The sequence below is a fragment of the Macrobrachium rosenbergii genome, chromosome 34 (genome assembly GCF_040412425.1).
Source record: "Macrobrachium rosenbergii isolate ZJJX-2024 chromosome 34, ASM4041242v1, whole genome shotgun sequence".
Lineage (NCBI taxonomy): Eukaryota > Metazoa > Arthropoda > Malacostraca > Decapoda > Palaemonidae > Macrobrachium > Macrobrachium rosenbergii.
Window position 1 is genome coordinate 1,118,514 of NC_089774.1, and position 72,089 is coordinate 1,190,602.

General features: G+C 38.8%; 2 protein-coding genes and 1 long non-coding RNA gene across 4 annotated transcripts in view; 2 read left to right on the forward strand and 1 right to left on the reverse strand.

Moving 5' to 3' along the window:
* Window positions 1–7,586: 7,586 nt before the first annotated feature.
* On the reverse strand, window positions 7,587–10,363 carry LOC136855963 (uncharacterized). The gene is made up of 3 exons (XR_010858188.1): window positions 10,064–10,363; window positions 8,065–8,232; window positions 7,587–7,894 (listed from the first exon to the last, which is right to left on the reverse strand). It is a non-coding gene; the product is annotated as an uncharacterized lncRNA (long non-coding RNA).
* Window positions 10,364–21,473: 11,110 nt separating this feature from the next.
* Window positions 21,474–33,311, forward strand: LOC136855964 (protein kinase C-binding protein NELL2a-like). 2 transcript variants are annotated; one of them, XM_067133517.1, is made up of 9 exons: window positions 21,474–21,604; window positions 24,941–24,982; window positions 25,331–25,360; window positions 29,643–29,714; window positions 30,190–30,267; window positions 30,785–30,904; window positions 31,969–32,088; window positions 32,317–32,493; window positions 32,847–33,311. In XM_067133517.1, exons 1-9 carry the CDS (start codon window positions 21,556–21,558, stop codon window positions 33,044–33,046), a joined length of 888 nt encoding a protein of 295 aa, XP_066989618.1. In that variant the 5' UTR covers window positions 21,474–21,555; the 3' UTR covers window positions 33,047–33,311. The 2 variants fall into 2 exon arrangements, with proteins under 2 accessions (XP_066989618.1, XP_066989619.1); XM_067133518.1 differs by lacking the exons at window positions 24,941–24,982; window positions 25,331–25,360 and having other exon boundaries at window positions 21,475–21,604.
* A 30,281-nt stretch (window positions 33,312–63,592) lies between these two features.
* The window catches only part of LOC136855988 (uncharacterized), a 17,214-nt gene continuing 8,717 nt past the window's right edge, over window positions 63,593–72,089 (forward strand). Inside the window, exons 1-4 of the mRNA XM_067133537.1 lie at window positions 63,593–63,621; window positions 63,820–63,942; window positions 64,097–64,283; window positions 71,110–71,346. Coding sequence (XP_066989638.1) covers window positions 63,593–63,621; window positions 63,820–63,942; window positions 64,097–64,283; window positions 71,110–71,346 — 576 coding nt within the window. The remainder of the gene's footprint in view (window positions 63,622–63,819; window positions 63,943–64,096; window positions 64,284–71,109; window positions 71,347–72,089) is intronic.

Here is a 72,089-nt window from a genome sequence, read left to right on the forward strand (position 1 = left end):
AATGACAGGCAGAAGTTCAGTACCAAGAGCTTTCACGTGCTTATTCAAGGATCTTCAGGGAACAAACGACACACAGAAGGTTACAAGGTAAACAAAGAGAACAAGAATACCAGATGGTCGATTGTCAAAGGGTAATAAAACAAGGAGATAATCCATGATATACCGGGATCACGAGGTCACACACTAAAACCATACATTCACCATAAGAGACAGGGAAGCGTAGTCATACAAAATCCAAAACGTAGCCATACAAAATCCAAAAACAGTATAAAACTGAATACTAATTTTGTTGCTTATAATTATCAACAACTTTTTTTTAATCCTGAAGGTATCAAGTTTAAACAAACCAAGACTTGAATTTAGAACACTTCCACTACTTGACTTGATAAAACAAGATTCAATGAAATTCTTTTTAATAGTTTTGTTACATGGGACTAAGGATCTTCAGGGCAGTTAGATAGCAGAACTGCTTGAGTCTCATTACCAGCTTTTATTAGAAGGTTCTTTCCATACCGTTTTAAATTTCCAATGGGAATGGAACCAACCTTGCTCTCAATGCATTCAGCGGCTTTTATTAAATTTTCCCTCCCTCCTTGTAGATGGCAACATGCCATAAAGGGGAGGAAGAGCTCTGGTACATGGGACTGGTCCATGTTCTTCAGTCTTTGAATAAAGTCAAATGGCTCATTTCAGTTTTTCACTGAAAACACTTTTGTGCTGAGAAATGAGTCATTTAGAATGTGGCCATGAAGTCTTTGTTGTGCCTCACTAGCTTCCAAGGGAGAGGAAAACTTAACAAAACCAGAAAATGACTGCTTATCTTTTTCTAGAATTAATTTAATTCTTTCCACTTTGCCAAATTGTTTTCCGACACTATATAAACATTCATAATCTAATGACAAGCCTACATTAGTGCAATAAAAAACCCTATTATTTGAATCAAATCCACCAGATTTACTAACAACCTGGTGTCTCAGTGTTTGGTTCTGTCCAACAGCCAAGCTCCTATCCATGTTCATGCCATAAGTCGTTGCCAGTGCCGTTAAGTCGTCGGATCCAGGGGAGGGAGAACTAATAGCCAAATCCATAAATTTAAACCAGTCCACATGCAAAAGTCCAAAAAGTGCACACCTGACACCCAAGAGCCCCCGCACAGACCCCGACAACATATCAAGAAGGGCAAACTGGGCAGTTCTACTGCCCAGCTTCCCCACCCCCAACACACTGCCAAAGCCCGCAAAGAGACCCCAAGATGCCAAGCATGCACACATCAGACCACCACACACAAATTGGTTCACCCACCCAACCAAAACTGCTTGGTTATATCAAGAAAGGTATCATAGATCAGTCAGGTATTTGCATTCTCCACCAATGGCACAAGTGAGAGTTGGCTCCCAACAGTCCACCCCATACCCTACCCTTTCAGGATAGCACCAGTATGCTTGCAGTGGCCCAGGTATAAGCCAATCTGCCCCCACTAATAGGGACTGACCCCCCACTCCACCCATACTGGTGGGCTTCTGGACAAGAGCCAGGAGTCCCACCTCCAAAAACCAGCCCCCCTGGATTTCGATGGGCTAATCCCCGGAAATGGTTCTGCCCTCAAGATAGCAATGGGAAAAATCCCATCACCATCTCTTAGGCCCAAACTATCTCGGGTGGCGACTCAACCACTACAACTCCCACAATTAGCTTCGAATGCGAACCCCTTCCAAAAAACGATCCCTTCTCAGACTCACATAAGCAGTAAAATTTTGCGAGTGTGGAAATGTCCACGCCATTTAAACCAAAAAACTACGTAGGATGATTCGGGCAGGACCCGGGCCCAAAGGCCAGGGTCCCTTAGCCCCTCACCTCAAGGTGTCCTACTCGAGGGGACTGGTAGGAGGTGAAAAGTACCTGAATGCTTTGACACCTTCTCTCATACTGAGCCTGAACCAGACTGGGGAACGGACTCTCCAGTACAAATTTGGGAACTTGAGGTTTGGTGAAACTCGAGTACCCGAAGACGAAGCTCCCGAATCACATTGAAGACAATCCACAGGAGCCTCCTCTACCTGAGGGTCCACAGAAGACTCTGGGAAGAGGCAGGCACAGCACCAGTCTTGGAAGAAAACTTCCCAAAGCTGGTTCAGAGTACACAAATCTTGTTCCAAATCACAATACCTCGGCGAGGTTTGTGATATGGCTCCTGAGTCCAGAGATTGGGGTGAGCCAACACAAGATCCCTTCCTTCCCTGGCAAGCACCCGAAAAAAAGGTGAGGCAGCGGCAGCAGACAAAGACGATGATACAACTTCTCTTCCTCGACTTCCTCCTACATATCCTCAAGATGGTAGGGAACAGCTGATCTCCCCTACAGGTTGTCGTCTGGTGTCCATGTAGGAAATAGTCCTACCTCCAGACTGGCACAGTCTCCCACCAACAGAGTTCTCTCTAGGGGTGATCAAACCCAAGGAGGCGGCAACCTTGGATACTGTGAAGGACCACAGATCCAGCCGACAGTCTGGAGAGTTGTCATAGCAGTGGCCTCCAGATTCGCTGCTTCTTGCTGTGAGAGGGAGATCCATTCCACAGTATGCTGCTGCAGTGAAAGACCCAGATCTAGACGAACCAGGTCTGGGTCAACGCACACTCGTGTAGAAGCGCTTCTGCCGATGCACGAGGGGGAAGAAGCTTCCCTGAATGGTTTGACTGGAGCAAATTTTCCTGCCCAAAGACCAAGATATTTACTCAATCAAATACCCTTTCAGAAAAGACAGCACATGGCAACTCCATCGAAGCCTTTGGTTCCTAATTCAGATCCCAAAAGATTCGTAGCGCGACAGAAGAGGTCAGCATTGTGCTGACGAATCAGTGCGATGACCTATGTAAAGGTCCTTTGCATCTCGGGGGTGTCCTTGTCCTGGAGAAGAGGAACCCTCGAGCTCTTCCAGGTACGGTCCTCCCGATCTACTCTCCCGGCAGAAGAGAGAACCTCAGCAGACCCCTGAGATCCCTCCTCTACTACTTGAGTGTATGACAGAGTTGGTCCAGGAACCAAACCTGGGGCACAGGCCTTCGTAGTAGGACTTTGAAAAGAAGCAGTCTTGTCAGAGTCCCTCCTGCCTGGCTTATGTCTTCCGGTAAAAAACCCCAAGAGGTTGAGGGGACAGGCGAGGGGGTTCAGGAACTCCTACCTGTCCTGCTAGGCGAACCAGCAGGAGAGGCAGGCCTGGCAGTCACCAACCTGTGGTGGTGACGGCAGCACAGGTCTAGGAGAATGCTTATGCCTTGGCAAAGCACTGTCCCAAGGAGTGTGGAGTGGTTCACTCGAGTGGGGACAATCACGCAAACGCAATCGGGGCTGTCCAGAGTACAGTACTCAGGCATCGGCTACTGTGAACTTGCGCCGTCCTAATGACGTGCCCGTCTTCTTCGAGGCTGAAATCTACCGAGAAGACTGGGGACCTCCTCTCTGGGTGCTTGGACCCTTGGGTCTGAGACACCAGGCTGGGAACCTGGGCAAAACTAGAAGCAGTGCTGGCAGGAAGCGCCGAGACACCTGCACGTCTTGGCACTCTTTCTCGACCTGTGCCTGAACCGGACTGGGGAGCGGACTCACCAGTACCGGCTGTGTGTGCCAGAGATTCTGCAGAATACTGAGCACTCAGCTTGACCCACTTGGCTGAGCACCCAATGCTCCCCAATCTTGTGCAGATCTACCAATGGGAGTGGTCTCATTCCGAGAGTCCGAAGAAACTCGGGAAGAGAAAGGCTAAGTACCAATTAATCAGAAGCAGACTTCGAGCTGGTAATGGGAGTGCAGACTGAAGACGGCATGCCCGAGGCTCCCAAGATGCAAGACCCCGGTGGAATATGCGAATCTGTTCCAAAGCCTGAAGGCTGGGAAGAGCTGACAAGAGATACCACTGCTTCCTCTGTGGAGGGAGGCAGCCCCTTAGAAGTCCCAAAGCGGGACTTCTTAGGGGAAGAGGGGCAGCCCCCTCCTTCTGCAGCCGGCGAGCCTCAGGAGAGGAGGCAGCAGACGAAGCCGAAGACGAAGATAACAATGTACACCCGATTCCTCTTCCTAGATTTCTTCTTCATCTTCAGGATGGTGGTCAGGATTCCCATCCAGGAAGAAGCAGCTGGGACAGCAGGAGTAGCAGCAACAGGAGCAACCAAGGCAGCTGGGGCAGGAGGCACAGCAGAAGCAGCCCATGCGACAGGAACAGCAGGAGCGGCCAGGGTGGTAGGAACATCAGGGCAGCAATAGGAGCAACCAAGACAACTGGGGCAGGAAGCACAGCAGGAGCGGCTCGGAGCAGAGAACCCAGCCTGAGCTGATCAGTTTCCAAGTCTTGAAGTTCCGAAGAACCCCAAGCACCTGGTCCAAGTTTTGGAGTTCTGAAGAACCTGAGCTGAGCAGCTTCCAAGTCTCGGATTTCTGAAGAAACTCGTGTACTCGGATTGAGCTACTGAGTTGCGTACAGGACGATCGTTGGTTGCTCCCTCTACCAGTGCGTCCGAAGAAACACGGGCAGAGGTAGATACTAGTCTGGGAAATATTTCCTGGAATTAGTATAGGCAATACAGGTAACCTCTTCAACTTCTCGTATCTGAGGAGACCGAGCACCTGGTGCTCCGGTGAAGCAGGTTCTCGGAAAGACCATGACACAATTCCCTAGTCCGAAGATGAGGGAGAGCACCAAGAGCAAGAAGGGGAAGACGATGACGAAACAATTCTCTTCAACTTCTAATGTAAAACTATCACTGTCCCGGGACCCTTACATCATCTCTGTGTGGGAACGTGACGGAGGGATGAGTGCACAGACACATTCTGTAACCGCTCTCTCTCTCTCTCTCTCTCTCTCTCTCTCTCTCTCTCTCTCTCTCTCTGAGTCGAGCCACAGGTTCAGTGAGAACCCATGCAACAGCCACTTCCTGCCTGCAGCATCAGATAAAGAGCAATCGGCAACATACAGGGCAACAGTGCGAGTATTGCCAGCGAGAGAACCCTTACTCCCAGGACCGAGCTCAACAACATCTGAAATAATAAACATTAGGCCTACATATGTCAAAAAAATGTTCAGCAAAAACTTTCCTTCATAATGTGAAGAAATAAAATTCTCCCCGAGAGAACACATGTCAAGAGCTGAACATGTAAATAAGGTGAAAAACTAGTTAGCCTGTTGCCTTAGCAATGTTAAAACCAGTTTGGCACATCAACTAATATGAGTTGTAGGGTTGACAAATATCAGTACGAATCACTTTATGTATTAGAATGCTAAAAGAGTAAACTCAAGAGAAAAAAAGCTGTATTTGCATATATATTATAACATGTTACAATCATATATCATCAATATCTACAAAATGAAGAAAATTAAACAGTCAAATGGAAGGCAGAGAGGAGGAGAAGCGCACTCCATTCCTTGCTGGTGGCCAGTGTTGACCAATTGGGTGGGCAGGACTCCCACCCGTAGTTGGCAGTTAACTATGTACTCGATCACCTTCTTTAAAGTTAAGCAGCTGTGTTCCAGCTCCTGCTGAAAGTAATTCCTATTGTAAAGGACTGATGGGTTTGTATACCATGTAGGTACAAACAAGAATGAGGTATACCTAACATCTACTTTCTCTCCTTACTGTCCTTCAGACAGTGAGTGACACAGCTACAGTATATAGTTATGTAAAGAGCAACTGTTGACTCTACACACAAAAGATGCAACTTTGACAGTAGCTACTATTCATCTTCCTCAGTTATATTGGACAAGGTTTCATTTATGGAGTAAAATGATTCTTTCTCAGCTGCAAAATAAAAGTTACTGTAATGATTGGAGTGTACCTCAAAAGCAAGCCATCAGTTCATAACTTTAGTAAATTGGAAGGGTTTAGTGAATTGGGATGATAATTTCATGAACAACAGTGTACTCTGTAATTAGTCAACAAGAGCAATACTACTCTCCTAACCTGTGTTCGATACAAAATACAATAAGTACTGGTTTATTTTCCATTTACAGCCAAGCAGCCCAGAGGTCTAGAGAACCTATTCCTCTTTTATTTTACTCAAACATATGTACAACAAATGTTAAATGCTAAACCCTTTCTGATTTATACTGGTCAGTGTTTAAAACCCCTAACAGGCACTGAAAAACTAATGCACCATACATATTCCCACTACCAGACTTGCCATTTGGAATAATAGTCTATAGGCTGGCTAGTGTTTACCACAGACGAACAATTTAAGTTGGAAAGACGATTGGAATAATTTCCCACGTTCTGATTAGCACATGATAATGGCCTATTAATTTAACTTTTCAAAATATTCACAACAGGTTTCCTAAGCTGATGACAACAGCCTCGGATGTAAAATCTCCCTCAGCTTACGCTATGAATGTTTCACACATTCAATTGTTTCTTGTAAATGAAATGGATAAATTTCTATCAATTTTCTATTACTTTCCAGCCTAACTGTGCACCTGCATAGGGCAGGCTATATACACTGAAAGCAAAGGCTACATTTTGGGGGGCAGAAAAGCACAGGGTTGGCATACTGTTCCCTTTTATCAAATTATGCCCCTTTCAATAACCCCTTTCGATTTTTGTGGTTAGGAAAGATTTCTGTACACAAAGGAACAGAAGTAATATGCCTAACATTAAAAGTCAAGTTATTATCACATTAAAAGTCAAGTTATTATCAGTATAATAATCATATAGCTACTCAATTTACAAGGAACTACAGGTATAGGCTACCTTGACTATGTACAAGTCAATTTGGAGCATTCTTGTGAAGCTTCAAAGCCTGGAAATACTATATAAAAATATTACCATAAATGAGAAAATGGGTGGGTGCTAAACATATTATAATAATAAAACTGAACGCATTTCAAGTCAATTATGATGCCTAAAGAAAAGCGTAGGTCTTATAAAACAAAGCTGACTCCTATCCTGTACAACACCTTTATTGGCAGGGGTTTATAATAACCCTGCAATAAAGAACCCCTCAAGTTTCTCATCAAAATTCTTCTGAAATCGGTACTGAACAGTACGAAAACATGGCACCCCATATGGTTGTACAGAATACTTTTTAGAGTACTGATAAAGAAGGCCCCACAGTTTGGCTTTCTGATAGGGAGGTCAAAAGAAGACTCAACTAACGGAGAAGTACCACAAGAAAAGGAAAACCTTGTATCATGTACTTATGAAGGAAGCTACATACAACAGCTATAAAGAAGAACCCAATGTTGTTATAGAATCAGAGGATGATAATGTTCACACGACCAAAAAACTGAAAGGAGATGAAATGACAAAATCAAATACCAAGACAAAGATTGTGACCAGAAAGTAAGCAAACAAGGAAGTACAATCAGGAAAACTTTGGGGAGGTTGCAGGACAAGTGTAGGAAGAACTACATACCTCGTCTTCTCCTCAGGTCAATCCCTAGTTGGAGTCGCTCTTGCTGAAGAGCCTTTTCCAGCAGCTTTCTTCATAATTATGTTGACAGGTGTCCTTCTTGTCTGAGATCCTATCCTTGTTTCCTCAGTTTTGGGACGGATGAACTATGTTCTACATTGTCAGAGAGTCATGAGTCTAGTCAAGGGAAGTACAACACAGGACGACACTTATATCAGGAATGGTGCTGCATGCTACAGTTACATTAAAGGATCCACAATCCTCTAATATGTACCACCGCCAGGTTTCCACATGCAGAAGCCACCAACCAGGAGACACAAAATGATGTTTAAGACTTGAGAAAATTTAAATGGCAAAATGGTATAGAGTAGTTCTAATGATTGATTAGTGAAGTATTTCGTGCCTCCCTGGGACCACCATTAGTGACCGGGATACTTACGTTTGTAGTCTTAAAAAAAGCAGTAAGTTTAAAAGTTGTCTGTCAGTCTTATTTAGAGCAGTCCTGTAAAAAAAGAGAACTGTTAATACTGACTCTTAACATCATATAATGCTGGCCTTTCTAATATCTAGATATGTTCTTGTCCAGACTTCTCAGCATTTTATTCAAGAACTGTCTCCTACTCAAGTCTATATACAAACATTGTTACAACAGCCATTCAAATTTAAACTTACGCTAATCAAAGAGTAGCAATGTTGCTAAGTGCCTGAATCGCCATTCCAAGGGTGGGGACTCCTGAATCCACTGATGATACTTGGCTTTGGTACAGGTTCATGGAATGGATGGCGAGCCCCGCAGACCAAGAAAGGAGCTAGGGTGTGCATGGTATCCAACAGAAGGGGCTGCAATGAAAATTACTTTATATAGATACAACTGAATGAAGAATATTACATAATACTTTATATTCTAAATTACAAAAGCAAAATACATATGTATTAAGATTCGTACAAGCAAACAGCGAGAGAGAATTTGATTACTTAGCAATTATCAAGTAATCAACGGAAAGAATTATACTAACAGGAAACTGACCTTGCCTAAGCCAGTTACACTACATGGACTGGAAAAGCTACATTAGCACTATGCACAACAGTAAAACATCATAAAAAATTACATAAAAACAGTCCTATCGAAGCAAATACAAAGGAAGGTCCCTAAAATGTGCTTAAAACGAAATACTCAAGTAAAACTTTTCCATATATTAATTTAGTGTTAGGCTACACCATTCCCAAGTGCACAACACAAATACAAGAGAAATAAGTGACTGGAGGGGATGTATGAACTACTGTATAGCCTAATGGAATAATGGGAAACAATTTTAAGGGCCTGGGCAAGCACGCAGTTGGTCCAAATGATTTCCTACAAAGAAAAAACTTGTGGAAATTTGAAATTATCCTTAAGTATGGCTCACAAAACTGACATGCATTGGACAGGCTATGCCTGTGACAACTTTAGGCCTAGGCCTACAGGCTACTTAAAATCACAATTGTCTAGGCTAACTCCTATGCTTATTATCTACCCTATATCCTATTCAGCCAATGAACAAGCTTTACAATCAAGGTTGGGGGAAAAAAAATCTCAAGCCTAAACCAAATGAACAAATTTAGAATAGCAGCCTAGTACAGCAATGAGTAATGAACACAAACCGCTGGCCTAATATTACTTTTCATCATCGCAGTTCCCTTGTGCTTTTAAAAGACGACACAAATCACTAATATCAATGCTTAAAAGGCTTTGAACTAATAGGCCCAGCCTACTGGTAGCCTACAGGCATAGCAAAGTGCAATCAAAACACTTTGTCCGCTGAACGACATGGATTACTCGAACTTGACCTAATCCATCCTAAGGCATTGTGACCTGACCTGAATTTAACAGGGTTGCCAGAGGGATACAGGCTAGGCTACCTTATCCAAGGTAAAATGGATGGTAATAAAATGATCAAACATGTCCTTGAAAAATGGCTTATTAATTAACCACTAGATTAAATTTCTTAGTCATTATGTAGGCTATTTGCTGACATATTGTTACGTCTCCCAACTCAACACCTAATTTCGGTTTTGCAATGTCAAATTTGTCCCTAAGAACTTGGATTAAATTGCAGTATTATAGAAAATTTGTTTAAAAACCCAAGATGACGAAACCAAAATGATATTTCAAGTTTAAAAACCACAAAGCCGGCTGGAAATCCTTCCCTATTCCGCCAGGCTTTTGGGCTACAGCTCCCTTTGAGGCAGCCGAGTCACTTCATCATTAATCATCCTAATTATAACAATTATCTCATGCAAAATTCAACATGAAACGAAAAATATATTAAATGAACTTTATATTTAACATTAACGTGACGTCATACTGTTGCTAATAACAATGATACGGATCAAGATGCTGCACAAATTGCCTATGTAAACATACGGTTATATGCCTATATTGCTATACTGAGTAATAATAGGATATCAGTAAAGAAGTATTCTCAATTAAAATCTGTAAAAATACTTAACCGGCGTTTCTTTGGTAAATGGCTAAAACAGGAAGCCTTAATTTCCTATTTAAAAAAGTGCCTGCGAACAAAAAATTCTCGGCATTTTCACGTTTGCTCAAATCGTGGGCAAAATTAATTCCAGTCCTGTAAAATGGGACTTACACCTATGAATCTCGAAAAATCAAGAGGTTCTATATTACCTTTACACCCTTGCATCTACGTAAGGAACACTTCGTTGAATACAGCCTAGTTTGAAGAGGCAGCTAGATCCTACAAATCGGCACACACAAGAGTTATTATGGCCGTAAGTTACACATAACCGGTATCATTAGGGGCCGGATTAACCTAACATCCGGACGTAATAATTAAAACGCCAACATTCCTTCATTATGCTGAAATAAAATCCGGTTAAATGCACAAGAAAAGTAATACGTAGGTGAGGAGCGAAATAGGCAGGCTGTACAGAGCGGCTGTGAGCGCCCTCTTCCCCTACCGGCCATGGCTTCATTCGTCCAAGGAGTCTGGAAAGAGGGCTTAAATTACCTCTCAGCCAATCAGAGGCCTCCAATGCCAACCTCTGAGTACCTCCCAGTGTATTAGCCAATCACAATATGCCATTACTTCTGAATAAAGTTGAATATGAAACATAGAGAGATATCTTCGAATAGAGAAAGTGACTGAACGATTTGATATATCACATACAATATGTTAATACTGAGACCTTATAGATGAAAGATGTGTTCATATATTGATCAAAAACCATAGATATGTGTTATAGCAAAATATCACATCACAAAAAATAGAAGCCGACGGGGAAGGCTTTTTAACTTGTATTAGAAATTTTGTGGTATATCATTAGTGCAGTCATGAATGTGCAAAATTATGCATTCATTTTTCAGGAGAACTTTACAAATACAGCCATTTGTAGCTTTATCAATGGTAGCAGTTTTCATGAAAGCAATGGCAAATATTTCTGTTATATTATAATGTAATGCGTTTTAATTCAGTTAGAAACCATTTGTTTTTGCTTTAATCATACTTAAGCCTTTGTTGGTCTGTGTCGAATTTGCTCCCAAATTCATAGTGCACAGCATAATCACACATTATCTAAATGCATTTGTAGTCTAATTGAAATTGACTTTTCATAAATAAATATATAGACAAAGATTTCAGCCGAACTCAGACACGTAGTAGTACCGTAAAATAGTTTAAAATCGTATCAGCCAGTTTATAAGGGCATAAACTCGAGATATCTAAATTATTAGACATAATATAACCGGCTTTTCATCTTATAATTCTCCCTGAACGCCTTCGTTTTAGCGTATTTGTTTATCTCACTCTTAACTCTCCAGCCATTTCCATCACTGACTGCAATAAGATTCATATAATGAGCGTACAGAGGTATTTCTAAACGAAACAAAACGACTGCAGAATGGAAGAGGGATTAATGAAAAATCGAAACCAGATATCAAAATCCTATCTTGGAGAACATATGGCGTCATGGGTATGGAAATTTCTTTCAGAAATATAGATCACTGAAAAAGGTATACAAGCGTATTATCAATAATTGCACCCAGTTGTTTAAATTAATCTTAAATCTCATTCTACCAATGGAATACTTCGTAAAGACCCTAATATATCCCATAAAAAGCCGGGCAAACACCGCGATATTCCATCAAGTATTAGACCGTTAACTTATTTCGAAGTTCCGAGCAAAATACTTGAAAAACAACAGTACACTGGATATTCAGAAGACACCCAGTTCAAGAAAAGCTTCAATGTAGAAACAATTGCCATCGGTCAAAGAAAAAAGTTTACAACAATGAAATATTACGTTGTTCATAGTTCTTCAAAGCGCACTCCACAAGCAGCTGCGGGCACGCTACACTATTCGTGCGAGATGCAAAGCTTTATTTCTTTTTTTCTTTTAATTCTTTTTACAATTTTAATCGTCTCTAGCTTTTCTTTATTTTATAGTATTTCAAAGTTATTACTTTATTTCTTGTCCATTATCCTTTTCTGCAACAATAACCCCGAAAAATTTAAAGTAGTTCCAAGTAGTTAAATTGATTCTTCTCTTTTCTTGGATGTAGGAAAGGGACGCCAAACGGCTACTTACTAGACGGTTGAGGTAATAAATAATAAAAGGGCTTTTCTAAGAAAAATGGGGAAATAAGGCAGGTATGTGAAGAAAGGCAATAAATAAAACTCTCAGCAACAATCCCTTGCAAAATTAGATAAGCATTTACATTATTAAAGGCTTTTAAATGACACTGGAGGATATAGGCCTATGCCTGGTGTAATTGCATGGGGAATTACGATCTGGCATATTTAAGATACTAAAGCACTGCGCACACATATAACAACGGCATATCAATAATGATACATATTTGCATACATACATACACGAATGTCTAAGTAACAAAACTCCGTTTTCTAAACATTACGTTTAAATGTAAATAGAATACATTATTCAGGAGTCTGAATTGGTCCAATTTTCTGTAGTGATTAAAGTTTTGGAGAAAAGAAAACGGGAGTATGGGGTGCAATAGATAACTATTCTATTACTATAACAACCCCTGTAACTACTACTTCTACTACTATGATGTGCCAGTTTAGGTTATAGATAGTTTAACAATACATTTTGTAAATGAAATCGATAGAAAATACTTCAGTTAGTCTATCATTTTCTGCTAAACAGAGATTCAATTTTGTGCAGTTAGCCTAGGAGAGAGAGAGAGAGAGAGAGAGAGAGAGAGAGAGAGAGAGAGAGAGAGAGAGAGAGAGAGAGAGAGAGAGAGAGAGAGAGAGAGAACTCTTCTATAGGTCACTGCACTGACAATAGCCAGTAGGCCTAGTAACTTGTGGTGCTGAGATTCACTCATGAAATATTGTTCCGTCGAAAGTAAGCTCTGTATTTATATTCTGAAAAATGTACAACAAAGATTGTATTATTATTAATAATATATCTGTGGCAGTTGTCGAAAGACACCGAAACAACAAATTAAAAGACATCAAAACAACACCTCGTTGATTTGCATACAGGCAATTAAGAGCAACAGGAAAAATCCTTCAGGATTTATCTAGAATGTTTCCCTGTCCTAATATCGTCTTCTTTATAATCATTACGAGAACGGTGGACATTATTTATTCCAATTCATCCAGAAATATGCGAGTTTCATTTGCATCAGTAAATGCTTTCTGGGCTAAGCCACGTCCCTTCAGATATAAATAATCCTACGATCTTAATTTAGAACTCTGTGCATGAATGGTTTTAGCTCTTCAATAAATACTTTGTATGGGAATGCTGAGGAATTAGTGTTTAGAAGCAACGTTGCAATGGGACTCAGTCACTGATGAAGAAGCTCAAATGAATTGCACATTTGCTCTTCGAAATATTCAGTAATTACTATTACATATTGGCCCACTTCACGTCAAAGGAATATATCCACTAAAAATATTCTTTCAAAACGTGGAAAAAATGCAGGTTCACCTTGGAGACTAGTGTAAAGTACACTTGGGCTTTGTATAAAAGCAGGCTCGTAAAAACGAGGATCTAAATCAGAGAGCGTCCATATTTTTAGTTTTCTGTAAAGAAAACTATTGTGCCGGCTTTGTCTGTCCGTCGGCACTTTGTCTGTCTGTCCTCAGATCTTAAAAAATGCTGAGGCTAGAGGGCTGCAAATTGATATATAGGCCATGCACCCTCCAATCACCAAACATAACAAATTTCAGCCCTCTAGCCTCAGTAGTTTTTATTTTATTTAAGGTTAAAATTAGCCATAATCGTGCGTCTGGCAACAATATAGGACAGGCCACCACCGGACAGTGGTTAAAGTTTCATGGGCCGCGGCTCATACAGCATTATAGCCTACCGAGACCACCGAAAGATAGATCTATTTTCGGTGGCCTTGATTATACGTTGTAGCGGCTGTACAGAAAACTGGATTGCGCTGAAGAACGTCAGCCCATTTTTACTTGTTTCAAGATTTATTATTCTACTACTCTGCTTGCAAAACATACACAAGGTACACGGTAGATTAGATCACCATAAGAGCATTGCTTCTCAGTAACAGAAATAGTAGTGTTTCAGTACATCACACCCCTCCACGCCTTAAGAAAGAACTTACAACAAACATAAACAAGTACCTAATGTAAAACTTAATAAGGGTTTATGGTCAGCCCATATTTCAAATTTCCTGCCATACAAGTATTTATGATATTTATTAACTGCCCAAATTACACTTAAAACTTTTTTTTCAGTCTGACTATAATTCTTTTCTGACCTGGTTAATGTTCTGGAAGCATATGACTCTGGTTTTAATGAGCCGTCCTCACTCTCTTGCTCCAATACTGCTCCAAGACCAAAAGAACTAGCATCACAAGTCAAGAATAATGGTCTATCAGGATTGAAATGTACAAGTAAGGTATTAGATTTAATTATTTCCTTGACCTTTAAAAATGAATAATTTTCTCTTTCTCACCAAGACCATTCTGACCTATCTCATTCTGAAGTATACAATGGAGCCATTACATTACAAATGCAGAGTAAAAATCTATGGTAGTACTTGACCATCCCATTAAAAGTGCCCAATTCTTGCTTATTCATGGTACAGGAAAGTGATCAATAGCCTCAACTTTTTCATCAGAAGCATTTAGCATTCCTTCAGCATCTAACTTATGACCTAAATATTGAACTTCTTTATTCATGATTGAACAATTATCCTTCTTTAACTTCAAACCACTAGAACAAAGTTTACGCAAAACTATTTCAAGTGTTTTCAAAAGATCTTCTTCAGTAGGACCTGTAGTAACAATATCATCTGAATATACAGCAACATCGGGTACTGTATCTTCAAGAACATTTTCCATTAGGCCTAATCTTTGAAAAATACCCACAGCAATATTCAATTCATACTGTAACCTTGTAAAAGCAAATAATCCCTTATGGGCATTAATAACCATATATATACTTCTGGGACTCAACACTTTATTTCAGTTGATGATAAGCACGACTTACGTTTAGTAAAGGAATTACCTCCAGCTAAAGAAGCAAAAATATCTTCAGGAGTAGGTAATGGGTAAGAATCAATACTACAAACAGGAATACTAACATTCTTACCATCTGACTTGATATCAAGTGTAGCACTTGCCCGTTCTGAGAAATCACCAGGTTGATCACACCGGTGTCTTGCAATCTTTGCAAATCTTTCTCCACCATCTCTCTTAAATTATACAGAACACCTTTAGCATGTTTATACACTGGCAACGCATCAGATTTTACCTTTAAGGACACTTCAAAAGCTTTTAAACATCCTGACCCAGTTTCAAATACGCTCTCGCATTTCTTCACAAGTTTTGCAATCTCATCAGACCCGTTTATCAATGGTGCTTCATTGCTAGGTAGAAATTGGCTGAATGAAATCAAGATGGATTGGCCAAATATTTTTAACCTTAAGTCGCTGTACATTCCACTGATAAAGGGTCTATAATAATAATAACAATAATAATAATAATAATAATAATAATAATAATAATTATGCAATGAATATTTTCTAAACTTCCCACTAAAAAACTTCCACAGTCAAAGCACTGTTCCCCACAGACACTTCAAGGTTTATTCATCTGAGACTTAGAGTTTCTCGACAGCTCTCTCTCTCTCTCTCTCTCTCTCTCTCTCTCTCTCTCTCTCTCTCTCTCTCTCTCTCTCCATTTCAGTTTCTCTTTACCCTCTTCTTTATATCCTGTCCCGTATATTTTATGAAATTTGGCTTCCCAACCCGAACGAAAGTAAAAGAACTTTGTGGATAACGTTTTCTGTTGTGTTTGTGACTTTATGTGGGCATTTTATTTGTGGCATTTCCTAATTCCGCCCCCCCACTCCCTCTCCCAACAAAAAAATAGATCATAAGGAGAGACTGTGTAGAATCATGTTTTGTTTTGTGGAAAGAAATGAAAGCATTTAGGGGTTCATATTGAATTCCTTGATTATGACTGTGTTCCAGAACTACAACTGCAGATGGTTTCAAGGCAAAATCTTTGCTTTCATAACCATCACGTGGAATCTTTTAAGGCAAACCAAACGGGAATATTGATATGAAAAAGTGTTTCTTAAATACAGTACTTAAAAAAAAGAAACTTCTTCCTCTCATAAAGGAACAAGAGCAAATTTCTTTAAAAGGAAAACATAATAAAAAAAAAATCTACTCAGACCAGGGATGTCATGTTAACAAGAGGTCAGTTTAGGTCAAATGTGACCTTACGATGTTTAGGATATCACAGAGATCGCGCTGCTTCATGCGGATGTGGGACCGGAGTGAACATAAAGTCCCTCAGGACACAGTCATTACCAGACATACATCCACACATACGTACATCCATTTTCCATCTGTTGGCAAAACGTTGATGCTAAACTCTGGATGGAATGACGCTCAGATGCAAGTGCATTCCATCAAGTGTTGACTGCAATGTTTGTGCTCTTATGATCTAAGATTATTGGTGGGTCTATTGATTGACTGATTATGAAATTTAGGTCTTGAAGAAGACCAAGCGCCGGCGCCCATCAGGGTCTATCCCTGTCTCCCAAGAGATGCAGTGGAGAGAGCCAGTATTGATTAGAGACTTGGTTTAGGAGTGGAAAATCCTGAATGCCTTGAGAAGTTCATCTAATTTTCCAGGGCATGACTAAGATGACTATAGGACCGAAATATTCAAAGAGTGTAGCTAAAGTAAATCTGCCCATTCTGTGTCCTTGTTTTCTGCCAAGTGGCCTGAAGAAAGAAGATGGAAATACTCATGTGGAACTTCCTACTTACACTGCTAAGTTGTGAATGCTAATTTACCAATAAGATCTTGGACTCTACTCTGGCATTAAACTATTAAAAATCGTGTTTTCGAAGGGAGGGAAGTTTAGATAAGTTTTCGTGAAGCTATTCAAGAAGGGTGAAATGATCTTTTGTCAAACTTCTCTTCTTATACTGTAATAATACATGCTTCTTGCTTGACTCTCTCTCTCTGACTCTCTCTCTCTCTCTCTCTCTCTCTCTCTCTCTCTCCTCAAAATAACAAGCTTTCAATTCTAATATTCGTGGCCATGCCAACAGTAGTCAATCAAAAGGAATTTCTGGCCATAATCTTCGGCGTCTGACACTGTGCTTGTACTGACAGCGATCATCTGAACTGACAGCAGACAGAACCAGTGACAGACAGCCAGAGACCGACTTTCACACAAACAGCCATTTTTCCACGTTGTTGCCTTCTCAGGCCTCGGTGTGACCCTCTGAAGCTCCGAAGGTCAGTTGAAAGTTGTTGAGCGCTGGTTTTCGCAAGGAAAAGGTTCCGAGTTTCCTTCAGTGATGTCCTTCATCCTCTCATCTCTCAGCCTCTCCGGTCTCGTTGTGGCCCATTGCCGCTCACACCAGGCTTCTCAGGTTAATGCTGCCTGTTGCACATACCAGACAAAATCTCACTAGAGCTGAAGATCCAGCGTCAACTGGCTTTCCCTGGCAATCAGTCATTCAGTCGAGTCCGGATGAGACCTTGGCGTTGCTGTACAGCGCTGAATGAATTACCAGCAGCACAGGAAACTTGTTACTTCTCGGAGCTCATTTGTTGTCACCCATCCATGTCCTGACCAAAGTCATCGTTGCCTGAGGGGACCACTTGCAGTAAGAAAAGCTTTCATGTCGTCATCCTTTTTGAATCATGGAAAACCCTACATCGGTTGACACTCAGATTATCTCTTTTTTTTATTCTCTCATAAAAACAGCAGAAATGTCACTTATTTTCCAGAGGACGGAAGTTTAAATAAGAAAGAGGTTCATTTCTTATTCCTCATTTTTCATTTTTCAAACCTTCATTGTGGAATTATCGAGGGATGACTGGGGCGCTTTCAGTTTCTTCAGCCACAGAGGAAATGAGTCTGCAACCTGACTCTGAACAGAGGTTTCCAACAGAAGTCACAAGCATTAACACTTGGGATATTGGTATTTATTTTCGTTCTCTCTCTCTCTCTCTCTCTCTCTCTTTGATTCACGAAGGAAAAGCAAAGCAACTGATATCCTGGGACAGCTTTCATTCAGGGGAAGGCAGCACTGCTTTATTTTCGCTGCCGTGACAGAGACCAAAAATTAGCCCTTAGACCATTACAGTTGCTTAGCAGGAATACTACTACTATCTGAGAACACAGTAATATGATTACTAAATATCATGGAGATTATCATCTTCACTATCATCATCATCATCATCAGTATGAGTATCAGTAGACATAGCAGAAGGCCAATGTAGACCGACGTGCTGTTGGTGAGCTGAACACCCTCAGAGTCTGTGAGCAGTTGACTCCTGCATCATTCTGCTTCACATCTCCATCAATTCAATTCCAAAAGTCTCGTGTGACTGAGGAAGCAGGAAGGAAGGTTCTCTCGAGGCGCCAAATAAGAACACCAGAAACATCAAGTAAAGAAGTTTCTGGAGAAAATCATGTGAATCGGAATCTGGGATGATTGGCAAATCGGAAGGAGAACAAAGCTCAGTTGCTAAGGGGATGCGAGGATTGGAGGACACAGGAAAAGGATGTGAAGGGAAAGAGGAAGGAGGATTACAGTTGTCGAAAGGAACAAGGAACAGAGAGAGAGAGAGAGAGAGAGAGAGAGAGAGAGAGAGAGAGAGAGAGAGAGAGAGAGAGAGAGAGAGAGAGAGAGAGAGAAAGCATCGTTATGGCTTTTGACCTCTGGTTATCTCTCCCGGGTTTTATCTTTGGAATCTTTGATATCACGAGTTTAGTGTGATATTGTTCTTCAAGGGAGTTTGGACTCTTCTCTCTCTCTCTCTCTCTCTCTCTCTCTCTCTCTCTCTCTATATATATATATATATATATATATATATATATATATATATATATATATATATATATATATATATACATATATATATATATATATATATATATATATATATATATATATATATATATATATATATATATATATTTATTTTCTCATTTGCAAATTTCCTATTAAATGTTGCTCTTTATTTTCTGCTTGACCCCCAATCCATCCATCCATCCATCCATTCATCCAACCATCCATCTATCCATTCATCCAACCATCCATCCATCCATTCATCCAACCATCCATCCATCCACCCATCTATGACTTCTCCTATCTCAAAATCACTTTTCAGTGCTTGTGGAAATAGCTGCTAATAATGTAGGGATTAATGAAGAAGAAGAAGAAGAAGAAGAAGAAGAAGAAGAAGAAGAAGAAGAAAAGAAGAAGAAGAAGAAGAAGAGTGAAACAGTAAGCCAAAGGGGACTCACGGAAGTGCAAATAAGAGGAGGCTGCAGCATGGCCAAGATGCTGTAATTCAGCCGTTGCCTGTTCCTGTGCAGGAGGTGTTTGAAGAAGAGATGGCCTTCAGTCTCTTGCAAAAGGGTCAGTTGACATGACTGATGCATTGTATGTTGGAGGGGTCTCAAGCTGTTGGTGACACTTCTAAAATAAGTTATTGTCCTGGAAATTTTCTGCACAAGGATTTTTCTTTTTTAATTCATTAAGAAAAGACCAATAATTACAAAAATAGTAGAGAAACTTTAAACGACTCCTTTGACAGAATAGTTCACAGAAGCTTATTTATATATATAAAAATGGGTGTATGTACATAGCTGTCTGGCTACCACAATTGGTAACGTGTTGGCCTTGTATTCTTGGGGACCAGCGTTCCTGTCAAGGAACAGATAGTGAAACTATCTGCTGGATGGTTACTGAAACCAACAACTTTAACTTTATGTATGTATGTATGTGTATGTGTGTGTGTGTGTTTCAGCATAACCCTGAAACACATTGAGCAATTTCAACTAAAGTTGGTATACATATGACTTACTATCTACAAAAGAATACTGTTGGGGTAAGACATCACTAGCACTAAAGGGCACCAAAGGGGGTAGGGGTGGGGAAGGGCTTCCCTGGAACGGGGCTGGTTCTGCCTGTAGACTTAGTAACTGAATAAACTCTACGAATTTATCATACCACATTTTGGTAAACATATGACTTACTATCTAGAAAAGAATAATGGGGGTAAGACATCACTGGCACCAAAATGGTTGGGGGTGGGAAGGGGGTGACATGGAAAACTGACTAAGATAATAGTGTCTAATAACAGTGTCTAATCCATAGCTTTTGAGGTCACTGAGATGAATGGTGATACTCTCAATGCCCTATAAGTCCAGGTGATACTCCCGATGGCCTTTAAGTCCAAGTTCAGTCCCGATAGGAATGGGGGGGTGAGAAGGGGTGAAATGAGAGAGAGAGAGAGTTTATCGGCTGTCATTCAAAGTTTGCCTGGGCAGTGCCAGGTTGGTTGGCTAGTCTTTTATAAAACAACTATGACTTAGTCTCTCTCTCTAAATCTAAATAAATAAATAAATAAATAAATAAATGAATGAATAAGTAAATGGATGAGAGATTTATGAGAAAGTATCAATACTTGGAGTATGAAAGAGTGAATCTTGAGCATAGATCATTAGACACCAATGACTAACTATTTCCACTATTAGCTTAGCTTTCCCTCGTATCATAGATATTGCCATATGAATTTAATACAGAATTCATCTTCTTAAATCTTCCCAGGTTCTAGTTATCATAACATACAAGAAATTAGGAGGAAAAAATAACAAATGAAAATAAAGTTTCTGTAATTCAAAAGAGAGAACCAAGTGAGACACTGTTCCACTTAGCCTACAGAATTTTTAGTATCCTGAAGCTTCAATAAAAATTCAACAAGTCATCTAAAAATTCAAAATTACGACAACAAGTCATCTAATCTCAACAACCCAGAAAAATTACGACAACAGCCAGTTTCACAACCAATAACTACATCTCAATATCTGAACAACCCAGAAGAGAATTACGACAACAGCCAGTTTCACAACCAATAACTACATCTCAATATCTGAACAACCCAGAAAAGAATCACTGGATATTCATTAATAATTAGAAAATGTAAGAGTATTTCGGAAGAAGACCCCTCTGAGGAAAACTTCGTTGAAAAGAATGGCCCTCTGTATGGCAATGGCATTCCATTGCATCTTCTCAAATTGGCATACAAGTTTCTACGTTTCAACAGGTAAATCATCAAGCAGGTATCCGAAGTTCACTGACTATCCTGATGTTTTGGTAACCCATGCTACATTTTACAGAGGATGAATACACTAGGGGTACTCACCCCTAGTGCCAATTCCCCTTTGTAAATGGTAGTGTGGACTTTGGACAGCTCCTTGATAATTTACCTGCTGAAAAGGAGAAATGTATATGCCAGTTTGAGAAGGCACAATATAAGCTCAACAGCAAAGAGTGCCATTCTTTTCAACGAAAATGTAAGTATAATTTTTTCCTTTACAGTAAGTTTTATCATGGTCCTGTCGAGTGCTTACGAACCTATTAATCCTCAGGCTGTGATAACGGAGCCAGTGACACACATTCCCTGGCCTATCAGTCATCCACTTGAACTCTGCTCTGATAAAAGAGACAAGGACCTTGAACAGTGGACGAAGTCACGTGTATCGTGAGTTTTGGGTATATAAAGGCCCAGGGCTGCAAGAGAGAGAGCAATGAATTCTGCAACTCTGACCCTCGCTTTTGTCCTGACAGGGGTAAATTTTGCCCACTGTCAGGACAGAGGGAATCTCTTTCGTAAAATGGAGGAAGTACTGCAGAAACAAGAAGCCGCCTTGAACCAGCTGAAGGGTAAAGCAGTGATTCATGTTCATATTGGTATTTCTTTTTGATGATACACAATCTTGACATTCTGTATCTTTCGGTTATTACATTATTATATTCAAGCATACTTCCTCATGCATGCCTTTGCCTGTCTTTTCAAATGGTGTTTCGGGAAAAGCTAATGAGAGAAGTTCATTGTCTTCCTCTTACTTTGGTCTTTTTCATATCCACTGTTCACTTAGTTTCTTGTTCAGAAACCTTCGTTGCTGCTCTTCCCTGGCTGGCGCTGGGGGAACCTTGGAAGTTTGGCTTTGTTTGTGTTGTGTGGGGTGGGGCTGGCTCAGCCATATCGACTCGCTTACTTCAGGAATGTTTGTTCAGCTGATTTTTAGTTTCATTACAGTTTCTTGCATAAAATTTTATGTTAAGTTTTTATGTTCAGTTTAGTGGTCTTGATTTGTTTTTAATTTTCTGTAAAAGAAAACTATTGAGATGGCTATCTGTCTGTCCGTTCGCACTTTTTTTTGTCTGTCCTCAGATCTTAAAAACCACTGAGGCTTGAGGGCTGCAAATTGGTATATTGATCATTCATCCTCCAATCATCAAACAAACCAAATTGCAGCCCTCTAGCCTCAGTAGTTTTTGGCGGCGCTTTCCGGAGGCGGGCAAAGCATCTTCACTCGACCGCATCTGGTGAGTAGCTGAGCGTTGTGAGGTCGTAGCTGATAGTTTTATACAGCATATAATGCTGTACAGAAAACTCGATTGCGCTAACGAAACTCCGGCGCATTTTTAATTATTTTATTCTGAAAAGTTCTATTGACTTTTTATGTAAGTTGTTTAATTTTTATTGCCTTTGCCAATATGAAACTAATCCTTGACCATTCAGCTTATTTCGATGAAGAGAAATACTTGATACTTTTCACTCGTACTTGATATCTTAAGACAGATTTCTGACCTTCAGTTCCATACCTGTCGATGGAAACTCATTTGTCTCTCTGAAACTCTGGCTTCTGAACACAAGTCTGGGGCAGATTTCCCACTTCTGGGATTTCATTAGTTTACCTTGACTCACTTTCACAGCGCTGCAGAAGTTATTTAGACAGATGTTCACGGTTTATTTTAAAGGAATTATGGTTGTCATTGCTGCAAACTCTTTCGTTTCAGGCTGATAAGAATTATTATGATGCAGAAGTGATTGCCTCTTGAAGAAAAATGTCATTAACATAAATTTGCTGACTGCATCCCAGCAAGCAATCACCAATGTCACTTATGTTATTTCTGGGGACTTTTATACTAAGTACAAAACTTGGTCTTTTTCTGGTGCTACTGGACTGTATGGCACCTCAGCGTTGGATCTCTAACACTTTCCTCATTGAGTCTACAATACTTTTCATAGATAGTTACAGAAGGGGTTTCAATCACCTGGAAATAGTCAAGTGGATCTTTCCTAGATAGTGACCCCCAAGGGTTTTCGAGGGTCGTTATCTAGGACTAATATTTCTTGGGGGTCATTATCTTTGCGATATTTACAGTCTTTTGTTTATGTTTTTACAGCAATTCCCTAATGGGCTTGTATTAAACACGCCGCAAAGATGGATACATACCGGGTTAAAACACTTGTGGGTCACTATGTAGGAAAGTACAGATCTAGTCTGTGGTGTAGGCCGTGAGAGCATGAAGCTGAACCTCAGTGAACTAAGGCTCTCCTGCTATTTCAGTCTTGCACCTGTTCCTGCCTCATGCTGCAAGGTTTGCTCTCTGGGCTACTTCAGATTTTCCTTTTTTTATATTGCCAGATATTTTTTCTCCTTACATGGGCCTGCAGCCTACCCCTTCTTCTTTTTCTCTGCAGAAATACTTATTATTAGGGTGTTCTATACCTAAAACAGAGGTCATTATCAGTACTAGAAGTCTTTTATCCCTTTCACTGTGGCAGTGTTCGTGATGCTGATTTCCGTGAGCTGCGAAGAAACTGTAATATGATTTTTAAGAATCATTACCTTCCTTTATCTGACCTTTATTGCTCTTGATGTTCAGCTGTTTTTCGATTAGGTTTTACTTTTCTATGCAAACTTACTTACAGGAATGATTATTGATTCATCATAAAGTGATGAAAGCACTAAAGGAAAGTAACCAAGTGATTTCTAATTTCCTTCGAGGATATGGAAAGCTTCAGACGAAACAACACTAGACACTGGGCAATTTGGAAGGTCATTGGAAACACGCTCTTGTTGACACAGGAGCGACACCAATGTCACAGTAACGCTGAAATTAATGTTGGAATTGGCCATAACAAACCTTCCTTATCCTGTGAATCGTCTTTAATATATTAAACCTCTTGGTTCTGTAACGGATTCTGGCAATCAAATTCTTTTTATTTATCTTAATCCTTTTCAGAAGCTTCAATAATTAGTTAGTCTGTATTTCCTTTTCGGTATGAGAAACTTTGCGAGAAATTCCATGCATGCCTCAAGCATCCCATTCTGAGCTCAGGGATTCCACATTCCAAGGAATTCAGTGTCTCAGTTTCCTTCCATCCACGCCAAAATGCTAATGACTTGTGAAGTCAATCAGTTTTGACGTCATATGGAAACCGTACGGAAGAATGTTATGAAATATCACTTGATTTTAAAAAAATGGTCCTGAATGAAGATGAGAGCAAGAGTGAATCGACACTAGCTGTGACTGATTTCTCACTGCAAAGCTGTGAATGCAGAAATTTAGCTAGTATGCTTTTGAACTGAATTCCATTCCACTTTCTTTCCTTTTCGAAGTTTCCAGATGATGCAAGTTGACCCCAGCCTAACTAGTCTTCTGGAATTTCTGGCCCAGAGTCATTCTGAGGTTGAATTCAATCTCTGCTAAGAAAGGGCAAAACTGTTTTTGAGCATCGCTCGATACTGAATTCACTTGGCTCTAATAACGTAGTTGACTTAGAATTAGTCTGATTTTCTTTCATTTATTTATTTTTTAGATAATTCTGGGCCAAAACTCATTCTATTTATTAAAATTTTTTATTACGAAATTTTTTTAGTAATGTTTTCTAGTCAAATTCAGACATTTTCTTTGAGCACATTCTTTGGTCAGCAATTAATTTCAATAATTTAATTTAAAAACTCAACAGCAGATTATATTTTCGAGAGTTTCATATGTATATATACATATATACATATACATATATGTGTGTGTGGAATGCTCTGAAAACAAACTTGCTTCCTAACATTCGTGCTCAATGAAACGACATATTTCAGCAATTCATGAACCTTGATGCTTCATGGAATGGGCTAAGTTGCCGTCAGTGTGAGTCATGTGACCAGAAAGAGAGTCCAGTGTTCATAAAACAATCATTTATACTTTCAGAAATGCGAGAGAAACTCGAACACGTAGAAAATAATCTTCAAGGTAAAGTCCACATGTCATTTCCCCAAGTTTTATGTTCTACTCAATAGGAACTGTCTCCAGTTCAGAAATCTTTATGCTTTATAGATGGAGTCAAGATTCTGCCAATTTAAGTCAGCATTGTGTCAACTTCATCCTCTTCAGGCCAGAATTTTTCTGTACTCGTTAAATTCCTAGTAACTGGTCACACAGAAAGTCAACCTTCATCTGCACTTATTTTACCCTCATTTCTTTATAAGTAGTTAAGTACCATGAATTTCGGAGAGGCAAGGCTCAGTAATCCTATTGATCTGAATCCAATAGACTTTGATTATGCTGTTATGTACAGAAACATTCATTTCCTCTTTCCAGAACTTCACCACGAGATGGAGCACATGAAAGGTATCTGAGACAATGGGTGTAGTATGTCTCTTTTTCTGAACAGACAGAGTTCGAATCTTAAATGACTCATAATTGTAAAAGAATTTAATTTCATCCTTAAGGCATCTCTGTGGTCACATTCAACATTTCGAAGGGATTGTAGAAGTCTAATTTTATGAGCAATTGTTAGTTGTCTTATTTTCTTTCACGCAGTATAAACAAATATTTGAGGAATGGCTGAACTCCGTAAATGATTTCAGCAAAACGTTTCAAATATAAGCAGTAGTAGCATATTCATTCCTCAAACGTTTGTGTATGTGCGTGTGTGTGTGTGTGTGTATGGGGACGGATGTCTTCTTTTTGTATTTCCTATTACCTTCTGTTATTTCTTTCATATTAACTTCATATCCTTTGGAAGCTTGAATTTCAAGTCAGTGGCCCCTGAGGGCTTGTTTCATATGAATAGGATTCATCCTCTGAATAATAATAATAATAATAATAATAATAATAATAATAATAATAATAATAATAATAATAATAATAATAATGAGGCAACAGAATTAACCATCTGGTGTTCATGGACGACATCAAGCTGCATGGTAAGAGCATCAAAGAAACAGATACCCTAATCCAGACTGTGAGGATTGTATCTGGGGACATCAGGATGGAGTTTGGAATAGAAAAATGCGCCTCAGTCAACTTACAAAAAGGCAAAGTGACAAGGACTGAAGGGATAAAGCTACCAGACGGGAATAGCATCAAACGCATAGATGAGACAGGATACAAATACCTGAGAATAATAGAAGGAGAGGATATAAAACACCAAGAGATGAAGGACACGATCAGGAAAGAATATATGCAGAGACTTGACGCGATGCTCAAGTCAAAACTCAACGCCGGAAACATGGCGAAAGCCATAAACACATGGGCAGTACCAGTAATCAGATACAGCACAGGAGTAGTGGAGTGGACGAAGGCAGAACTCCGCAGCGTAGACCAGAAAACTAGAAAACATGACAATACACAAAGCACTACACCCAAGAGCAAATACAGACAGACTATACATAACACGAAAGGAAGAGGGGAGAGGGCTACTAAGCATAGATAAGAGGACTGCGTCAGCATTGAGAGCAGAGCACTGGGGCAATATCTGAAAACCAGTAAAGACGAGTGGCTGAGGAGTGCATGGGAAGAAGGACTGATAAAAGAAGACGAAGGCCCAGAAATATACAGAGACAGGAGAACGAAAAACAGAACAGAGGAATGGCACAACAAACCAATGCACGGACAGTACATGAGATAGACTAAAGAACTGGCCAGCAACGAAACATGGCAGAACATGGTAGTGGCTACAGAGGGGGGAACTCAAGAAGGAAACACAAGGAATGCTAACAGCGGCACAAGATCAGGCCCTAAGAACCAGATATGTCCAAAGAACAATAAATGGAAATAACATCTCACCCATATGCAAGAAGTGCAATATGAAAGACAAGATCATAACCCACACCGCAAGCGAATGTCCGGCACCTTCACAGAACCTGTACAAAAAGAGGTATGATTCAGTAGCAAAAGCCCAACACTTGAGCCTGTGCAAGAAACACCAGATAGCCTGCAGTAATAAGTGGTACGAACACCAACCTGAGGGAGTGATAGAAAACGATCAGGCAAAGACCCTCTGGGACTATGGTATCAGAACAGATAGGGTGATACGTGCCAATAAACCAGACGTGACGTTGATTGACAGAATAAAGAAAAAAGCATCACTCATTGATGTCGCAATACCATGAGACACCAGAGTAGATGAGAAAGAAAGAGAAAAAATTGATAAGTATCAAGACCTGAAAATCGAAATAAGAAGGATATGGAATATGAAATTGCACCTATAATCATTGGAACACTAGGCAGGATCCCAAGATCCCTGAAAAGGAATCTGGAAAAACTAGATGCCGAAGTAGCTCCAGGACTCATGCAGAAGAGTGTGCTACTAGAAACAGCGCACATAGTGAGAAAAGTGTTGGACTCCTAAGGAGGCAGGATGCAACCCGGAACCCCACACTATAAAAACCACCCCGTCAAATAGGATGACTGTGACAGACACCCCCCCCCAGACATTAGAAGATAGCTGAAACAATTCCCTGAACTTCACTAGATTCTGAAGTTATAATTTTGTCACTTGCAGAAAAGCAAATCTTGGTAGCTACTTTTGAAAATGTGAATTCGGAGCCTTTGTCATTTTCATTATGTACAGTTCAGTGACATTATATAGTCAACCTTTTATTTAACGACTATGAATAATCGCAAGGCTCACTGCAAAGTATGTTTATCAAAATATCATGGCAGGAAAATAGAGATCTCACAGGTAATCTTTCATTTACTATTAGGCTCATGTTTGTGTTCAAAATGATTTATATGTGCTCAAGATTTTTGTCATCATATTAATACATAATCACATGAAACACAAGATGTGTGTATGTGTATATATATATATATATATATATATATATATATATATATATATATATATATATATATATATACACACACACACATATATATATATATATATATATATATATATATATATATATATATATATATATATATATATATATATATATATATATCATCCTGACCATGATGAAACATTTACTGATAAGAGAATACTTTCACTGGTACTTAATAAGGATGTCAGTAACTACGTGAAGATTTGTAACAGTAGCAGTAGTTACAAGGGAGAGAGCAGATAAAGAAGTACCTCTGGGCAAATACCCTATCCCCAAACTCCATTTGAAAGAGTAGCCACAGATCTCATCACTAACCTCCACACAACAAGTAAAGGGAATAAGACTATATTAGTGTGCATTGATGCACTTCCCAGAAATACAGAATTGATACCTTAACAGGTAAAAGCTTAGTGGAAAGAAATGACATGAAAGTTTTAGACGTTCTGGGACAGGGGGACACGATCCACACCGGGATATTAGCTTACCTTTAGACCAGATGTCATTAAATGCAAGATATGACGCTCATATTCAAGCAACAACACCCATGCAGGCTTTAATGGGATATGAACTGGATTGCCATATGAATGGTTAAATAAAAAAAAATCAGCCTAATTACTCAGAGGATATTATGTAAATGAGAATGAGCAGTTTTAAGGTGATATGTAAACCGTTGCATAAGAACCTTGAAGAAGCTCCGAGAGTTACGATAGACAGGCACCGAGAAGGACTGGAAGCCAATAGATTATAAGCTTGGCGACGATGTAGATAATAAAACTTGGGAGATGTAGATTATAATTTATGGGGCGAAGTGAACATGAAAAGAAAAAAAAAAAAGCAGAATATGATAGACTGTTTCTTTCAGCCTTACAATGGTATTAATACCTATCATCACTGCAACCATTGCAATGATCCTCCTGCAGAAGAGAAAAAAGGCAAACAAAAGGGAGAAGGATTTGTCCATGATTCATATTGCAGGTTAGGCTGCAGTTGATTCCACCTTCAGAGAGGCGAAGATGGCGTGGATTGGAAAGTGTCCTCCTGTTGTCAGTTTTAGTAACAAATCTGCTTAGATGATTTGATGCTTAATCCTTTTGTCTGTAATTGTTTGATCATTTTCAGTTTAAGATTTGTGAGTTCTCATCAGTACATGTGTGTAGGAGGAGTCCTTGTAGTTAGTTTGCTCAAGTTTAGTCTCATTAGGCGCTGCTGGAGTCAGCTAGGTAGCCGGCCGAGATTCTCACAGCGAAAGAAAAGAAGATGATAATGAAGAGGGAACCAAGTAATGATGGTGAACCGTGACGTAGTCAGGTGACGTCATGCAAATTATGACGAGGTTATGAGGTCAGAGACTTCCGCCAGGAAATCTATAAATAGCGATGGAGAGAGAGAGAGAGAGAGAGAGAGAGAGAGAGAGAGAGAGAGAGAGAGAGAGAGAGAGAGAGAACTTGTCACTCAGTGATCATTTACAGACTGAGCGAATTCTGTCTCAAAGGCCAGTTTGACTTCATGGAAGCAGAGCAAATACATTGGGCGGAACTGCAATAAGAAGAGGGATAATTATTGAAGGAAACCCCTGCAGTAAGTGATTCTCCTTTTGAAGAGCAGTTGATGATTAGAAGAAACAAATGCAGTTCCGGCATTAAATGAAAAACTAAACGGCCTCAGCCTTCACGCTTTCTTAGTTATTACCCTTCCTACTACAATTTTGTATACATACATTTACATTTATGTATATATACATATGTGTGTGTGTGTGTGTGTGTGTATATTCTTCATCTGGTACCTGCTGTATATTCCAGGGATTCATCAAAACACAAGAGACTGCCTTCGAAGGGAGGACCTGAAGAACTTGAACGCCATATCAGCAGCAGGTAAATTTTTGAACCGAAATAGATTTTACACAGTATTGGATCTATGACTCACTATTTTCGCTATAGTGCATTATGTCAGCGCTGGAGAGAAACTTACTAAATTCTCTACTTACAATTTTGATATTTTAGTGGAGTATTAGGACATGGTAAAGATGAATGACCTTGAAACCCATGAACAGGATTTTAAGTACATAGGAGTTGCAGGTGGCTGTTCATTTAGAGACTGGAATTTGTCAGTCATACTGTTACTGATCTTGATGCTGTGAAAGTGGAAACTGAACGCATTACTTATATAAAAAGAAAGGCACATAAATTTCTATTCTAATCCACTCCATAGGTAGAAGTTCTTTCGGGACAGTTTACCAGTAGTAAAAAACGCATAAGTTATGGTTGATATGAATCGTCATGTAACCGTGAGAAATTGTTCATTGCGTGAAATCACTACTTAGACAACTACAGAATTCTTGTTCCACAGATGAATGTTCCGACAAAGTTGTCAATTTTACCTGTATCTGTCCCCCCGGCTTCGTGCTGAATGGTCTGCGTTGTGAAGGTAAGAGAGAGAACTCATCTCATTTTGGTTCTTCTCTAGTTTTTTTGTTTTTGCTCAAATATAGAATCAATATAATCACGTTTTCCATTTTTTACTTTGATTTAGAAACTTTAATCTTTTATCATGATTTTAATATTTGCTTTTAATTGGTTTACCTACGGAATTTCTTTTTATTTTATCAAGCAACCTGTCCAGTCCAAAAATGTTACCAGACCCTTCCAACTCGATATCTCCCTTAGATTCTACAGACATTAATTTAATCTCAACAAAGTGTATCATCCCCGGAACTGCAAATTGAAAGATTATTGAAAACTGTCTTTCATAAGTATTTTCTATAACTTTTCTCTCCTGATGAACAAAATAAATGTTTGTCACTTTCACTATACCTGTCTTCAGAAGAATCTCAGCCCACTTTGTTGCTTGAAATGGCTTGACCAGAGAGACATTGCTCAGAGCAAACTGGATCATTCCAAAATGTCTCTTTCTCAAACCTATTTATGCATTTGGTCCTGAGCAGACGTGGACGAGTGCGCCCGAGGTAAAGCTGACTGCAGCCCCCACGCAACGTGCAAGAACTCCCTGGGGAGTTACAGCTGCTCTTGCAACCCGCCCTTCCAGGGAGATGGACGAACCTGTGGTAAGCGATAGAAACGAAAGCCTTTATCAGTTTTTCCTAAATAGCTGAGTTGGAATTGGGATATGAAATTTGGGCCAAAGGCCAAAAGCTGGGACATCGAGGCCGTTCAGCGATTAAAATAATGTTAAAACAATTGTAAAAAGAGGGTGGAAAGTAAGATAGAAGAGAACATGAACGGAGGTGTAGTAAAAGGAATAAAAGGAGTTGACGCTAGAAGCCGAAGGGACGCTGCAAAGAAACTTAAGTCTTGTAGTGCCTACACTGCACCGTTTGAGGTGCACTGACGGCCCTACCCTCCTACGGGCCCTAAATAGTTGAATATTGTTTCCAAATCAATGCAGACTGTTATATCACTGAAGATTCTGAAATGATTTTATAAGGAAAAGAACGACAGCAGAGACAGAGTTATGTTCTTTCAGGCTCTACATTTCCTTACTCCCGATTTTTGCCTCATTTTTTTTCTTTATTCTTCCCTTTGACAGGAGGTAAAATTATGTCCTCTCTTTCTATCTTCATTTACTTTAATTCTACATCAACTTGAGGCAAAATTTGCATTAGTCATTTTGTAATAAAACCTGGCCTCTGTTCTTTATCAGTATTGGATTGGGAAGGAATAGCAGCCGTTTTTCCCAGCAAGAATTTCTCCACAACTTTCATCACTTGTCTTTGATGTTCCTTATCTTGTCTTTATCAAATTCTACTGGCTTCTCTTGCAATAAGTTGACCTTCCTTTGAAATGTGAGTCCCCTGATTTTCAGGGTCAATAATCTTGTAGAATTGTTACTTCTATGTCTTGTAGATTAGCTTTCCTGTATATTTTTCTAAGCTTTTCCTGAATTTGAGTATTTCATTGGTTCTATCATTAATTATAATAAATATTTTCACAGTTATATCCCATTTTTTAAGTCACATGTCATATATCCTTGTTCTCGCTTGTGTTCCTCTTTGTAGTTTTTGACATAAAATGTAGTCCACTGCATAAGAAACCTTTGCTTTTATCCAAATGGTTTTTTTTTTTTTTGCCTTTCCTGAAGACAACCTTCTCTTTTCTCCTTCATCATCAGACGTGGACGAGTGCGCCCAAGGCATAGACGACTGCAGCCCTCTCGCTTCATGCAAGAACTCCGTCGGGAGTTACAGCTGCTCTTGCAACCCACCTTTCGAGGGAGATGGACGAACCTGTGGTAAGGGCAAAAGAAGCTTTAGTGTTTATAAGCCTTCTCCTACTCAGTCAAAAGCTGTATTTACCTGTAATCAGCAGAGAGGAACTGAATTCCTTCAGCTTGCATCGTTGCAGCCTCTTGCATTTCTTTGGCTCATAGCAATCCTTTGTCGATATTTTGCTCTCATCACATTTAGGGTGACATTGACCCTGACCTAACCGTCGTCCTCATGATTCCACCCACTTGCAGAGTTCTTCTGCAGAAGGCCGGCCAAGGCCATTGAGGGCCTGGGGTGCGTTAAGCTTGTAGGGGGAAGGACGACCTGGGAGGAGACGAGGGACCTCTGCCACCGGGAGGGGTGGCGCCTCCTGCAAGACTTCGACTTGAATCGTCTGCAGGATGTTCGTCAGGCTTTTCAGTATTATGGTAAGTCGCTTCCTTAAATGAATCCTTTAATATTTGACAATAGAGAGAGAGAGAGAGAGAGAGAGAGAGAGAGAGAGAGAGAATATAGAGAGAGAGATATATATATATATATATATATATATATATATATATATATATATATATATATATATATATATATATATATATATATATATATATATATATACTTACTGTATATGTATGTGAGTGTTGTTATTATTAAGCAATTATAAGATTAATAATACAATCACATTATTCCTTAATGGAAGCAACTTCCTTTTTGCAACATGTCATTATTTTCATGCTTCCTCGCACTGACTTTCCGTCTTGTGTCCCTGTCGTCCCTTGCAAAGGCCCCTGGATAGGCGTCCACAACGGGAAGTGGACGGAGACTTCCGGAGCAGCTCTGGGTGAAGAGCTTTGGGTGCAGGGCTACCGATCGGACCCCTCAAAGCGCTGTGGCCTCATCATTTGGGACTTGACGTCTTCCTCGTTCAAAGTGACCCAAGGTGACTGTTCCGTTGGGCGCTATGGCTTCTGCCAAGTGATCTGATGCCCAGAGGTCATCCCACGGGAGTCTTCTGCTCGGGATGATGAAAAAGGACCTCTGTCGTTTTCATTTTTGTTTATTTCTGTGGGACTCTTGTCCTCCATCCTTCAAGTGATTGTTGCTCTGCTGAGGATGAGTAGTATGCTTATTAGGTACACAGATCCTGTAATATTCACTACGTTAGAATTCTCTTCAAATTGTAATAGTTTACTTTATCGCTTTTAACTTACTATATTCTGCTACGTAAAGATGTAAGTCAGAGTATATATATATATATATATATATATATATATATATATATATATATATATATATATATATATATATATATATGTACTTTAGTGATTAATGTAACCTTTTAATATGCATATTATGATAATGAGAAACGTTTGATATAGAACAGAATTCTAATTCTCGATGGAAGCTTTGGAGAATATATGCAAGCTGAACAAACACTGTGTTTACTGGAACCTCTTTTAAATCTTTTGAAAATTGTCCAAACTGAAGGAAAGGAAGCAAACAGAGAGAATAGAAATGAGTAAACAGAGGAACTGAAGAAATTACGAAGAGAAAAGAAAAGAAACGATGGATGATGGTGTAAGGACCACGTGTGTGGTCCGCCAGGGACCAAACAAAGTGCTCCGTTCTCTTCCGCGAGTCAGCTGACGAGTGGAACAATGGCTCGCAGGAAAACAACCTCTCCCATACGACTTTTATACATATTCCTCTATAACCATTATTGTCACAGTTCATTTATGATCACCACTACTTGCACTGCTATGCAAGCGCTCCGGTTATGTACTCGGAAGGTTCAACTGAATCGTCTGTATAAAAGCCATATGGGAGAAGTTGTTTTCCTGCAAGCCGTTGTTCCACTCGTCAGGTGACTTGCGGAAGAGAACGGAGCACTTTGTTTGGTCTCTGGCGGACCACACACGTGGTCCTTACAGATACTTCTCTCACAAGCAAGGCCCAACAGCTGAAAACTGCCTTGCTGACAACGTCATAGCTGGGTCGTCCGTACTTTCTCCCACCTTAGTATTGGCAGTGAGTAATGGGTTGGTGCATCGGCCGGGAAGCAGGCTGAAGGATGACGTCGGCTGATCCTTCTGTAGCCAGCTGGAGGATGCTGTCCAGCAGGAGCTCGAGGATAGCAGCAGGCTGAAGGATGACATCAGCTGATCCTTCGGTAGCCAGCTCAAGGGTGCAGTCCAGTAGGAACTCTGGGGTGGCGGCAGGCTGTGTGGGGGAGGCGGCCAGGGTTTCCTTGATGGGGTGGGTCATCTCCTTGGGTCGGACATCTCTCTTCAGCCCGAGGACGGTGGCAGGCTGTGTGGAGGAGGCGACAAGAGCTTTGTTGGCTGGGTAGGTCGTCCCCGAGAGTCGGACATCTCGTCGTCAGCCTCTTCGGGTCACTCTGGGGTAACCTATGTAAGGAATCTACTGAGTGACATGCTGGCTGGGTGTTGTCTAGTTTGTTACTGGTTCCTTACTGATCCATGTACAGAATCTTTACAGAAGTTATCGGCTGGTGCGAGCCACAACGTAGTTACTACTCTGACAGATCAAAACCAGGATTAGGTTTCGGGCATCTGTGTTTGTTGACAGACAAACAAACGGCAATTTAGAGAGACATAATAAATGTACAATGATGAAATACATATCGGTGGAAAGGCCAGAACAATTCTACATGTGAACGTTTACATGAGAAACTCGATACATTAAAGAATGTAATGAATGATGTGATTGATGCGACATCGAAGAGACGCCTGACGTCTTCACAGACAGAAACATACGTACAATTTGATTCAGAAGATTCAGTTGAACCTTACGAGTACATAATCGCAGTGCTTGCATAGCAATGCAAGTAGTGGTAATCTTAAATGAACTGTGACAATAATGGTTACAGAGAAATATGTATAAAAGTCGTATGGGAGAAGTTGTTTTCCTGCGAGCCATTGTTCCACTCATCAGCTGACTTGCGGAAGAGAACGGAGCGCTTTGTTTGGTCTCTGGCGGACCACACACGTGGTCCTTACAGATATTTCTCTCACAAGCAAGGCCCAACAGCTGAAAACTGCCTTGCTGACAACGTCATAGTTGGGTCGTCTGTACTTTCTCCCGCCTTAGTATTGGCAGTGAGTAATGGGTGTGACAGGTTGGTGCATCGGCCGGGAAGCAGGCTGAAGGATGACGTCAGCTGATCCTTCGGTAGCCAGCTGGAGGATGCCGTCTAGCAGGAGCTCGAGGATGGCAGCAGGCTGAAGGATGACATCAGCTGATCCTTCGGTAGCCAGCTCAAGGGTGAAGTCCAGTAGGAACTCAGGGGCGGCGGCAGGCTGTGTGGAGGAGGAGGCCACGGCTTCGTTGATGGGGTGGGTCATCTCCTTGGGTCGGACATCTCTCTTCAGCCCGAGGATGGCGGCAGGCTGTGTGGAGGAGGCGACAAGAGCTTTGTTGGCTGGGTAGGTCATCCCCATGGGTCGGACATCTTGTCGTCAGCCTCTTCGGGTCACTCTGGGGTAACCAATGTAAGGAAGGTACTGAGTGACATGCTGGCTGGGTGTTGTCTAGTTTGTTACTGGTTCCTTACTGATCTATGTACAGAATCTTCACAGAAGTTATCGGCTGGTGCGAGCCACAACATAGTTACTACTCTGACAGATCAAAACCGGGATTAGGTTTCGGGCATCTGTGTTTGTTGACAGACAAACAAATGGCAATTTAGAGAGACATAATAAACGTACAATGATGAAATACATATCGGTGGAAAGGCCAGAACAATTCTACATGTGAACGTTTACATGAGAAACTCGATACATTAAAGAATGTAATGAATGACGTGATTGATGCAACATCGAAGAGACGCCTGACATCTTCACAGACAGAGACATACATACAATTTGATCCAGAAGATTCAGATGAACCTTATGAGTACATAATCGGAGTGCTTGCATAGCAATGCAAGTAGTGGAGCGCTTTGTTTGGTCACTGGCGGACCACACACGTGGTCCTTACTATGGAAAAGCTTTAGTATTTTACTGAGAATAGAGCTGTGTATGTTGACCATGTCTGCTTTCAGTAATTATAGTTGTCCAAAGACGCCCATTTTTGAAATCAAGAAATCAGTGGACCAGGAGGTCAAGTCAGGCTGAGCTGGGTTATGGGTATTGAGAGAGAGAGAGAGAGAGAGAGAGAGAGAGAGAGAGAGAGAGAGAGAGAGAGAGAGAGAGAGAGATTAATGATCTCTCTCCCTCTTTCTCTCTCTCTTTCCACATGTAACAGCCACTAAGACAACTCTTCCCACATTTATTCTGTGGAAATCGGCAATTCTCGAATTGCTTCAGTTACTGCGCCCTGCATTTTATTGCCGCACTCTGGAATTCTCCCCCATCTTCTGTTTTACTTGACTCTCCTGACTTTTCTCCCTTCGGGAGGCTGAAGGTCCATCGCTGCCTTCTTGGCTTAGGACCTCTTTCCTCCTTTCTTGTCCTTTTAGGGATTTTTTCTGGCCTGGGCTAGTTAAGGGCATTAAACTGACTTCCGGTACCCCCTGAAGAAAGCCGAATGAATGGACTTGACACTTGTGAAAATATTCTCATTATATTACTGATTTCATAAAAAAAGCCTTTATGGTTCCCTTTAAGTGAGAGAGAGAGAGAGAGAGAGAGAGAGAGAGAGAGAGAGAGAGAGAGAGAGAGAGAGAGAGAGAGAGAGAATAAGCTTGGAAAGGACTGCAGTAGTTCTGACAGCGAGAATTAGCAACGGCCCTGCAATGTCGAATGCCAAGTGTCTATCTACAATAATAAAATCCGAGTGGATCTTTCATGTTTGTCCGCCCCGGGTGGTGGCGGGGTAGGTAGGGGATCGGGAGGGTAGGGGGAGACATGACTGACAGTGCCAGGTTCCAGCGCAGCGTAACGCTCGCCATCAAGCTCGTGCTACAATAAACCAGGGAATTCTAAATTAGTCATCAGTCATTTCGAGAGTTTTGCAGTTGAAAGGGATAATTTCTTACATGTATTTTATGAATGATATGAGAAATTAAAAAATGACGATTATCAATCAAGAAAAAATGAATTGATTGCTTTCGTTGTTAGCAAAAATTCAGCCCAAATCCTCCTCAGGCGAAGGTTTTTAATTATTGAAAATCTCATGTTTCCATGTTATCTCGATGACAGCTTAATAATATTCGCGGAAACTGGAACGCACGAACAATATTGAGACATTTAAAGTCTTCTTTCCGTGGAATTTCGATTTATGCTAAAACTTTCATCCGGAATTTCCACTGTGTGAAGGAGATGGCCCGAATAAATGAGGGAAGAAATTCCCTTGCTGCTCGTAGCAATGCAATGCCATATTGCGTGACAGGCAGAGGAACGGACATTATGTGATACTATCATCTTTCACTGATACCGAAATTCAGTTCTGCCTTTTACTCATTTATACCAACATTTGTCTAAATTTAGCTTCCAACAGTGCCCGAACAGAAGAGCGATTTAAATCTTTGTTTGATTTAAACATGCATTTGATTGATACAGTATTTGCTTAAATCCAATATTCAGTTTGAATCCTGTATTTGATTTAAATTCTATATTTGAATGAAATCGAGTCTGGTTTACATCCTATATTTGATTTAAACCGTGTCTGGTTTAAATCCTTTATTTGACTGAAATCCTATATTTGATTTAAATCCTGTATTTGGTTGAAATCGTGACTGATTTAAATCATATATTTGACTGAAATCGTGTCTGGTTTAAATCCCATATTTGATTTAAACCGTGTCTGTTTTAAATCCTATATTTGATTTAGTCGTGTTTGATTTAAATCCTATATTTGATTTAAACCGTGTCTGGTTTAAATCCTATATTTGATTTAATCGTGTTTGATTTAAATCCCATATTTGATTGAAATCGTGTCTAGTTTTAATCCCATATTTGATTTAAACCATGTCTGGTTTAAATCCTATATTTGATTTAATCATGTTTGATTTAAATCCCATATTTGATTGAAATCGTGTCTAGTTTAAATCCCATATTTGATTTAAACCGTGTCTGGTTTAAATCCTATATTTGATTTAGTCGTGTTTGATTTAAATCCCATATTTGATTGAAATCGTGTCTAGTTTAAATCCCATATTTGATTTAAACCGTGTCTGGTTTAAATCCCATATTTGATTTAAACCGTGTCTGGTTTAAATCCTATATTTGATTTAATCATGCTTGATTTAAATCCTATATTTGATTGAAATCGTGTCTGGTTTAAATCCCACATTTGATTAAACCGTGTCTGGTTTAAATCCCATATTTGATTTAATCATGCTTGATTTAAATCCTATATTTGATTGAAATCGTATCTGATTTAAATCCCAATATTTGATTTAAACCGTGTCTGGTTTAAATCCCATATTTGATTTAAACAGTGTCTGGTTTAAATCCTGTATTTGATTTAATCGTGTTTGATTTAAATCCTATATTCGATTGAAATCGTGTCTGGTTTAAGTCCTTTATTTGGTTGAGATCCTGCGGGTATTTGGTAAGCCTCGCAGAGTGCTCCAACGGAAACGGGAATTCCTTTTGGATCACAATGAAGGGAAACTCGAGCCAAATGTTAGGAGGAAGTACGCCTCCAACAAATGGTAGATGTTCCGTCCGCGCTTTGCTCCGGTCCTGAATACATTCCCCGAATACATTCTCCTCAGTACTTTTTCATAAATACATTCTCTTGAATATATTTTCTTGAGTACATTCTCCTAAATACATTCTCCTGAGTACATATTCCTGAATACATTCTCTTGAATACATACTCCTGAATACATATTCCTAACAACATAATCCTGAAGACATATTCCTGACTACATATTCTTGACTACATATTCCTGAATACATATTCCTGAGTACATATTCCTGATTACATAATCCTGAATACATATTCCTGAGTACATAATCCTGAATACATATTCCTGACTACATATTCCGGAATACATAATCCTGAACACATATTCCAGACTACATATTCCGGAATACATAATCCTGAATACATATTCCAGAATACATAACATATTCCTGAATAAATATTCCTGAATACACATTCCTAAATACGTATTCCTGACTACATTCTCCTGAATACATATTCCAGAATACATATTCCTGAATACACATTTCTGAATACATTCTCCTGAATTCACATTCCTGATTGCATAACCCTGAGTACATATTCCAGAATACATATTCTTGAATACATATTTCAGAATACAAATTCCTGAATACATTCTCCTGAATACATATTCCTGAATACATTCCGAATTCGGCAAAATCTTTCGTGAAGGATTTGTTCTTCATTGACTGACTGCGTACGCAGAGAGAGAGACAACTAACTTACCTGCTTTTAGACAATTCCTTCTCTTTATTCACCGATTGTTTATGAATGCCTTAACCAACCATTTATTCCTTATTTTGTAACTGGGGTGGTCTTTCTCATCGTTGCAGATAGAAACCGCTGTATTTGATATAGAAACACTGACTTCAATGAAATTGCAAAAAAAAAAAAAAAGAACTAGGACAAATCACATATTTAATGTTTCTAATAAAGTAAAACCTATTTTTTTCTTATAGAAAAAGGTTACCTCAAAAAGGAAAGTTAAAGGCTTGAATGGAAAGAAAAAAAAAAGGGGGTGGGGCCTCCCACGGACACAAACAAACGAACAGAAGGAGGCGAGGAGATCTTCCTGATCTTCCTATCTTGTTGCATTCTTCCTGAGTACTGATTCCTGCCTAGATCAAGTTTTGCAGAAAGTAGTCCTAATACTTGCCAGTGAGATCCTTACGGTATTCCTCATATCTTACGAGATATGTATAAAAAATACACTCATCCTGGCCCCAGAAATGATGCCTCGTAGGAATACCACAGGGTCCTGACCCCTCACTGCAATCCAATGCAAAACTGGTGACCAGGAAGGCTTTCCCGTTGCACAGGAGTTCGATTAAGCCTAATGGGTTAGCCGCCATGTTTCGTCAGATTCAACACCGGGTCTTTTAAATAGTTTTCTTTGTTTCTGCTTTTTTTTTTTTTTTTTTAGTTTCCTGTAAAAGAAAACTGTTGAAATGGCTTTGTCTGTCCGTCCGGACTTTGTCTGTCCACCCTCGGATCTTGCAAACTACTGAGGCTTGAGGGCTGCAAATGGGTATGTTGATCATCCAACCACCAGTTATCAAACATACCAAATTCCATCCCTCTAGCCTCCTCAGTAGTTTTTATTCTATTTAAGGTTAAAGTTAGCCATGATTGTGCATCTGGCACCGCTATAGGTGCCATCAACACAGGCCATGAAAGTTTCATGGGCGGCGGTTGAGAGTTTCATGGGCCATGGCTGAGAATTTTATAACAGAATTATACCCTGTACAGAAAACTCAATTGCCCCGAAGAACCTCGGCGCATTTTTTACCTCTTTCTAATGGAAACAAATCCCCCTAAACGCACGTTCCTTTCAGTTGATATCAATTTGATGTTTTCTCTCCAAAGATTCTGCCAATGACTGGAGGCGAAGCCAAAGAGGAATTCACCTACATGACTGATCTCCAGTCTGAATGAAATACCAGTTTCATACCAGAACTGACGTTCATCCAATCCAAACAAACGAAGCAAAGAAAAAAATAGCTTTAGTTTTTTACGTGACCAGAATTGACGTTCATGCAAAATAAGCAAAGTAAGACAAAAAAAATACTGAGTAAAGAGAATTTGAAGAAAGTCCCAAAATGTAGTTTTCAGCTGAGCACAAAATCGCAGCTTCTCTGATGAGTCAGATCTGCTGCTGCAAAGAGCTGTTGGTATCTGTGGTGTCTGCGCCTTCGGGGAAACTCAGCGTTGATTCTTGGATCCCCTGTGCTTCCCTCGTGATAGGAAACGCCCTTTTCCCTTCTGGAATAAAAAAAAAAGGGGGGGGGACTAACTAAACCCGGCGCTTCTACGCAGAACTGCATGGAAATAGAATGACCTGGTTTAGAACCAGTGACCTGGTATGTTTAGACATCGTCGCGTCTTGGTGTGAATCATTCTACATGCGTTATGACTGTTGATTGTTTAGAATGAAAATTGGATAAAATGTGTCTAGGATAAGAACAACCTGGTTAACAGTGAAGCCGACATGTTCTGTAGTTCGTAATTTAACTAGAATTAAAACGGTCACTTGAATTTCAACTTTCGTGTTTCTTATCTCCATTTTGTATGACGGAAAAAGAACCACGAACGAAGGAAGGAAGAATAAAGAAGCTATAGAGAGAGAGAGAGAGAGAGAGAGAGAGAGAGAGAGAGAGAGAGAGAGAGAGAGAGAGAGAGAGAGAGAGTCCCATAAATAATTTATATCGCAAGAAATTAATTTTTGTATTGATATTATTAAATATATGAACTTCCTATATTCTCTCTCTTCTCTCTCTCTCTCTCTCTCTCTCTCTCTCTCTGTCTCTGTCTCATTCTTCGTCTTCCAGCAATAAATGTGATTTCAGGAGCATCCTGTTTCTTCTCACAGTTGTATCTAGATTTTCCTTAAATCTCTCCTTTGGTCTCCTGTGAGCATCTTGTATGTGTGTGAATTTGTGTGTGTGTGTGTGTGTGTGTGTATAGAAACAGCGAGAGAGTAAATATGAATTGAATTTAACAGCAGAACCGTCTCTTTGAGGCTTGACCCACCCGCCTTCATTCAGTGACCTTCAAAGTCAAGTGTGCGATGGAGAAGAGGTGATTCCGAATACCTCTATTATGGATAAAGGCCACCCATCCCATTTCTATTTCACTTTAATGACGATATCAACCTTTATCAATTTATACATTACTATTATTATATTTCAGTAGATGAAACCTATTCATATGGAGCAAGCACATTAAAGGGGCCACTGACTTGATATTCAAGCTTCCGAAGAATGTTGGTTTCAACCTCCCACCGCAGCAGACCCAACACTGCAGCAGTAACTGATCATGATACAGAGGCAGTGATTTTTCATCACCCTGGGGGAGACGCGAACCTCCCATGACATCTGAGCGGTATGCCACGACACTAAACACCATACCAGTGGACCAGCTAAATCATCCTCTATCAATTTATACATAGACGCAAGCAGTAAGAGACAGGGGGAGGATTGTCAAAAGACAGATCATTCTATAAACTCGACAATCTTGATCATGAGAATGCTATGCTTAGCGTATAACCATTCTACGTTTACTGAGAAACTGTGGTAATGGTAACGGTGCAGGAGGCACTTTTTATAATGAATCAATAAACGTGGCAAAACAAAATAAATGTGAAGGAACACTTTTCGTCAACGCTGAAGAATAAAAAGAATAATGATCCAATGAACCAGAGTTCACACTGATCACCGTCGCAGAAAAGAGAAAAAGGTTCAAAAAAAGGTTTTAAATAAAACAGGCGTAAACCTTGCCTGCGGACGAGAAAGACTGCCAAGAATATATCCAAAATAGAGAAGGAAACAGCGTCAACAAATCATATCTAGAGGGGAGTATCCCTTAACAATTGCAAGCTTGGTTATGCAGGGAAAAATGTACAAGGTAATTTTGTCTGAGGAAATACCTATTAGAGAGGAAAACATTGTCAATATATATATATATATATATATATATATATATATATATATATATATATATATATATATATATATATATATAAACACCTACATAGATAGACAAATTTAATATTAAACTGCAGATATAGTTTAATATCCAATATTCACTATGCCTTACGAATAACTTACACCAAAGGGTTGTTAGTTATTCCTGAGGTAGAGTGAATTGGACGTTAAGACTATATTTGTGGCTTTATATTTAAGAGAAAAATGAAAATGTCACACGTGTATAAGTGACAAAAATTCATATCTCTATGCATAATATAATCCCGGTGAGGTGTGGTGCGGGGCTCAAGCTCATTTTTTATGTTCGTTATCATCACTGTTATTATTATAGTTATATTTTTATTACTTTTATTATTACTATCACTATTGTCCTTGTTTCCATTATGATTACTCTCGCTATTTAGTATAAATTTTATATGTTTGTTTTAGTGGTATTGTTACTGAAAGGAACTTTTGAATGATGAAGCCATCATATGAAAGATTCATATAGTTCTTGAGCAGAATCGTCCAATCAGCGTTCAGACTAGTGTCACTTGTGTGGGGCTACAACCAATGAGAGAGAGAGAGAGAGAGAGAGAGAGAGAGAGAGAGAGAGAGAGAGAGAGAGAGAGAGAGAGAGAGAGAGAGAGAGAGAGAGCTCTAGTATGAATCATTCTAGCAGAGATCTTCCGACGGTCAACACCGTCCAAAGCAGCCGTCCTGAAAACTGAGAGACTTCGACGGCCATCCCTCGGATTATTCCGCAGCTTTGGTATGAAGACCTTTCTTTTTTCTGTCGAATGTTCCTTGCTTGCAAGAGAACATTTGTTCGTATCATAAAGTGAGCTACTGACAACGTTTATGTTAGATCTTAGCGTAAGGAAAAGGATACGTTAATAGTTCCATACCTCATTGAGAATGACGGAAGAAATAATGGTATCTGCTTACAAAGTCAAAGAAACAATTCATGTGCCTTCTTGGTAGAAAATCTTTCCTTTATTCCGGTAATTAATTTTGTACGACGTTCAACAAAAATGCTGTACCTTGTTTTCACTATAGAACCGGTCAATATATTTCTAGATAATGTGGCAATGGCGCTTTTACATGAACATTTACCTCTTTTCAAGTAACATTATTTGCAACTATAACAAAGATATGCACAAAAAATCATTTGTTAACACGTGTGTATTTTCCAGATATATTTTTGAGGTACGGAAAACATCCGTAAAAGGTACCGGAAGTGTTGTTAATGTGGAAATGAATATTTCTATACACTTATAGTGCACAAAAAAATTTTTTTAGAAAGAAGGGGTTACTTACAAATATATATATATATATATATATATATATATATATATATATATATATATATATATATATATATATATATATATATATTTGTGAGTAACCCTTGTTTCTAAAATAACTTTTGTAGACTTTCAGTGTATAGAAAATTCATTTCCGCATTACCAACACTTCCGGTCCCCTTATGGGTGTTTTCTATACCTCAAAAAACATATTTGGAAAACTGGAAAGATGCAAAATACTTTGTTTTTCATGTTCTTATCAAAGACACTAACCATCATATATATGTACCATTAATACATTTCCCATTGGCAGCGCTTCACATATACTTTATGGGTGTGATATATTCTTGTATAATAATAAAACTCAAGAGGATCTTTCTTGTTTGTCCGCCCCAGGTGGCGGTGGGGTAGGCAGGGGATCGGGAGGGTAGGGGAGATATGACACACCCACCATCCTCCTGCAAACCTGTTTATCCACCTGGTAGGGGAGACATGACGGGCAGCGCCGGGTTCCAGCGAAGCGTAGCGTGCGCCATGAAGCTCACCCTAAAATAAGTGATGACACAAAGAGTTTGCTTCTCCATGCATTGGTCGCAAAATACAAGTAGAGGCCATCAAATAGGGTGAGTGGAGAAGCTGAGACTCTCTGTTCTGTAGAGTTTAATAGGTATGTGGTGGCTGGTAAGTTTGGTGAGTTATTTTCAGCTTGACCTTTCAACAGAAAAAGGCAAAAAATCATTTAGTATCAGGGTTCTGAATGTTATGCGTTTCCACGAATTCATGTCGCTTCCGTTATGAAATAGCAAACAGGTTGGCACCATAATTTGCTTTTTCTGTTGAAAGGTCAAGCTGAAAATAACTCCCCAAACTTACCAGCCACCACACACTTATTAAACTCTACAGAACAGAGAGAGTCTCAGCTTCTCCACTGACCCTTATTGATGGACCTCTACGTTATATGTACTTCATATTCCAAAATCTGATAAAAGCCGAAGCCTGGTCGTGTGTTGCAAATGACGTGCAGGCATTTTGCTCTCATCCCTTATACACGTCACTGTGACAGTTGCTTTTTTCAGTATGATTTTTTCATATCAGACGGTAAACCTTTCCCACTTACTGTTACTGCCAAAATATTTTTCGCCAGTCATTTATCAGAAGCAGTTATGCAGGGATAGAGCACGATGTGGCCTTTGTTCTGAGAACCATCTAAAGAGACAGAAAATAAGTTCCCAACCACTCAGATTCTGGGTGATCATAGTCCTTTCCTGCATATAAGTTTCAGTCCATAACCAATCTGCAGAATTCCTAGACCAGTGGTTCTCAACCAGGGGGTAATTCCCCCCAGGGGGGAATTTCAGAGTTGGGGGGAGGGGATTGTGACCACAGAATCACAGATTGGCAGTGTGCACCAGTCTGCACTACTGAGAGGTCACGCTGGACTTTCTCTCAGCTAGCTTGTGTATTTGTGTTAGTATTTTGTTGCATGTTATTTGGAATGCGCCTTTTGAGGCAGATAATTTTAGAAAGGGGGTGGGGGGGGGTGGGAATGACATCTGATATGTGGTGAAGCAATGCATGGGCCAAAAAAAGGTTGAGAACCACTGTCCTAAACTATACCTTTAGGTACCATCAGAATAAAGGTTTTGATGGCATTTATTCTTCAAAATACAGCCTCGCTTGAAATTTTATCATACTCCCGTCAATACTAATTTTGTGTTACCCATAGAGAAATTAGTATTGACAACAATAAGATGTAAAGTGAGATCATTTTGAACAATATTTGCCACTGAAACCTTCAATAAAACTGGACATGGAGGCATAATCTAGGACTCATGAGGCTGGTTACAAACTGAACCTTTTACACAGGAAAGGACTACTGTATAATCGATTAAAGAATCTAATCAGTGTTCCTATTTCGTAATATCTAGCAAACAGCCTCTGCCTGAAATGTCAGGGTATTATCAATGGACAGATTTAGGGCCAGAATTAACATCCGTGGATGTAAAAAATACTTTCTTGCAGTTGAAATTGTCGTGAAAATTCCAACTAACAGAAAGGTTTTTATAACCACGTTAGTTACATCCACCGTTGATAATACCTTGACATTTGGGGTAAAGTCTGTTTGGTAGATACTATGAAACAGACACCGACTTGTTATTTTCACCTTGTGAGAAACTGTATAATCTATCATATTATCCAACTGTTTAGAATTATTGTCTTTTGATTTAATTGTATCCCCGCAACGTCAACACTACAGTCTATTACAGGGCATCGTCACTACGTTGCCATCGGCGTCGCTTTAAACCAGACGCTCAGGACCATCAATGTACCACTCTATTATATGTAAAATGATGTTAGCGTTGCTATGAAACAAACGTATGCATCGTCATTTCAGCCTGTTGTTACGTGGGCTACACTGCAGCTGACAGATGTTAACAATAAGAAAGGCTCCTTGTCAAGGATGACGTGAACTAAAAAAAATAGTTTCATAAAGTAAATAACAATCTTTACGTTATAAAACATAATAATGTACCATGACTTTAACTTTCATGGAAATACCGAAAACCTACTAACTGTAGCAGGAAAGGTTTTCACAACTGTATATTCGGCAAGTGTTTCATAGAATCGTCAACAGGTGGCAGCAGTTGACGACTGAATACGTCCCCTGCGTGGGGGCTCAGGCATGGCCACCGAGAGTACAAGGCCTGTTCACGCTGTCCACTCACCGACCACTGTAGGCTTACCTCCCACGGTCTATAGACCTTGCATCCAAGACTATGTATTTTCCTTTATGTACACAAATCATATATATATATATATATATATATATATATATATATATATATATATATATATATATATATATATATATATATGTGTGTGTGTGTTTATATTGGTATGTAAATTTGTATAGTGAGGGAGATAGAAACTGACAAAAAGCAGTGTTGAAACATTTTATTTATGGCTAACGTTCCAAAACCCAAACGTAGATAGCATCGTTTTAATTTTATATTTCAGTTCCCCAGTTAGTCTGCAGTGCATATTTATACATTGTTACTTTACTAAAGTTGAAAGTTTCCTGTTCTTACCTGAGCCACCATCAGACTTTCTGACTTGATAGAGTCATTTTCTTAACAAAAGTTATTCAGGAGAGAATTTGTGGAAGCCCAGACAATCATCCGTTCTATTTTTTCTGATGTGTGGTCATTTTCACAGGTATCAAATTGCAAATGGCCTTCTTCTTGACTCAGAACATCGAGTGTCATGTTCATCACGAGCTGTCGTTGGCTTGTTGTTTTTGAATGCTGCAGTCTGAGAAAGCTTGTTAACTACAATGTAGTTGTCACAATATTTCAGGAGAAGCAACGCTCCTCTACTGATCCCTTTCACATAGTCATAATTCTCAGCTTGCAACTCACTCTCATTGGCAATATCACCTCTTGTCAAAATGTCTAGGCAAGATTTACATTTCATTTTTTTTATTGACACTGTAGCAGCAATAACCTGCCAGGTAAACTATCACGGGGAGAACATTATTGCATGCTTGTTATCTTGAGGTGTCACTATCAACCTTACAATGACTTTCACTTTAATTCTCTCCCAACATATCTCTTCAAGATCTTTCAGTTCTACCTTGTCCTGAAAAATGGTAAAGCCATACTAGCGGAAATTATCTTGTTTTCACATTCAAAAATTTGTCTAACTGATATATTATAGTTCCCACGTCAGCAAGCTGACGATATTTGAGCTTCGAGATTGTCAGTCTGAAACTTTCCAGGAAGAATATATAGCATATTAAGTTCTTCTCTACAATATTTTGCTATTTCTCTAATTGCATATGTAGTATGCTTCAATGCAGTGAATGTCTCTTTTGTCAATTTCCTCCTGAATTCCCTCCCATTTCACTAACCAGTCCAAGAATTTCTGAAGACGCTTTTCACAAGAGAGGAGTGCAATATTCATTATTTATTCTTTTCCTTTAGATATTGATTTCACATTGACAATGGACCACCAAATTGTGAAAATGATAAAAGATGCAGTACTCCCATTTGAGATTGGGTCAACCGTTAAGCGGCTAGCGAGACAAAGTTTAAATGTCCCGGCGGAACGGCCTGTACTCTCGGTGGCCATGGCTCAGGTCCCTCACATAACTCAAGGTGATGAGGTCGATTTTTGCTGAGAAGTGCTACAAACTCTAGCCCGAGGAAAGCCCATGTCAATGGGAGGGTTAAGCCAATGTATTTAGGACTATCTTGGAAGTTTAAGCCAATGTATTTAGGACTATCTTGGAAGTTTAAGCCAATGTATTTAGGACTATCTTGGAAGTTTAAGCCAATGTATTTAGGTGAAGTTTAAAATGTATTTAGGACTATCTTGGAAGTTTAAGACTATCCAATGTATTTAGGACTATCTTGAAGTTTAAGCCAATGTCTTTAGGACTATCTTGGAAGTTTAAGCCTATGTATTTAGGACTATCTTGGAAGTTTAAGCCAATGTATTTAGGACTATCTTGGAAGTTTTGTATTTAGGACTATCTTGGAAGTTTAAGCCAATGTATTTGACTATCTTAGCCAATGATTTAGGACTATCTTGGAAGTTTAAGCCAATGTATTTAGGACTATCTTGGAAGTTTAAGCCAATGTATTTAGGACTATCTTGGAAGTTTGTCAATGTATTTCGGACTATCTTGGAAGTTTAAGCCAATGTATTTAGGACTATATTCTTGGAAGTTTAAGCCAATGTATTTAGGACTATCTTGGAAGTTTAAGCCAATGTATTTAGGACTAGAAGTTTAAGCCAATGTATTTAGGACTATCTTGACAATGTATTTGACTATCTTGGAAGTTTAAGCCAATGTATTTAGGACTATCTTGGAAGTTCAAGCCAATGTATTTAGGACTATCTTGGAAGTTTAAGCCTATGTATTTAGGACTATCCAATGTATTTAGGACTATCTTGGAAGTTTAAGCCAATGTATTTAGGACTATCTTGGAAGTTTAAGCCAATGTATTTAGGACTATCTTGGAAGTTTAAGCCAATGTATTTAGGACTATCTTTTTAAGCCAATGTATTTAGGACTATCTTGGAAGTTTAAGCCAAATTTAGGACTATCTTGGAAGTTTAAGCCTCATGTATTTAGGATTATCTTGGAAGTTTAAGCCAATGTATTTAGGACTATCTTGGAAGTTTAAGCCAATGTATTTAGGACTATCTTGGAAGTTTAAGCCAATGTATTTAGGACTATCTTGGAAGTTTAAGCCTATGTATTTAGGACTATCTTGGAAGTTAAGCCAATGTATTTAGGACTATCTTGGAAGTTTAAGCCAATGTATTTAGGACTATCTTGGAAGTTTAAGCCAATGTATTTAGGACTATCTTGGAAGTTTAAGCCAATGTATTTAGGACTATCTTGGAAGTTTAAGCCAATGTATTTAGGACTATCTTGGAAGTTTAAGCCAATGTATTTAGGACTATCTTGGAAGTTTAAGCCTATGTATTTAGGATTATCTTGGAAGTTTAAGCCAATGTATTTAGGACTATCTTGGAAGTTTAAGCCAATGTATTTAGGACTATCTTGGAAGTTTAAGCCTATGTATTTAGGATTATCAAAAAGTGCCTGGCCCAGCCAGGGTTATACATACATCGACAGTTGATTCATCCATTCATTATCAAAATTAGATATTATGAGCTAATTGTGGCTTAATAAATCAAAATGAAGCAAATATACATACATACATAATTGTATATATGTGTACACATTTACACACATACATATACTGTATATACTGTGTATATGTATATGTATATGTATATGTATATGTATATGTATATATATATATATATATATATATATATATATATATATATATATATATAAAGGCAATGCCACAAAGGAAAGAGAAACCACGGAGTGGTGCTAGGCCTTTCAACTTACTGTCCTTTACTTAGCAGACTGATAGAAATATAAAAAAGATTTAAAAAGAAAGCTTGTATAAAAGACAGATGGAGATTATAAAGGAAAATATGTACCTGGAATCCAACACAGTTGAAAAATTAGTAGACCTACCAAAATGGGGATAAATATTTAAGAGGTTTAACAAAAGATTAGGCCCAACAGCTCGGAAGTAGGAACAAGTCAATTAAAAGATTATAAAGGGAAAGAGACTGACCACCAAAAACTGACCGTGGAGAGAATAAGCTGATTACATATGTTATAAAAGTACAACTCATTAATTGTCCTTATGGTAAACAATAACAGTTTTTGCAAAGTAACATTTTCACAAGAATGACCTTAAAGATAAAATCACTGACTTAATTACCAATTAGTTGTCTTATATATATTTTCTATATATTTGTATGTTTAATATATTTTTTTCTGGTGTGAAAGTGTTCACTTTGCAAAAATTTTTATTGTTTACTGTACGAATTATTGAGCTGTACTTTATCCTTTCCACAGTCTTTTCTGGTGTCAGTATCTTTCCCTTTATAGTCTTTTAATTGACTTGTCCCTGCTACTGAGCTGTTGGAATAGAGATATATATATATATATATATATATATATATATATATATATATATATATATATATATATATATATATTATTAGCCACAATGCCCTCTGAACTTCTCAGTTTCTTCACACTTTTTCATTTGGATCTAGGCTCAGTAGTGACAAGCGTTTCGAAAATGTGAAGAAATCGAAATGAGGGCACTGTGGCTAATAAATACTACACACACACACACACACACACACACACACACACACACACACACACATATATATATATATATATATATATATATATATATATATATATATATATATATATACATATATAAATAAATTTCTGATTCACATTAGGATTGAACCCAGGTCTTTCAATTGAAAGGCAAGGCCGCTGACAACTAAGCAACACAAGCCATAAAAGAAGTTGAAACCTAATTACCACTGGGTGGCTTAGTTGTCAGCGGCCTTTTGCCTTTCAATTGAAAAACCTGGGTTCGATCCTGATGTGAGTCAGAAATTTATTTCTGTTCAACACTTGATTATGTGTTGATTATTTCTATATATACAAACAACTAAAATCTTTGGTCTTGAAGGCCATGACATCTGAGGGAGCTCTTCAAATGAGGATCAACTGTCTTGGATGAACGAAGGACAGGTGAGCACATTAACAAAGTTTAGTTTGTTTCTTTAGTTTCTCTTCTAAATTCCTCAGAACATATTGTGCTGAATGGGTGAACTGTATTCAGACCTGGGCTTAATATCATAATCATTTACCAGCTGGTCCACTGGTATAGTGGTTAGTGTCGTGGCATGCTGCCCAGATGTAGCGGGTTCGGGTCTCCCCAGGGCGATGAAAAATCACTGGCTCTGTATCATGATCAGTTACTGCTGCAGTGTGGGATCTGCAGTGGGAGGTTGAAACCAACATTCTTTGGAAGCTTGAATTTCAAGTCAATGGCTCCTTTGGTGGGCTTGTTCTATGTGAATAGGTTTCACCTCAAATAATAATAATAACAATAATAATAATAGCTGCATTGATGCAAGTGCTTGGAGGTTCCTAGTACCAATATTTTATTACATCTTGTTTTGTAGTAGTGGGATTAATCAATCCTATTTGATTTTTCACTTGGGATTACAGAACTCGCATTATTTTTTTTTTTTTCATTTCTAATTGAAAATTAATGTAGATTTATTCTGACATTTAATTCCTTACTGTTGGCCCATATAGATTTAATCACAATGCATATACGTGATTTCATAAACAATGTTGCTATTCTGGTAACAATGTCCTGAAAGCATATTTTTACAGCGCCATTATATGAAAAGATTACATTTACACTGAATATTTCCAACCTTGATTTGTCGGTCTCAAAGACGATAGAATAAGGTGAACAAATTGTATTCTTTGGTAACTGTGGCTTCCTGTCACTTTTATGATAAAATGTCTTCACAAGCTGCAAAGTAGCAAGCATCCAAAATGTGACCTAGATACCATATGCCCCTTCATATATTCCTGGTGGCCAGTAGTCAGTTCTCCAGGAATCCAGGAATGACAAGAAGTAATTCTCGCGGGAATACTGAAGAAAATACAGAATTTTTTTTTGATCCGAATATGATTTTAAAGAAAAATAATGTACATAAGTTAAACCGTCTCCATATGTTGTGTATAAACTCAACTTACGGTAAAATCATTCGTTCTGATGACATTGTATAGAATTGGCAAGCAACCATCTTGTGCTGTTTATAATGTGAATTTGACAAAAGGGGCATCTTTATTCAGTTCAACAGAAGGTTGTCTATATCTACATCTTGAGCCACAATGGTTAAAGTATCGTCTATATGCCAAAGTCATGGTACAGCTATCTGAACAACCTTACGAGTAAATTGTTTTATTTTTTTTTTTATAAGGAAACTCCATATTTTATTTAAGAGAACTGGTGGTAAGGGTTGTCCATTGCCCGCCAAATGTTTGTTTACAAAACTTTCATTTATAAAATTGAACTTTGATCAAAAATTGATTAACCAAATGTGAATCACTACTACCAATTAATCAAACTGAAATATTTGCATCTTTCCAGACTTGAACTGCAGGTCGACATGTGGTCGAAATTTGCTGCCTTCTTGATCCCGTGCTGTCTGTCAGTGCTGGTGTCGTCCAGCAAGTGGGTCTCAGGTAAGTTTCGTTCTTTATGTTTATAAACGCACACAACACACACACTCTCTCTCTCTCTCTCTCTCTCTCTCTCTCTCTCTCTCTCACACACAAATCTATATATATGTAGCCTATATTAACTTTATCACTTACACAATTGCTCTGTGCATTAATACAATTACTAACAGGATCTCATTCAAACTGGATGGTATCTAGCTTTCTAGGACTAACATTCCTCATTGTCAAGTATCCGTGGAATGACCGGTTGTATTCTTCAACTGTGTTGGACTCCAGGTACATATTTTCCTTTATAATCCCCATCTGTCATTTATCCGAATTTTCTTTGTAAATTTATTTTTATTTTCCATCAGTCTGCTATGTAAAGGACAGTAAGTCGAAAGGCCTAGCACCACTCCGTCATTTCACTTTACTTCGTGGCATTGCCTTTATTTATACATACTGTATGTATATATATATACTCGTATATGTGTGTGTGTGTGTGTGTGATATATATATATATATATATATATATATATATATATATATATGTGTGTGTGTGTGATATATAGATACATATACTTATATATATATATATATATATATATATATATATATATATATATATATATATATATATATATATGGAGGAACAGGATAACCAGAAGGCGTGGTAACATTGTTAAGACATTATCATTTCTCGAATCACACAGAAGCAGAGCCGAATTCGGGAATACATCACTTTTCCCATCATCAGGGCCACTTGTCAATAGAACGGCATGAAATAAAATGAACCATTAAGAAGACTATACTGACTGACCAAATCTAAAAGTATTAAAACAACTAATATTAACAACACTTTAAAATACGTAATAATGTGAAGTAAAAATATAAGATGACAGAATATACGAAAGTGAACTTAAAAACAAAAATTAACAGTAAATCAAAACTGATGCAAAAGCAGTTATTATGGAAAAAGAAGTATAACTGTTTTTTGTTTGCCAAGATTTAGAGAATGACTGTATTCTATGTGATGGTGGCAAGATGTGGCATGGAGTGTGGTGGCACTATTTTCTGTTTTGCTGAAAGTTGAACCCGTACGGTGGCTGACACCCGCATGAGAGTCGATGCGAACCTGAAGTAGGGGCTCGGTTCATCCCACAAAAGTCCCCGTCTCTACTCGCTGTAGTAGATAAGTGACCCTGATGATGGGAAAGGTTATGTATTCCCGACAGCTCGGCTGTGCTTCTGTACGATTTGAGAAACAATAATGTCTTTGATAATGTTACCGTGTCGTCTTCTGGCTATCTGGCTGTTTCTCCCTAACTTGAAGTTTTCTAGAAACGAAAACACAACTAGTTATATAAATAAATAAATATATATATATATATATATATATATATATATATATATATATATATAATGATAATTTTATAGATGAACAAGCTGCTAAGAGGAACGCGAGGAGTTGCACAGTTCAAAAATTATTGTCAAGACATTTTGCGCAGCAGTGCGAAGAATTAAAGATTCCTTCGAATGGTTGTTATTGATTAGGAGAGTGACATTTCACAGTGTCCGCAGACCACTGTTATGGAAGGTCTTGTGTTACTATTTATGTCATTCCAGTCAAATTTGCAAAGCCACAAAATCATTCAGTAACAAAGCAGATGTAAAGTTAAAGCGGATGGGAGCTTGTTCAGTGAATTTGCCGTAAAAGTGGGGTACTACAAGTGGATGTTATTCCGCCCTTGCTGATTGCGCCTCTCGTGGACTTTATAATGGAAAGAAGTGGTCGAAGATGGAAGGAAATATTCAGATTGGAGAAACGACAGAAAGTTGACAGACTTGAGATATGCAGATGATGCTATTTCAATCAGTAAAACACTACAAAACGTAAAAAGTTTGCTTGATAGAATGTATCGTATATCTAGAGAGATTGGATTTAAAATAAATTTAGAAAAACAGAAATAATCAGGACATGGTATATATGCATGAAATATAAAATCACAATAGATGGAGACAGGATTAATGAGGGTGAAACTTTCATATATCTAGCGAAAGACTTAAAGGAAAGGTCCAGTCATGTCTCATGAATTAATTCATGAATTGTATTTTGAACATATGTACTGTATATATACATATATATATATATATATATATATATATATATATACATACATATATATATATATATATATATATATATATATATATATATATATATAAATATGTTCATCGCACATGAAGGCATTAAGGTCATTACTAACATATCACTACACATCCTTATTCAAAAATTACTTCTAATTTGGCAAATACTTCGTTTTACCAAATGCACAATATCATCATTCATTGCAGACCCAGCAGGCAAAGGGCACTATCTGCAAGAGGCCAGTGGTCCCGTGGCAGCCATACTGAAATCTACATACCATTATGACTCTTCCGTCATCTACGTCGTGGACAGCAAGTTATCTTCCGACGCTGCGTCTTTAGTCAAGGTACTGTGATTCTTCAGACAACAGTTTCGCTTGATTTCACCTTCTATTTGAATGGGGTCTTAAAGGCGCCAGCAGGTTCTTGAGAGGCCTCTCCTCACTTGGCTCTTCTTCCCAATTGATTTCATGACACTGAGGCTGTCTAGTCAAGCCAAGCGCTGCACTGGGGGGAACCTTCGGACATTCAGCGCCCAAGAGAGTGATAAGAGAGACCCACAAAATAAAGGAGATGAAGTGTAAGGACCTAAAGGCGAAACTATGAGAAAACCCACAGTTACGCTAACAAGGTGTTGGACAGCAAGATGAAAGGAAGGAAGCAGGAAGGGAGGTAAAGTAAAAGGACAAAAGGTGGGCGCAGCTAGGGGCCAAAGGGACGCGGCAAACGCCCTGAAGTGATGCCTACGATGTACCAAGTGAGGTGCATCGACTGAACTGATCAGGGTTCACAAAATGAGAGTGCAACAGGCTCTCCAAGCCCCTACCTCCTCGTCAGCGCTTGGAATTTCATGTCTACTTAAGAGGCCTACTCCTTTGAGAAAGAGTGGGACAGCCAACAGATGAGAGTCCAGAACATGTTTGTTATCAATCAAGATGAACACACTTGAATGGAGGAAAATGCACATCAGCAGTACAAAGGAAAATATATATAATTACGATATACTTTCCAGGGGTTTATCATAAAAATGATATCATTACATACATACCTAAGTTAAAGCACGCATCAAATATAAAACTTGGCCCCTTTCTGTAAAGTCTTTGAAAAAAGCAAGTTCATTAACCCATGAAAATTGACAAAAGCCTATAATCAGGAAGCAGCGAAATCAGTGCATATTATCATCTGGAACTTGAGATAAAAATATTAGGATTTGCACATTGAAAGCTATGACTCACCGACGACAATCTTTTTGTTTAGGGTCGCAAGGTCAAATTTTCATCTTTTATTTGATTCTGATGAAACTTAGTAGGAAGGGACCTTGGAAATTAGCGCTTCATTCCCAAGATATTTCTTACCTTGTACGCATTTTCAAGGTTGCATTTTGATAGACCTTTATATATACCTCGCGGGATGCTGGTTTTTTTTTTTTTTTTTTGCCTACACCTGTCTCCAAGGTCATAATTCATTGTTGATTAAAATTTCATTTCCCTTTGAAGTTGATGTAAATTCAGAAGAATGAGGCGATTATTTCTTTAGATGTTCTTTCACAATGAACTATTTTCCACGTTTAAGATCATCTTCAAGGTCAGTATTTATGTCCCATTTTGACTGAAGCACTGTAGGCAGTTACCTTTAGGTTTGTTGACTTCTAATTTTTCCTTAAACATTTTCTCAATTTTACCTTTCAATCTCACAAATCAATCTGAAGATGGAGATTTACTTTTGTATGCTTTTGATGGTGTTCGGTGGACTGTTGACAGTTTCCCTTCAATATTTTTTCCACTGACCTTTTTTTTTTTTCAAAGTCAAGGGCCAATTCCAAGACCAAAATTTTAGGTTATCTGTCTAGATGTCAGAAAAGAAGACATTCAAAGGGACGCTGTTTCCACAATCTCTGTAGCAGGACTGTGCGGGAAGGGTCTTTACCCTCTTCTTTATCTTTTCCCTCACAAACAAAATATTTTATGACCTGAGACTTCAAAACGTTTTCAGTCAATCTTATCCTGCAATGATGACATCAAAGTGCGCATGCATTATATGATGTTGGTAACTAATAGCAATATCTGTCTGTCAAAACTTGCAAGTAACACATAGTTGCTTGTGGCTTTGCGAGATCTGGTCTCTTTATGAGGGCATTGTGTTAAACATTACGTCAGCGAAATAACTTTTTCTTTTATATTTTCTTTAAATAAACTAACGTTTGAAGGAACCGACGTATTCCGAAACAGAGGATATCATAGTTCTGTAAATGACGAACGTCAACAAGCAAAGATCTACTACTGTGAACACTGACTATATGTATATTTCCTTCAATACATTATTCATTTATCATTGAACATCATATTTTGTTAGAAAAAGATCTTGAGGGTTGGCAAACATATGCAAAAGAATTCTGAAATGAAAAGTGAGTGATCTTCTTCCAGACGGGAAAAGGACAACCATGATGCTCCTTCCAAGGAGGCGAATGCAGGAAAGTAGGGAACCATGAATTGGTTGCAAGTTGGCTAAGGCAGAAGACTGACTACCGTATATTGATGGAACAAGCAACCTCTAATTGTGCACTGTGGGCATTACTTAAGGTTCTTTGCAGCGTCCCCCTCGGCCCCTAGCTGCAACCCCTTTCGTTCCTTTTACTCTACCTCCTTTCATATTCTCCTTCTTCCATCTTACTTTCCACCCTCTCCTAACAATTGATTCACAGTGCAACTGCTTTGAGGTTTTCCTCCTGTTGCACCTTTCAAACCTTTTACTGTCAATTTCCGTTTCAGCGGTGGATGACCTCATAGGTTCCAGTGCTTGGCCTTTGGCCTAAATTCTATATTCAGTTCAATTCAATTCGACCTCCACTTACTGCATAGTGGTGCTCTGCTGTTCAGCGAATCTGATTGCTCTTGGCAGATAAAGGGGATCAGAGATCAATTGTGAATGTGAAAGATCTCTGTTGAAATACAACTTATGGAAAAGTGACAAACAAGAGACCATCTGTCGATGGTCCAAGTCATGTTATATGCTTATGACTTCATAAGCATTGTTGCACAAAATAAGAATGTAAAGTACGACCAGCTAGATTGTTAATATCATTAATAAGCTGCCATCAGTAAAAAACCTAGGTTGATAGTGGTACTTTACTGTTATCAAGGAAAAGTGCCATTGTTGTTACAATTATTATTATTATTAATATTATTAAATGAACAGCATTTACCAACTCAATAATAATAATAATAATAATAATAATAATAATAATAATAATAATAATAATAATAATAATAATAAGTGGCTAAGATGATTTATTATACTCTGCAATAGATGGCTGACCTCTCAAGATAGGAACAGTAATTACTGCCATTCTGGTTCTTTCTCTTTCTTACCAAATCGAAAGTGATCATTAAAGACTTGAAATGAAAGATCTCTCAGCCTTTTCCTCTTGTCCAGTTTCTTTCTAATGGGATAAAGATTCTGAACGCTCGAAGTCACTCTCAGGAATAACTGACCCAGGGGAAGAACCTACTGAGAATGCAGGATTAAGATTTGGAAAAGTTCTTGAGCAATATAAGTATTGAAAGTCATTGACATATGTAACTCACTACAAAGCCTTACGATCCATGTGCAAGAAATATGAAGAAATTATGATGTCCGGTAGCCAGAAACGAACCCAGGTCCCATAATCACAACGGGGTCACGTTGCCAATGTGATTGACGCTATCATGGAAGAACACAGAAATGTTAATCATTCATAGACACATGAAATGGAATGTAATTGTTCTCCGTCTCCATTGATTCCATTATCAAATTTTATTGGTTGTTCACTTTCTTGCTTCTAATTTGCAACGACATTAACAATATATTGTAGAAGTGTGCATATGACAATAATATTTTACATTGAAAACATTTTATTGTAAATACACTTGCAGAACTGTATGCAAACTGATATCAATCATCCCTACTAGTCACTTGTGAGGGCTAAATACCATAGCTACACATTCCTAGCAATGGAGAATCATTTACTTTATTCATCTGATCACAGGACTTGGATGGGAAGGCCAGGGCACCTCGAGGAGCGACGGTCATGGAACTGGAGACAGACGGAAGCAGGCCAAACGCCTCCATGTGGGACATCACGCCGTCAATTCAAGAGTCATACTGGGTGGGTGTGTCCCTTGGGTATGTCCAATGCAGGTCTGAATGCCGTTGTTGTGTTCGGCATCGAGTCCTTTATTCCTCAGTGGGGAAATGTGGGCGTCAGATGGAAGCAGAACTGACAACTCCATGTTGGAGATCAAACCATTCGCTCAATCAGGGAATAAGGTGGATGTGATGTCATAGTAAGTGGTCCTAAGTGGTCCATAATCACGACTAGATAATGGTAAGGGTGCTGACTTCAATGATCTGCTTTCACAGTCAGGGGAAATGAAGCAACAGGTAAATTCCTGTGGGCGGCTTTCACAGAGCTTCAGTCAGATTCCACGTCAGTCGATGAGCATCATAGCAGAAGTCCCTCCAGAAGACAAAGGAAAACAAATGTTAAAGATGCGTGGTGGTTTTAACATGCTGGAAAAACTGTCTGAGATCTCAAATATCAGCACAATCCAAGACCTGAACTAGGTTTTTCCAAAGGTATTCACTGAAGACACTCACAACAAGTCATAAAGGGCCGTATAGTTTGGGTTATGATTTTAGAAAATAAGCATTAAGATATGCAAGATGACAACAAAAAGGTGACTTAATTGAAATGAATAGTAATAATGATAAATTTACTGATGATGTTGATAGTCTTATCAGTAACGAATAATGTGCATCAAAACCTTAGTCAAAGAACACCTTAGCATCAAATTCACTGATCTTTAATACATTCAAGGCCTTATTGAATTATTCTCCACACAATTTATATTCCTTGTTACAATAAAAACTGTACAGAATTTTAACCAACCAGAGGAACCCTTAACTTCCCCTTGCACTCAATAATTATTCTTTGAACCAGATAACGTGCCATTTTCTCATGGTTATTGTTTTGAAACTGCACAGCCCTTCTCAGGACACAATCAAAAGATGGTTCCTTTTCTTCTTCGTACGAATCTATATAGTAAGGTTTCTGGACTAATACAATACTCTTCCTTTGTCACAGTTTTTGAAGAAGGAATTTATGATGTCATGTTACGATTTCACAAACTGAAATATATGATTAAAATCTTAAAGCAAGTCAATCAAAGTTTTACTTCTAACAGATACCCATGGTATTTCAGCTGCGTAAAAGGTCTTGGTCTGTCATTGTCGTGATTCTGAGTAATGATCCAGCTTTTCTGGAGATCGTGGCACAAGTGGGGAAGATGGAACGGCTTGTAGGATGGCCAACCAAGCTGCTGGTCGTGACCGAGATCAGCTTTTCCCACCTCGACCACCTCATTTCCTATCACTGGACCTTTAGCATGATGAGCACCATGTTCCTCAATGCCGTAAGACAAGACTATCTGACTGGGTAAGAAGTGGTTTCGCTTTCCTCTCCAGATCGGTACATAAACTCTGCACAAAGTAATCATGGTCATCAATTTATTATACAAGATATCTGGAAGATATTTTTGCTATACATGACAACAGAAATTCCGACATTCTTGCAATGTTTCCTGGTGAATCATGTATGGAACTGAAGGGAAACCTGCTTGTGGGTTGTCCTGGAGGCATTTTCCCGAGATGCAACCGAGTACCAGGACCTTTCCCTGAAAAAAGCGGACGCCATAGAATTTTCTTGAAAATAATCTCATTATGTTCCCCACACCCAAATTACTCTAAAGATATCAATCTACCCTACCCTAACCCAACCTAACCTAACCTAGGGGGATGGAAAAAAAACCGGGGCCTGGTGCAATACTAGCATACATCTCAAGAATTTGCGTCCCAGAGACTGTGCTTAATAAGCCAAGAACAATAGGATAATTTGGCCTGCTTAGGCCCTAGTCCAGTTTCCTCGCATAGGTCTATAAAACAAGTGATCTTCAGAAAACAGTCAGTCAAGAAGCAGCCGCCATAGCGGAAACTATCGAGCCCAAACGGGAAGCCCGGCAGTACCCTTTGCCATCTGTGCAGTGCCAGTCAATAGTTAAAAGTGTTATTTCAAAACACAGTGGGCGAGGCATGAATGAATAGAGATTATAAAGAGGTGGGTTCCGGCTAAAAGAAAAAAAAAAAAAAAAAAAAAAAAAAGCTTTTTCTAAAAAAAAGAAAAATTAAAAGATTTAAAATATTTGAGTGTTCACAGTGACAAAAAAAAAATTTCTGGAAATGTTTGGTGTACCCTAATTAGTCAAGTAGCGGTAGACTGTTAAATTATTGCATCATTATTTAGTAATTATCTCACAAGTAGGTCTTTCATGTTAATAAGATTTTTATGTCTCTTAAGAAAAAATAAATAAATGTTCGATCCCCACTGAGCATTTAACCATTAATATTTTTTGGCAGTTATTCATTATGGCACAAACTGTTTTACACTGCACTTGCTCATTTTATTGAGCATGCTAACTTGTAGAGTGTAATTTTAATTGCCCAGGGGTTTATTATAACAAGGGAATAACTCCACGTCAGTTGTGAACGAGAGAAAAAGAAATCACAAATAAAATCGTGATTTTTCATTTCTTCATTTCAGGGACTGTCTGACTGCTTGAATATGCACATGAAGTCTCATTCATTTTCATTCACCGCATTTCGGAATTCTCGTAAATTTCGCGTGCAAGAAACTGTTATTCTGATTGAGTTTTTTGTACTTATGCCCTCGTGATACGGAAAGATAAATTACCACACCTTAAAACTGTTTCGCTTTTGTGTTCTGAAAAAACCCAGACCTTCATGAGGTTTTGCATCATATTAACGTTTCCACTTCTGGCTTTGCCAGTGATTGAAATTGTGTTTGTTATTTTTACTATTTCTTATGTTTTATTTTACGCTATTTCATCTTATCTTTTGCTTTATTTGGTTTTTGTTAAGTCTATTTTGAGAGCTGGATAAACTGTAAAGTGTGGAGACTTACTGTCACTGTTGAGCCCTTGGTATCACTCTGGCTGCTCGTTGGTTAAACCAGAAATGTTTTGCTGTTTTCATTTTTCTTATAAACAATAAATACCATATCTCCAGGTCAAGTTAAATGAAGTGAAAGTGTCCACAGAAACCTGAAAACCCATCTGTCAGGACATCCCACAGAATTCATTTCAGAGATAGCAACAAATATATCAAGGCAGTTTTGATTTCTTCTCTTTTTGTTTTTCTGTTTTTGCTTTGTCTTGGATCATAGTGAAACTGTGCATAAGTACCTGTGGTGCGTTCCCTTACTCTGACGACTGGAGGTAAAAGTTTTATGCCAAAGGAGGTGCAGCCTTAAGTACTTGCGTAAACCAGGCACTTAAATCAGAGGTAACCGCTTTCTAGACATTGTTCCACCTGAGGAGCTCCGTCTGTATCAGTTCTGATAGGATCAGACCAGGCACATCACATCACTTTACTGACCATTACAATCTTTTACACTGAAGAATGAAAACGATTTAATGCAAATTTGTCAGCACTTGAAGATAACACTCTCATCTCTACAGAATTCTTAAGGACAAAACTAGTTTCAGAATGTGGAACAGCTCCAGAGTTCATGGTAGTAGACTCGGACTCTGGAATGGCGCAGGTATAATGAAATATGGGTAACGTCTCCAGTGGCACACGTGCCTTAGAATGATGTCATGATTGGGGCAGACTTCTATGCACTTTGACCATCAAAAGTCCGAACTCAAATCCAGTGAATTGTGGGCAAAATCAGGTGGAGACTGACAGACCAGCACCACAACAGCTCCAGTTTCAGAAAGAAATAGAGCAAATAAATTTAGAACAGTTTAAGCACCGACAGATCACCGCCTGTCTCACCACTTCAAAGTACACTCTCAGCACAAGAGTTGATGAGATTTCTGTCCAGGTATGATGGGAATTGAGCAGAGTGTTTTCCTCCACTCTTAAATAAGGTGCCATCTGATGTTTGGTCAATGCTTCTACCAGAACATCTGAATGACCCAGCTTTGTATGCCTATAAAACTTTGTCATCAAGTGAATTATCCAACTATAAGCTAGTTAAGATATTCTTTAATCTTGTAAAACATTACCTGAACGACAGTTCAGACTCTTATAGAGATAAGAATCAGAGACATTTGTTGGGAGAGAGGAAGTTAGAACACACCTTTGGAAGATGGCTTGATGCAGCACCCGTGAAGACATTTGAAAGGTCAAGAGATCTCATCATTGCTATTACCAGAAATCTGCCAATATTAAAGAGAGGAAAGTCATGGCTGACGAGTGAGAGTTGTCCCCACATGTTCATGGCACCTGGAATGGTGCCCAGAGGTCACAGTGATCAACTCATCCTCGATCATATGATCATTCCCGGAGAACCATCAAAAACTACTGGCGACCAAGAGTTATTCCTTCTCAGAAAAACTCAGGCAGCACCTCTGCCTCCAACAGTGCCAACAAGAGTGCTGCGCCCAAGAGGCATGGAGCCAAAATGGATGTCCAGGAAGGATGTAAGCAATGCACCCACTGTCCCAAGATGGGGAACGCCATTAACCTTTGTTTGTATTATGTGGAGTTTAAAGGTATCGGATAACCTACCCTCTTATCTAAGTTTGGTCAAATGATGGCCACATGCCAAATTTTGTCTAGATCGGTCAAGTGGTTCGGATTTCTATAGCGCACAAACATACAAACTTCCAGCAACCTTTCCTTGCCTAAATATACTTGATCATCAAGCACTTACTATGCCGTTTTAATAAAGCCTTATGTCTGTAGTTAGTTTCCAAAATGAATGACTGAATCTGGAAGTTCTGATGTCTGGTATGACAATAGTGTCTTATGTTCAATGAGATACCTTCATCCCATTAAAATACCACGTGGAATTAAAAAGGAAAAAATTCCTTTGATCTTCTTCTAGAGGATTTGTTTGGAATGTGTGAGATTTTAGGGTAAGAATAATCTAATGAATTACCAAGTTTTCTACTGATTTAACAGTGTGCATTCCTCATCCTCCCACAGGTGGACTGTGTATGCCTTCTACCCATTCAGTCCCAGGGGGCCTCAGGTCGTCAAGTTGGCTACTTATCGCCAGGATCTCTACGTGTATGAAAACAGAGAGTTGTTCCCCGATAAATATAAAAAGTAAGGCTATTTCCAGTTTCCGTCTTATAGAAAGCAGTCCTTTCAAATATCTACAAGACAATGAAGTAGTTTTCCCTTGGTTTGTAAGTTTGTCGGAAAGAAGATAAAAGTCACTAAAATGTCCCAATCTTTTTTCGCTCTGCCTCATCCCCAGCTTCCACGGGGGGGTCATCAACGTGACGAGCCTGGAGCACACGCCTCATTTCATGGCTCGAGTGGAGACCAAAGAGGACGGAGCTGAGGAGACCATCATCTATGGGTCGGATGGCATGCTCCTGCACGCCATGGAGGACAAGCTGAACTTCACGTCTTTCCTCATGCCCGCCAAGACATGGGAGGAGGTCGGTCACTCACTCACTCACTCACTCACTCACTCACTCACTCACTCATTCTCTCTCTCACTGTTCTTGTACACTGGTTGGATTCTAACTGAGATGCAGAGCATAAGGGGGAAATGCCATTTGCTTTACTTTTCTACCTATTCGGTGATGAATCAACTCGCAGAAATGAGAATTCCTTGAAAAGAGCACCAAAATTCCTTGATTTTCCTTGAGTTTCCTTAACATCCATTTCATTTTTCTTGATTTCTTCCTTGAATACTTTCAGTTATTCATATCAGGAAAAAAATAGCGGCAAAGAATGCTGACTAATTTCAAACAAATCTCCAGGGAATGGTAGAAAATGTTCACACAAGTTTATCAGCACATTACTTCCAGCAATGAAGCTGCATATTCTAATTTCCATTTTTGCTGCTGCGCTCAGTGATGGTCTCATAAAACCAGCAGTGCTGGGCTGAAACTTAGTTAAACTTGCGCTCCTTTTTGCCTTATCGATATAGGTTCTGGTTTCGCCATGACGAACTGATGAAGTTGTAGCATTTTAGCACACGAACCTTTTACGCTGCACATCTTACAAACGGCACAGCTTCCCCAACCATGGTCTGTTTCTCCAACATGATTTGTCTACCATGTGTCGAAAAATGTTTGCTCAAATTTCATGTTTGACCTCACACATTATACACTTTTCCATCTGTCCTTTATCCGTGTCACAATCATTCTCACTATTACTGGTCTTATTTGTTTCCATCTAAAAATATTGTGATGAATTCTCCGCCCAACTATCAGAAACAATATCATTATCATAATCAGTTAGATCATGGCCTGGTTTAAAAACAGATTAGGCACAATATTCATTTTATCATCAGTCATCATGGCTGCTTCACTGTGTTGTGACGATCTGGGAGAGAGAATGGAGAATGTACCTGTAAGCCACGATAGAACCTCATTCTTTCCGACACTGACTGAGCTTGGTAACAGTAACTGGACAAATACAGACCAGGGCTCTTTGAGTGTGGTGACTGTACGGAACATGTATCTATTCATATTACAGGCCCAAGACAGCAGGTCCCGTGGGTATAGCCACGGGTGACGAAGATGGAACAAATATCAGGCAGGCAGAAATGTCAGGAAATGGGCACTGCAGGCCGTGGATTTTTCCCCAGACAATGACCCCAAGGGTTTTCGGGGGTCGTTATCTAGGACTAATATTTTTTGGGGGTCATTATCTTTATGATATTTACAGTCTTTTGTTTATGTTTTTACGGTCATCCCCAACGGGCTTGTGCTAAACACTCAACAAAGGTGGATACATACCGGGTTTAAACCCTTGGGGGTCACCGTCAAGGAAAGATCCGAGGCCGTCATACAATTCTCTCATGATCACTTAAAGCCACATTGTGTATGAATAACAGAGAGCTTGTAATGCTTTCTATACTATTTACATAGTTTAGCCCGTAGTATATAATATTTGAGTATCTCAAAATGCATTTTCTAATTCAAGAGAATAAGAAATTTCTCAAGAAAATTATAATTTCGTGAATATTTCTGGCAGGTGTCCAAAGTCGGTGACAATTCCTGGAGAAACAAATAAATCCTTGAAAATTCCTTGATATATCTAACTCCTTGAAATTCTCCGTGGCGACCTTGAAATTCCTTCAGTCAAGGAAAATCCTTGAAATTCCTTCAGTCAAGGAAAATCCTTGAAATTCCTTCAGTCAAGGAAAATCCTTGAAATTCCTTCAGTCAAGGAAAATCCTTGAAATTCCTTCAGTCAAGGAAAATCCTTGAAATTCCTTCAGTCAAGGAAAATCCTTGAAATTCCTTCAGTCAAGGAAAATCCTTGAAATTCCTTCAGTCAAGGAAAATCCTTGAAATTCCTTCAGTCAAGGAAAATTCCTCTAAGTGGAAACGCTGATGCCGATACAGGCAAATATGTACAGATCATATCTATATATATACACACACACACACACATTAACTTTATCACTTGCACAGTTGTTCTGAGCATTGATACAATTACTGACAGGACCTCATTAAAACTGGATGGCAACTAGCAGAGATATTTACTCAGGGAAAGTTACAAACTTCTAGGATACCTGACAATGAGGGCTGTTAGTCCTACAAAGCTTGTAACTTTCCCTAGATAAATATCTCTGCTAGATACCATCCAGTTTTAATGAGATCCTGTCATTGATACACACACACACACACACACACACACACACACACATATATATATATATATATAGCATAGTAAGAAGGGCACTAAAGCAGACAGCTTGGTACATGGTTTTCCTTTATTCAGGGCGGCTATGTTTCGAGATCCTTGTCTCATCCTCAAGGCTGCTAAAAATACAAAGTAAAATATACAAATACAGCAAGAAGATTTAGATATATGTACAAATAAAATATGATGAAGTAAACATCAGTAAAAAGGTAAACCTAAAATAAAATTGTTAAAAAAAAAGAGAAAAAGATAGAAAAGCTTGTTCCCTCTTTGAACAATCATTCCTCGTCCACGCCCCTGTATATAGCTTAAACCACACCCCACCTTATGTTTATTGTTTTTCATACAGCAACTGAACTTCGAGGAATAAGGTCTGTTAGTAAAAATTTTCTATCTTTTTTTTTTTTTTTTTTAACAATTTTATTTTAGGTTTACCTTTTTACTGATGTTTTACTTCATCATATTTTATTTGTACATATATCCTAAATCTTCTTGCTGTATTTGTATATTTTACTTTGTATTTTTAGCCTTGAGGATGAGACAAGGATCTCGGAAACGTAGGCCGCCCTGAATAAAGGAAAACCATGTACCAAGCTGTCTGCTTTAGTGCCTTCTTGCTATTTTGCTGAGGAATAGCCTGATTTCACACCAATGTGTTCTTCCTGCTGTTATGTGGATTCTGAAATTTTACGTCCCGCCTGGTCCACCAGCTTATTCTGGACTTCATCTGCCTCACGAAACATCTCCTCGACTTTCTACCATGTTTTCCTGGATGTTCGCCTTGCTCTTCCTCGTCCGCCTCAGGTCCAGTGGTATTTTGCATTTCCGCGACCTGATCCAGCGCAGATACGACCGCCCTCTACTACTGACTTGTCGTAAATTGAGATTACTTTGAAGAAGTGGTGGAAAGCAAAACTCGACCTCGAATTCTTGCAATATTGCCAGCTCAATCAGGTCACACCTAACTTTGTTAAATTTAAATTATATAGACGTTCGTTATATAATACTAAATTCTATCATGATTCCACGTCTGCATTATTGTCTATTGAAATCTGTACCAAAGAAAAGCTTATTTCTAAACATGTCAAACCTCTACAACTTTTGTATAATGATATCCATAACCGACTCACACTTATTGATTTAATCATTTTTAACTGGTTGTTATCTAAAGATTTAAATGGCTATATTGAAAAGGTACAAAACACCCATAACAACAAACTTAAGAAACTAGGTGTCTTCAAACCGAATTTTTCTGGTAAAGGGAACAAGGTGGTTTTCAACTTCTCTGACTATAACTTAACTAAGAAAGAAGAATTTCTTTTATCTTTTGGGCTGGATTTCTGTTTACCCAACTACAAACCCTCTTACTATGAGTACTATTTGCCCTTTGAAGTACTTTTACCAAACTGAAGAACTTGCCTTTAAACGCTAACCTATCAAAATTCCAAACTGAACTGTCTGCTTTCGCACATACTAATTACCACAAACAGAAAACTAGATGGGCCCCTTTCTTTAACAAAGATGATCTAAATACCCTTCAGAAATTGAGAAAAAATAATAACTTAATATTTTCCAAACCAGATAAAGGTAATGGTACAGTTATTTTGAATAAAGTTGATTATCTCCAAAAATGCAGAATATACTCACCGATGATTCTAAATTTCAAAAATTGGTAACAAAGACTTTAAACTTATTTTTAAGAAAGAGGACAAAATTAACCGTTTTCTGAGATCTTTAAAAATAAACAGGTTATTACTCAAACTACTTATGATGAGCTTTTTCGTCACTGGATCATCTTATGGTATCATGTATGGCCTCCCAAGATACATAAAGAGAATATACCTATGAGGCCAATCCTTTCTTCATATACTACACCCAACTACAAAATTGCAAAATACATAGTCCCTCTCTTGGAAAACTCTTTCAAAATGAATTTACTGTTAACAGTTCCTTAGAATTTAAAATAATATTTTTTATGTCAAGATTCCGATTTGGTCATGGCCAGTTTTGATATAGAGTCACTATTCACTAATATACCAGTGGAGGAAACAATCGATTATATTTTTGATACTATTTTTAATGATCAGGACAATGTGTACCACGGTTTTAACCGCTTAGATTTTAAAGAGCTATTGGAGTTGGCGGTGCGGGACACGGCCTTTGTGTTTAATGATGAAGTTTACATGCAAGTGGAAGGTGTAGGAATGGGTAATCCATTAAGCTGCATTTTTGCTGATATTTTTATGCACAAATTCGAGAGAGAGCTGCTGGACAGCTGTCCTCTGTTTTCAAGCCGTTATTTTATCGCCGTTATGTTGACGACACTTTTGTCCTTTTAAAGAACGTCACCACTGTGACCAGTTTTGCAGTATGCTAATTCGCTACATAATAACATTAAATTCACTTATGAATTAGAAAATAATAACCAATTATCCTTTTTAGACACCATCGTCATCCGTGAAGAAAAGAGATTTCATACTGGTGTGTTCCGCAAGAAAACCTTTACTGGTCTTGGGCAGAATTTTTACAGTTCGTGCTTTTATAATTTTAAATTGAATTCCCTGTCCACTCTCCTCCACAGGGCCATAACACTTACATCCGACTGGCATCTTTTTCACAAGGAAATAGGTTTTCTCTATGATTATTTTAAATCCAACTGCTATCCATCCAATTTATTTTTAAAGTATGTTAAGAGAGCATTGATAAGTCCTTTCACCCTCCTGCTACCACACACTTGGCACATAAATTAACATATTATATAAGTTTTCCGTTCACGCATGACACCTCTTTCCTACCCAATCTAAAAAGGATTTTAACGAATTATTTTCCTGCAGTTGACGTGAAGCTCATATTTAAGAACCCAAGAACTATTGGCGGTATGTTTCGTCACAAAGAAAAACTGCCCCTTTAATGCAGTCCGGTGTTGTTTATTTATTTACTTGCTGTCAATGCCATTGTCAGACATACGTGGGAAACACACGCCGACTGCTTAAGGTCAGATGTGACGCACATATTGGCGTTAGCTTTCGCACTGGGTGCAAGTTGTCTAATCCCGAAACATCCAATATTAGAAACCACATAAAACTATGCAAAAGTAAAATAAACTATAATGATTTTAAGATTATACTAACTAGTCAACACGAACACCACCTCCTATTCTTGAATCGTTAGCGATCAAAAAGCTTGTTCCTCTTTGAACAATCATTCCTCGTCCACGCCCCTGTATATAGCTTAAACCACACCCCACCTTATGTTTATTGTTTTTCATACAGCAACTGAACTTCGAGGAATAAGGTCTGTTAGTAAAAAATTTTCTATCTTTTTCTTTTTTTTTTTTTAACAATTTTATTTTAGGTTTACCTTTTTACTGATGTTTTACTTCATCATATTTTATTTGTACATATATCCTAAATCTTCTTGCTGTATTTGTATATTTTACTTGTATTTTTAGCCTTGAGGATGAGACAAGGATCTCGAAACGTAGGCCGCCCTGAATAAAGGAAAACCATGTACCAAGCTGTCTGCTTTAGTGCCTTCTTGCTATTTTGCTGAGGAATAGCCTCGATTTCACACCAATGTATATATATATATATATATATATATATATACATACACAGTATACTAGCTGATCAACCCGGCGCTGCACGGGAATAACTGATTGACAACCGATAAACTTACTCTCTCTCTCCCTCACTTTTTCTCTGTTTCTCCTCCCTTACACCCCCTCTACTCTCTCACTTCCTCTCCCTCTCACTCTCTTTCTGTCACCCCCTTCCCAGCCCCCACCCCCTTTGGTGCCATTGATGTCTTACCCACAGAGTATTCTTTTCCAGAGAGTAAGCTATATGTACACCGAAATTAGGTATCATAAATTCGTAAAGTTTATTTCGTTACTAAGTCTACGGGCAGAACCAGCCCCGTTTCAGGGAAGCCCTTCCCACCCCCACCCACTTTGGTGCCCTTTGGTGCTAGTGATATCTTACACCCACACTGCTGATTTCTAGATAGTAAGACATATGTATACCAAGTTTGGTTGAAATTGCTCAATGTGTTTCAGAGTTATGCTAGAACGTACATGCACACATACATACATACATCCATTTTTATATATATAGACATCTGAATCCTCAAGGTGACAAACTATTTATCAATTATAATTCTTCTTCTGTATTATTTCCGAGGTAGGGTGAATTAGACATAAATGACATTTGTAGCTTAATGTTAGGGAATAAACACACACACATGTATATATGTGTGTGTGTGTGTGTGTGTGTGTGTGTGTGTGTGTGTGTGTGTGTGTGTGTGTACTGATTGGATACTGTCATTCAGTTTGCAGTTAATAGTGAGGTTATTTCAACTTTCCGTCGAGACAAAAGTGCTCGGAGATAGGAAAGTGTGCTTAGATTGGAGCAAGGACAGAATACGCACACGATGCTAAACATCACAAGATTTGCAGATATTCTTAACAGAACGCGCCTTTACATACCTAGAGAGTGTGTGTGTGTGTGTGTGTGTGTGTGTGTGTGTGTGTGTGTGTGTGTGTGTGTGCAGACTTGCTAATATCTACTGGTCCTTTGCAAGTTCATTTCCAGTTCATTTCAGGTGCTGCAGCTGGTGGTAGACAGGACTGCTTACATATCCCCCGTCTATTGGGAGCTGGTCCCCGATCACCTGGTGACGCATGACATGACCGTCGTGTATGAGACTGCCTACTTCGCCTTCAGCATGGCTGCCACGCCCTCCAGGCCCCACTGGTCCGGGCTCTTCCTGCCCCTGGCGAATGAGACGTGGCTGGGCATCTTCTTTGCCTGCTTTGTTGCAACGTTGGCTCTAGCTTTGGTAAGCCATTATTATTATTATTATATTATATTATATTATTATTATTATTATTATTATTATTATTATTATTATTATTATTATTATTATTATTATTAATCAAAAGCTAAACACAAAGAATTTCCTTATGCTGAGTGAAATTTATAAATATTTTACCTACAATCAAGTCCTACAAAGCGAAAATAAGCGTTTAATAAAAAAATAATAACTTTTAATTAATCGAAGCAGGTGTCCATAATACGAGCAAGGAATAAAAGGAAAGAACCGCAGTGGGTCGAAAATGATGATCTATATTTAATTTTCCTAATCATTAAATTCCTTCACTTACTGTTGTAGTGCTATACGAAAATGGACGCTTCCAGATGTAGAATGCTGGAATTCTCTTTGTCTTCAGTCACAGCCCTTAATAGCTACTTCATGAATCAGTGGATAATGAGAGATGTTTAGAGAATGTTCATAGCACATAAGCTCAAAGGATTCTTCGTAATCCATCCCTGTGCCATTGCTAGGCCACATAATGATGTTGGAGGCTTCTGTGCAGCATCAAATCCATCCAGAGTAGTCTCCTCTGCTCTTGTGTCTTGTGATCTGCTGCATTGAGGGCGTCTCTATTTTAGGAAATACACCAACACTTTCCCGAATACTCATCTCACATTCTAAAGTCAATGTTATTTGTTGTTTTTTTTTTAGTTTTCTGTAAAAGAAAACTATTGAGATGGCTCTTTGTCTGTCCGTCCGCACGTTTT

Bases quoted from the DNA above. Each gene is read 5' to 3' on its own strand.
- LOC136855964 (XM_067133517.1), top strand. From the start codon at position 21,556: ATGGAGGAAGTACTGCAGAAACAAGAAGCCGCCTTGAACCAGCTGAAG. The intron at 30,905-31,968 runs GTAAGCGATAGA...CTTCATCATCAG, and splicing joins GGGAGATGGACGAACCTGTG to ACGTGGACGAGTGCGCCCAA. The intron at 32,494-32,846 runs GTAAGTCGCTTC...TCCCTTGCAAAG, and splicing joins TCAGGCTTTTCAGTATTATG to GCCCCTGGATAGGCGTCCAC.